This window comes from Carex rostrata, chromosome 24 (assembly GCF_964058835.1).
Source record: "Carex rostrata chromosome 24, lpCarRost1.2, whole genome shotgun sequence".
NCBI lineage: Eukaryota > Viridiplantae > Streptophyta > Magnoliopsida > Poales > Cyperaceae > Carex > Carex rostrata.
Genome location: NC_135941.1, coordinates 2,459,812 through 2,520,759, shown reverse-complemented (window position 1 = coordinate 2,520,759; position 60,948 = coordinate 2,459,812). Strand labels below are relative to the sequence as shown.

General features: G+C 34.7%; 3 protein-coding genes across 3 annotated transcripts; all 3 read right to left on the bottom strand.

The window, feature by feature from the left end:
* Positions 1-7,844: 7,844 nt before the first annotated feature.
* LOC144575600 (uncharacterized) lies at positions 7,845-27,229 on the bottom strand. The gene is made up of 4 exons (XM_078325796.1): positions 26,930-27,229; positions 19,348-19,558; positions 8,742-13,419; positions 7,845-8,093 (listed from the first exon to the last, which is right to left on the bottom strand). The coding sequence occupies exons 1-4, from the start codon at positions 27,116-27,118 to the stop codon at positions 8,051-8,053; spliced, it is 5,121 nt and encodes a 1,706-aa protein (XP_078181922.1). The 5' UTR covers positions 27,119-27,229; the 3' UTR covers positions 7,845-8,050.
* A 5,907-nt stretch (positions 27,230-33,136) lies between these two features.
* LOC144575354 (uncharacterized) lies at positions 33,137-41,388 on the bottom strand. The gene is made up of 4 exons (XM_078325452.1): positions 41,167-41,388; positions 39,403-39,613; positions 33,908-38,582; positions 33,137-33,297 (listed from the first exon to the last, which is right to left on the bottom strand). Exons 1-4 carry the CDS (start codon positions 41,350-41,352, stop codon positions 33,255-33,257), a joined length of 5,115 nt encoding a protein of 1,704 aa, XP_078181578.1. The 5' UTR covers positions 41,353-41,388; the 3' UTR covers positions 33,137-33,254.
* A 10,493-nt stretch (positions 41,389-51,881) lies between these two features.
* LOC144575355 (large ribosomal subunit protein eL31) lies at positions 51,882-53,209 on the bottom strand. The gene is made up of 2 exons (XM_078325453.1): positions 53,027-53,209; positions 51,882-52,358 (listed from the first exon to the last, which is right to left on the bottom strand). The coding sequence occupies exons 1-2, from the start codon at positions 53,113-53,115 to the stop codon at positions 52,079-52,081; spliced, it is 369 nt and encodes a 122-aa protein (XP_078181579.1). The 5' UTR covers positions 53,116-53,209; the 3' UTR covers positions 51,882-52,078.
* Positions 53,210-60,948: the final 7,739 nt, after the last annotated feature.

Here is a 60,948-nt window from a genome sequence, read left to right as displayed (position 1 = left end):
TTACTTTGTCCTTCATTTCTTCCCTCAGTTCTTCCCTCATTTTTGCTTCGGAACTCGAGGGAGCGCGTCTCCTCCTTATTGAGCTCTTCTCGTATGTTTTCCTGATAGGAACCAAACCTCCCACTCCTCTCACCCTCCCAGGATGTTCCGGATTTGGCAGAGATTTTCCGAGAACATCGTCGTATCGTTCGACGGCCAACAAGCCTTTTTTCAGAGCCGCCTCTTGTTCTTCCTGGAATGACAACATGTTATAAACTAATAAATTAAAGTAGAGGTTTCAATGAATGACAATATCTAAAATTCTTACAATAAACTAATAAATTAAAGTAGAGGTTTCAATGAATGACAATATCTAAAATTCTTACAATTTTCTCGATGACCGGTACGTATGTTTCTGGATAAAAGCGTTCCTTGGTCTCCTAGTCTCCAGGTGACGTGCCTATGCTCAATCGACATATCAATGACCTCTTCTGGTTTCAATGCACTTGTTGAGCCTTGGGAAGACGGATCACTAGATGTTTTCTCGTCTGCAATCGTCTGCATAGCATCTGTAAGCCTACTCCGAAAACCCTCGCTCATGTAACCTCTAGATCCTAAGAAATGCGGATACTCGTTTTTGGCCTGATTCTCCTTTCCAATCTTGCTAGCAGTCTACAATTAATATGTCAAGACAATCATTGTAGGCCTTAATTATAAGAGAATTTGAATTCTTACTTAGAGATAAGGTAGGTGATCCGCAGAAATAAACATACCTCAAACTCCTCCGTCTCTCGATACTTGACAAATACCTCCCAGTCTTTTTCTTCCATATTTTGCTTGGCAAAATCGGGAGTCTCACCCGCGCGCCACACTTTAGTCATCTCGGTTCGCCACCTCCGGTGATAAGTAGCCATCTTCTGATAATAATAGTTCCTCACTTTTTCGTCATCTTTTATACCCCATCTCAGCTGCCAAAAAAATAGAAATCAAAATTTAGAGTTAGTTAATATCAAATGAAAGCTTGTGAACTTAGTACTACGTTATTTACCTTCAGTGTTTCCCATATTTTCAGCTTGTTCTCTTCTGGAACATCTTTCCACAATACGAAACTTATAGGAATATTCATTCTCACCAATTTTACATTTTTTGGAAATTTTTAACTATTTTTTAAGATTTATTGAAAATCGTTGTTTTTCAGACAAATCTGGACCATAAAAAAATAGTAAACAATTTCCAAAAAATGTAAAATTTGGTCTCCAAACACATATTAATATGGAGAACAATATGAATGGTTCGGATCGATCGTTAGTATTTTGAAAACTCAAATATTGAGCCGTAGCACGGGAGGCCTCTATGCAACCCATAGCATATTAGCCAAATACTATATAACATATATATGATGCATGCTAGGGTATATATGGGTATCAAAAGCTCAAATATAGCATGCATGTGCAAATATAGTTATATCAAAAATTCATATATATCATGAATTTGCTCATCTTCACATATAAAGAAAAGCTTAAAATATAAAAATGTATTAAAACCTAAAAGATAGATTAGGGTTTATAAAATGGGCCGAATTAGAACCTAAATTGTGCTAGATCTAACATCAAACTTGAGAAAAGAGATGATTAATCAATTAATGAACCTGAGAACGAAGAGTGAGATAGCTGATCAATGCCCAGTAAGATAGCTGCTGCGCCAAGCAATGGAGGAAGAAGAAAGAAAAATGATTCTGTGAAGAATCAGACTTCGGGATAAAGCTAAATATGAACTATCAGCATCGGTTCTAAGCTTAAAACCGATGCTGATACTATCAGCATCAGTTCTAAGCTTAGAACCGATGCTGATACTTTACAATCAGAATCGGTTCTAAACTTAGAACCGATGCTGATATTATCAGCATCGGTTTTAAGATTAGAACCGATGCTGATAGTGCATGTGCTGTGCTTTCATTAGCTTTTAGTATCGGTTTTAGTGATAGAACCGATTCAGGTAGGTATTAGTATCGGTTGGTTAGTACACCCGATCCAGATAAGCCGATCCTGATTCCTGTTTTTCCACTAGTGAGACTATTTACACCAATCCAATACTCATATAATAACCTACAAACACAAGCTTTTCCATAATACTCATAGAAAATTTAGGTAACCTGGGTGAGGTGTATCCTTTGTCCAGTAGCCAAAATTTTTAAAAATATCATACCCAAAATAATAAATAAATCAAATAACCATCTTTTGCTAGAAATTTTAAAAATACCTTGGCAGCATCCCATGCTGCAGACCTCCTTCCTAGGAACCGCATCCCCTAGTTGCGGTCCAAGAAGAGCGACACCTCTACTAGAGGCTGAGGCATCCTTTAGAGAGAAAAAAAAAAAGGGGGGGGGGGGGGGGGGGGGGGGGGGGGGGATGGGGCCTCAGCCCCTAGTAGAGGCCTCCTTATTGGGGCCACACCTAGGGAATACAATAGGAAGGGGGTCAGCAGTATGGGAATGCGGCCGTATCAAAATTTGAATTTTTCAAAATTAGTGGTTATCTAGTTTTTTTTTTTTTTTTGGATTATGATATTTTAAAAAATTTCGAGTCCAGTAGTGAACCTGGGTTAGGTGGCACGGGTCAAAATAAATTGTGGGCCGGGAATTATAACCTCGTTTGGGAAAGATGAGACTCCTCTGACCTCTCCATTTGTACAAACTACAAAGTGATCCACTCCTTGCTGTAAAATCTAAATAAAGGATTTGAGCATCCATTTATGATCTAATGGTTCAGATCGGATCTGATATAAATGAAGGGTTCAGATTTGTGAAAAGATATCAATAAATTCTATTTAATTGGAGAGGAACCGTAGTCTTTTTGTAGGAAAGTAGGAAATTAAGGTAAATAAAAGATTTGGATACAGTTGTTTTCCATTTTTTGTTGATAAGAACACATTCAATGTTAATCCAGTTCCTGCGTTATAGAAACTGCATGACAAAAAAATATATGAAATAATGACTAGGTGGTTATATTTTAGGTGAAACTGAAATGCTTTTTAACTGTGCTATATCTTTTTTCTAGAAAAGATAACATTATATTTGTCAATATATGTAATTGCACCATTCTACAATTCGACCACTGACATCTTGATAATGATAGGGATTTCATTCAGTTGGGAAAACACCCCAACAAGCAAGGTTTACACTAAATGGAACTGTTTCATATATATATATATATATATTTTTTTAATTTCAATAAAAGGATAAAATTATATACGTTATCACATTCAATAGTACCATCCTAAAATTCAACCACTGGAAAGTCTAAAGACACAAAATCTTAATAGGTTTTTCTTCAAGTTAGGTTGTGATAGAATAATTGCCCGCTCCAAAAAATAATGGGCCTTATGAAAGCTATGTAATATATGAAAATATATTGGGCCTCTTGTTGGATGATATATGAATTTCTGCAAGAAACTATTAGCAGGTTTCTTCGGATCCGGATCTTCTAAAGTAGCCGAAAGGTTTGATTTTGGATTGGACCGTTTGATTATAATCCAGATAAATATTAAGAATAATTATACAAATTTCTTCACTCCTGTCCCTCTTTTTTTTCCGCACTCTCTTTCCTCAATATTAACTTCCTTAACAACCATTTATCCTCCCATTTATTCCGCTAATAATTTTTATTTATCCTCGCATTAAATTAGACTGTCATTTAATAATAATCTCCGCATTAATTATGTTGTCCTCTAATAACAATCCCCGCATTAATTATATTGTCCTATAATACAATCCCCACATTAATTATGCTATCATCTAATAACAATTCCCGCTAATAAATGTTTATCTGTTTATTGATGTCAAGAAAGTATTTATCATTGTTCTGACTTCTGATAAGTATTTATCTTAATGTCTAAAAAGTATTTATCATTATCTCTGACATAATAATACTTTGATTTGATTAAACATTACTTATTAACAAGTTGAAGAACAAAGTTCAATAAAGTATTTATCATTGCTTCTGACAAGTATTTATCATTGATTCTGAGAAGTATTTATCGTTGTCTTTGACATACATATATTTTATTGAAAATTTCAATTATGTCTAAGAAGTATTGTTTCATGTAACATAAAGTATTTATCCATTTAACTTAAAGTATTTATCATTATGTCTGAGAAGTATTTATCTATGTAACATAAAGTATTTATCATTATGTCTGAGAAGTATTTATCATTGATGTTTTATTGAAAATTGCAATTATGTCTAAGAAGTATTTATCATTGATGTTTTACTGAAAATTACAATTATGTCTGAGAAATATTTATTCATGTACATAAAGTATTTATTATTATGTCTGAGAAGTATTTATCATTGATGTTTTACTGAAAGTTACAATTATGTCGGAAAAATATTTATCCATGTAACATAAAGTATTTATTATTATGTCTGAGAAGTATTTATCATTGGGTGAGGGGATTGTTTATTTAATGGTCTCTAGTTGTGCGGGGATAATCTAGAAAAAAAAAATTTGTGCGAGGATAAATGACAAATATTTATGAGGGGATTATTTATTTAATAGTCCCCAGTTGTGCGAAGACGATTAAAACAAAAGAAAGTTTTGTGCAGGGACAACTGATGGATTGATTTACTCTTTAATAAATAAAGATCATTGTAGAGGGATTAATATTTTGCAAATTCAAAATAAATACTTTGATGCTTCAAGTTAAATACTGACAGTTTTCTAAACGCTTATTAATGATTGAGCGGTCCCCTCGTGATTTTTTGACAGTTTGTGCAAGATTTTTTGCGGGGATAAAGCTGCAGAGATTGTTATCAGGATTCAAACATTAATAAAGGGTTTCCAGGACATTATGTAATACTGACACGTTTAATAAATAAGCGCAAGAGTTCAAGACGTTCTGATTCTGATCCATCGGTTCAATTCTATTTCAGTTGAGTTATATAGTTGGGACCAATAAATTATTAACATAATAATTATGAAGAGTCAAACCAGCTGCACGAAACTAGTGGTTATAGAATTTTGGAATAAATATTTGCAGGGGCGGATTTACTGTAGCACAGGGGCAGTCGTCTCTCTTGAATTTCGAGTTTTAGTGGTGATCTGTTGGTAGCGATCGATTTTGTCCCTTCCTGAAATTTTTTTTGCCTCTCTCTGGCTGTTTGATTTGTAATTCGGGTTAAATTTAGTGTTAAAATCAAAATAAATTTCTTGAATTATGATTGGTAATATTAATTATAAGTTATAGGATCATAAATTACAAGTCAAGGTATTGAAAAATATAAGTCAAAATATTATTTTTTTATCGAGTACCCAATTAGTTAATGAATTTAAATCCGATAAGCTATTTAAACCCGATTCAATATTTTTTTGCCCCCCTGACGAAAATCCTGAGTCTGCCCCTGTCTATTTGATAAATCATTAATAAGCACAATAAATATTTTATGTCGGTTTAATTCATAAATAAGCACAATAAATAAGGAATAAATAAATGAATGGTAAAGATTTATCAAATGAGTCCATAAATATTTCATCAAATGTCCACCGTAGCACTCTGGAATTGTTTTTTGTAATTTTTAAATACTTTGTGCTTCTTTCCTTTAAAGATTTTTATTTAGTTCTATTTTTTATAAAAATCCAATAAAACCGATGACCTGATTTTTTTTTTTTTTTAATATTGTGACATGTAGTTTTACTATTAAGGCCTCACACATGATGATATGATCTGTTTAGCAACGTTCTGAACAGTGGAGCTGTGGAATAACGAATTATGCCACTATTTTTCTAGAATAATTAATATCAGTTTGTTTTCGGACGGAAATACCCCTTCTGTCCACGCTAGCCTGAATAATTATAATCTTCCTTTGTCTCCGTTTCAAGTCCAGATGAAACAAATCGCTTTACTTCTCACAGTCAACCCATCCCCCTTACCCTTCTCTTTCTTTTTTTTTGAAATAAAATGACAGAGGTACCCTTCTCTTTCTCAATCTCCACCAGTGCTCTTTGTGTTAGGTTAAGGTTAGGTGTTACTTGTTAGAATGAAATTGGTTAATTGTGTGATTTAATTTCAGTTTAATTGAAATATCTTTTTCAATTTTCTAAATTTAATTATTTGTTGAAGCCAACATTAGTTAGTCTTTGTGGCTGTTATGTAGTTATTTTGTGCTTAAAAGGAATTTATGGAGAGATAAAAGGTAGGAGCATAAAGATGTCCTTGTTTTTAGTAATCCATTTATTATCTCTGGTATACTAAACCAGCACAGCCATGATGGTACATTCAGAGGTGGAGGCACACACTCTAAATGGGGGTCAAATTTTTTTTAGATAAATAAATAGGGTCAATTGACTTCCGTTCACAGCATAAAAATTTTATATGCTCGACCCCCATATAGTCTGAAGGTCTGGCTCCGCCCCTAGATACATTGGTCTTGAATAGTTAATTAGTTCATCCCAGTCAGTAGTTCATTAGTACATTGTCCTTGTTTTCCTACTACATCTATTCCATTTTGTTAATTTTATATGCTTGCTCTGTACTATTGCTGGAAGAGTGCCCAGGGAAGCCGTGGGGCCCAGATCAGAAAGCAAATCAACAAGCTTTTATTTATCAGGAGTAATTTGAACGGAAAATCATTAAGAAAGGCCTTCAAAGGCTGTTTTCTATGATTACAAAGAGCTCTTCATTTTTTTTTTAAATATTATTCTTTGCTTGGTGCTGTTTTGTTTGAATTCCATCCATCTACTGAGTGGACTAGTGATAATTGGCATGTTTCATGTTTAATTGCACTTTTAGGGTAATTGAGTTAATTTGTGGGTAATTAAGTCTTTGTTGAGTTTAGTTTATAATTTGCGTATTCACATTTTGGAAGGGCATCTATGATATATTGATATAGGTCTAACAAAGCAAATTGACATACTTTCAAATTTAACACATGCATGCTGGAGTTGGTCTAATTTTTTTTATGATTAGCGAGCTGAGCTCACTAACAAATTTTATTAATAAAAAATAGGAGTTCTTATGTACAGAGGATCCTATCTCTAATTACAAATTTCCTTGAATGCTCGTACCAGATCCACATCTAATTACCAGTTTTACCCCTTAGCTCACACTATTTACATATTCTGGTACCAGAAACTTGCTCACACTATTTACATCAACTAAGACCAGTTACTGGTATCCGCTTGCGTCCCTTTCAAGGCTGTGCTCCACTGTGTTATATCAAACTGCACCTCCTGAATCAACCGGTCTACTGACCTGGACTCTCCTCTAAATATTCTCGGCCTATTTCTCTCATTCCACAGTGACCACGCACCCGTCGCCCAGTGAATATCCCATGCTATCTTCTCCTGAGGTTGTTGAAAGCCCTTTAACCAGGCATCTAGAATAGTCTGCTGATTGGATATCCTGAAGTGCAAATTTACCATTAGGCCCTTCCAAAACTCAGTCACATAATTACAAGTCCACAATAAGTGGTCTCCAGATTCTAATATCTCATCAGTGTTGCAGCCCAGTGACCTTGCGGCTCTGTAATTTTTCTGTGCCACTTGGTTAGAAGGTCACTGTTTTATATTGTTAAATCGATGATCCCCAGTTCTTCATTCCTCTTCAGTGAGCACTTGTGAATATTTTTTTATTAATACAATTGCTAGTTGGCAAAACATCCATTTAACCTTAAAAAAAAAAGTTCAGCTAGTAGATATTCTAAGTAACAAAAGAAACTTTGCATTGCTAAAATATACTGACAAAATTTTAGTTTCTGCTCCGGAAGAAGAGACATACAGTTCAAAAACTTAAGCATGGTAATATGGCAAACGTAATACAAAAAGAGTCAATCTTCACAAAAAATAAACAAGTGAAGGCAAAAACACAATAATAAAGATATTATGAATAAATCATAGTTCTCGAAGAAAATGATAACAAAATATATGAGATACGGAATTTAAATTAAACATTAACTATAACTACAAATACAACAGCAACAACCTTGATAATAACAATCCCCACTACTATAATAAAAACGGTAACCAAAGGAGTTATTGTGCTATACTCCAAAAGCATAAGAAAACAGCAAGCCTATTAATTGCTTGGAAGGTTTTTCACGCCATGCTTCATGGAGAACCTATATGAAAAAAGAAAATACATGAATGATAAAAATAAAAGCATCTAGAAGCTGATAACTGAAATAAGTGCATCTTTGGTCAAAGGTTGCGACAAGTGGAGTACATTATCAATGATACACAAGCAGATATTCGACAGTGGAGCGAGCACTGTTAAACAGCAAGCATTTTGCATACCAGAATGACCATGTGAGAACTTACACCAAGTGGATATGCTCACTGTTCTCAATTCAAACTTTTGATTTATCAATTTCATGTAATTTCATGTAATGTAAATCCGGGTATTAAATAATTACTGGTTTGTGTACCAGTACTTGATGGGTAGGAATTATACCAATGTACACTTGTACAGGGACTAGATTGTAAAAAAAAAATAATCTAATACAATGTCCGAAGGCAACTTGCCATTTGACCATCAAAAAAAAAAGAAATTAAGCAGGAAAACTTCACAGCATAGAATTTTCTTGATGACCTAACTAAACAACATTGTAAGCAAGTGATGAAACAGTGGTTGAGTTGATCATTCAGGACAGATAAGGAGACCGACAAAGACATCAGGAAGAAATGATTAAAGAAAAAACCATCCATTTTATAAATTAAGTTATTAAAAATAACAAAATCTCAAAGAAAAAAATAAACATTAATATTACCTTGACAGAAACTCCTCATCCTCAGCAAACACTTGCAAGTTATGATTCTTCAACAAAAAATCCACAGCACTCAAATCATAATCCAACAGGCACCCAAACTTGATAAGCTCCGCAAGTGAATCCTCCAGATCAGTTCTCTCATACAGCAAACCTTGGGATATCTCGTCAGAGAGGTAGGTCGCATACTTGATCCTTCCCTCCATTCCTTGCACTTGATCAACCCGCCCCATAAAGAGCCTCGACTCATTCCTCTCCCAGCGGAACATCCGGGTCATCTTGGCCTCCAACTGCCTACCTCCAGAAAGTGTAATCTTGTATTGCATATTCACTGGTTTTTCAGCTTCTATGATTGTGAGATTAAGAAGGGACTCAACCATCTCATGCCTCTTAGCAGCACAGATATCAAGACAAGGGTTTGCCAGAAATGCAAGAATAATTCTAAGTAGCCCTTCTTTTACAACATTAGCACTGGATTTCACAGCTGTAACATTGTCTGAACCTTCTGAATCAGATGCATACTCATTCTTCGTAACTACCTCAGAAAATTTTCTGACTCCCAAACCCGTGTATATTCGAGTTAGCTTCGACCGGGGCAAGGACTCTGTACTTTTTGCAGGATACCACACAAATAAGGATTCATCAAATAGATCGCCAAGGAGAAGATCATCATGGATGAACAGATCTTGCTTGCTGACAAGAGAGATACTGCCACCGATTAACACAGGGAGTTTCTTGACATGCTTGTTCAGTAACTTCTCGCAAGTTGGGTTCCAGTGCATTCCAATAAATTCCCAGAAAGCCAAGCAATCATACAGAGAAACCTCGGTGGTTGTGTTCTCCCACAGTTCCCAGAGCTTCATGTAGTCTTCTATATCGGGCATGTCCTTCACTTCAAAAGCCACAGAGAAAAACCCGAGTAAATCCTCTTCATAGAACTTGTCCAGTATGTGTAGCTGTGAGTTGAATAAGTTGCAGTTATCATGAAGAACACAGCTTTTGGGGCAAACCCATTCCCCTTCTTCATCTTCACTAGAAACCCAGATCCAACTCGCCTTTTTGTCCTCTGGCTCCCATTTGCATTTACTCAAGAACTTGTAGATTCTTTTTATAGTACTTTCCTCAGAGTGACATTTCAGATGACGAGCTACAAGGGAGCAATAACTGTAGGTGATATCAACTTTGACCCCAATTTCTTTGAGCTGGGCCTTGTAAAGAGCAATCTTTGAACCATAGAAATCTTCATCTATGAAAGGCCCATCTCCCCTTTGGATGAGAGAAGAATGCTTTGAGTCAAAAAGAAGTGATTCATCTGGGCACTGATAACCTAGAACGGTCTTCAACCATTTCTTCCTTATGCCACCAATGAACTCCTCAGGAAGGTCGGTTTTTTTATCCTCTTTCCAGTACTTGATGCACTTTAATAGCATGAGAAAACTAGATGGAGTCATGGAGCTCGGGTCAATTGGAAGATTTATTCCCTTCACTACAAAACCAGCACCTTGCCGAAGTGTAACAGCCACACCCAAAGCTCTGAGCTCATCTTTATATCCCTGTAAATCACTTGTATATTCAACGAATGGTATAGTGGCTATGGAAGCTACTGAATCCCAATCTGAATTGAACAGAACAGATTTCGCAGGTGATCTCAAGCCCATCTTAGTTTGTAGCCAATTTTCTCTTCTCATGCATGAAACCAGATCAGGAAATTTATCCTTGAGCTGCCTATAGCATTCTAGAAGTGAAATCACATTATCCTTCACAAAAAGGGATGACGAGGCAAGTTGCTTGAATCGAAGTCTCACAACCTTGGACACTTCTTCAGATCCGACTGCAACACCAAGCTTACTCAATTCTTGACTGTATGATCTAATTATCTCCTTGCCATAGAACTGCACATCAAGCACTGGAATTCCATCAAGCACAGTAAATAGACAATCCCAATCTCGAATGGGCAACACTGATTCAGTAGGCAGTCTGAAACCAAGATTGGTCTTAATTGCCTTGATCTGCTTCAGCTTCTCTAAATAGCTTTCGGTCAAGCCGACATTCTGGATGCACTTTAATAGAAGCAAAAAAGCCTCAGGTGTAGACAGATTTGGAGGGAACTTCAGGTTATCTGCCACAAGCATGTAATAATTACTGGCATCTCCCAGTCTTACATGAACACCCATCAACTCAAGCTCTGACTTATAACCCAAGATGCTTGCCCCATAAAAATTTTCATCAATAAAAGGCAAGTTAGCTATGCATGAAGCTGCTGCCCAATCAGAACTATAGAGAAATGCCTCGGAGGGAGATTTCATGCCGAGGCACGTCTTGAGCCATCTATCTTCCTTGACAGCAATTATCAGATCAGATGGAGAAAGATGTTTGTCTCGTAAAAATCTAATGAGACCAAGCAGAGATAACACATTTGATCGAGTAAATGTACCATTTGCAGCCCGTGACATGATATGCCTACCGACCATTTTAGATGCCTCACCAAAATCAAACTTCACACCAATTAGCCGTAACTCCTCCTTGTAGTTGGATATACTGTTTCCATAGAACTCCTGATCAATCATGGGTATATCGACCATATCAGAACCAATTTGAAGCAAACTCCCCCACGTTTCACAAGACAAAAACGAATCTTTAGGTGGCTTGTATCCAATTGATGTTTTCAGCCAGCTTCCATCCTTGATACAATGTAAGAACATGCTCGGAAGTGCAACTCTACCAAGCCTCAAGTTTCGAATCCAATCGAGCAGCAAAAGTGCATTTTTCTTGGTCAAAGAAGATGAAACGGTTGGAAACCGTGCATTTGGTGGGTGAACAAATGGTACATCAGTAGCACCTACATTTTTCTGGATAAAAGTTAGTAGTACATCCTTGGGTGTATGATTACCAGCAAAGCTACCGGGATTTCTGTATTCTCCTGATAATTCAACATAATTTTCCGATCTCCAAGGGTTTGAACCCAACAAGCCGACCCACTTACTACCTTGAGCAGGAACCAAAACCTGGCTCCTACAAGTGACCACGCTGCCGTAGTTATCTACAAGAGGCATTAAAGCACAGAGTTCCTCTACATACCGCTCGCTTATGTATCTCTTGTCCAAGGAGTGATAAAGAAAATGAGCAAACACAATTGCTAGTCTTCTGTTTTCTACTGCTTGTAAAACTGCTTTACCATAACTGTGTGCTGTCAAGACCTTGAATATTCCACACTTCTCTAGCCAATCCATCACTTCTTTTTTCTTACAGAAACCCTTCAAACACCTCTGTGTGTTAAGAGGCATAAAGTAGTGATTAGAAACAGCAACTAACTCACGGTTCCAACTAATTAACCACGATATCTGGTTCTCATCTGAAGCAATGCATAGCTTTAAGCCCCGCTGTGTAACTTCATTGATACTACAAACAGACATCACACCGGTCACATCTTCAAACTTCAAAAGTTGTATTTGCTTGATTTTACTACTAAGTTCCTGCCAATACTCGGCCACAAAACAAAGCAGCATCATATACACCTCCTCAGGGGCCCCTTTCACAAGATCGAATCCTTCAATGCATTTTGGATACCAGTCCCAATCCATATAGCCGATTTCGAGAAACTTCAACACGTCATCAAACTCTTCAGTGTCGAAACAAGAGCTCAATACGTATGGACCGTGGAAAGATATGCTCTGCAGATCGACCCCCGACTTTTGTGCTTTGTCTAGCAGATTCCAAAAATGTGAAGTTAACCTCCGAACCTCACCAGGTTTACAAAATATCTTTTGTTCATGGGAGGACTCACAGGGGATTAAATGCTCTTCCAACATCTTGTTCTTAATAGAGACCCGAACTGAGTCGAGCAATTGCAAGGGAGATGGTTGGACTGGAAGAAACTTGAATTTTGGTGGAAGAGAGGATGCTGGTGCATCACTTGTTGACTTCACCAATGCAGCAAGTGCATTAACAAAAGCTGAAGGGAGACATTCAAGAATTCCCTTATTCCATGGGCTGTCATAAATAATCGTCTCTCTCGAAGAAGCCAGGAGGAAATCAGCCTGGATTATAAAGGGGAAGTTTGTGACCATCTCAGTTGGCAAGAAGGAATAAATGCCAGGTGCTTGGGCCCCACCCAACCGCTTCCCATGAGGGAACGCAAGTATAATTGTCCACTGGTCCACTTCTTCCCTTTTCTTCACACGACATTCTGATTTCACTGGGAACTTCTGCTTCCACATGTAATAAGTGCATTGCTCTTCTTTGCCAGCTTCTTCAGCATCTAGGTGGAGACTATAAGATTCAGCATCCACATTCTTCCTCATTTGGTAGTCCTTCTCACTAGAGATAGAGACCTCGGTAAGAGCAGTCTGATTGGTATTGTTGTTGCCAATCTCCTTAACAGAAAGCTTTCTGATCTTTGAGAGGAAGAGGAGGAGTTCAGGATGGATGGACGAGAGTTGCTTCCTTACAGCTTCAACTTTTACAGCCTTTAGAGGGAGAATTATTGTGGTAGTTGGAAGAACCTTTGTGGAACCGTATATCTCTTTCAGATCAAACACGGTAGGGTGTTCGTCAACCCATTCTGGCACAATGTAGCCGATCCCGCATTCAGGTGAAGGTTCCTCATTGAACTTTATCTGGTACCCATTGCTGAAGATGTGAGGCTGATTTGACACCAAAAATACACTCTTGAATCCAATACCTGCAATAAAATGAAATTGTTCTGTATTCAGTATTTTGCATCAAAATGAAAAAAGAAGACTATTGCACAAAGTGACAAAAGATAAAACATGCATAGGCAACTATTATGTACAACACTGATGAAAATAGGAGAAACTAGAAGATCTCTAACCATCAATACAAACATTTAAGAGTAAACCATGAACATGTGGAGTATATAGTTTGATGTTGAACTTTGGTAGCCACAAATGAGTAAACACCTAAATTAGCAGCCTGTTGATGCACTTATTTTAATTTACAAAATTTTACAAAAGAACATGTTTAATAATATATTCTGCGTTCATGGCTTATACATTAGAAATCTATAATTATATAAATATTACAGAATATATTCATGTCAATTTCACTCCATAATTTCAATGAGGCAAAATATAAATAGGGAAAACTATAAAAGATGCAGGGCACTCTATTAACTCGTAGACTATATGATAACCAATGTTATATGGTTTCTAATATAAAATCTATTCTATTCCAATATTTGAACTTTCCATTAGTCTGATATCAAATATAATTTTTTCTCTATTGCTTTAATAGAAAAATGAATTGGGTTCACTTTGAGCCTATATAGGTGTTACATCTTACATTTGTAACCTTACAATTCTCTATAATTCCTTTCTTATCAAGATAACCCTATAGTTTCTATTAATGTAATAAATATACATAAATCTCAACACTCCCTCTCAAGATGGACAAAAGATATCCATCAAGTGTATCTTGTCACATAACCTAACTAAATCCATTGAGCTAAGTCATTTGGTGAGGCAGTCAGCTACTTGATCTCTAGTAGCTACATGACTCAACTCCAATAGCCCACTTTCCGGGTTTTCCTTTATGAAGAACCTATCGATCTCCACATGCTTGGTTTTGTCATGCTGCACAGGATTGTTGCCAATGCTGATCGCTAACTTGCTATCGCACCACAACTTCATTTGAGCTCTGTGATTCACCTTGAGCTCTTCCAATAACCTCTTCAGCTACACCATCTCAGCAACTCCTAATGCCATAGTCCTGTACTCAACTTCTGCCGTCGATCTCGCAACAACCGACTGCTTCTTGCTCTTCCAAGAGACCAAGTTGCTCCCTACGAACATGCAGTAGCCAGACGTGGACTTTCTGTCATCAAGGCAACTAGCCCAGTCATGCATAGTCACAATAACCCTCAATGTTCATATGGCCATTCTGCCTGAAAATCAAGCTCTTCACTGGTGCACTCTTCAGATACATCAGAATGTGATACACTGCGTCCATATAACCCTTCCTAGGGTCATGTATGTAGCGGCTCACCACGCTCATTGCAAATGATATATCGGGACGAGTATGACTCAAATAGATCAATTTGCCTACCAGTCTCTGGTACCTCTCACGATCAACCTGTTCTCCTGCCTCTGCACTTATCCTGGCCTTCACATCAATTGAAGAAATTGCATGCTTGCACCCCAACATGCCTGTCTCTGTGAGCAAGTCTATGACATACTTCATTTGGGATAGAATAATCCCCTTTGCTCCACGAGCTACCTCAATCCCAATGAAGTACCTAAGCTGTCATAAATCCTTCACCTCGAATTCCTTCTCCAAGTTTGCCTTCAACTGTGTAATTTCCCTTTCATCATCCCCAGTAATGATATCATCGACATATACAGCCAGCATAGTAATGTTACCATCATGTTGTCGAAAGAACACCGTGTGGTCGATATTGATATGCTGATAGCCCATGCCTACCATAGCCTTCTTGAACCTATCAAACCAGGCCCGGTGAGACTGCTTCAACCCATAAAAACAACTTTTTGAGCCTGCATACCTTACCCACTGTCTGGTTAGTACCAACCCTTGGTGGAACCTCCATGTACACCTCTAACAAATCATCGTGAAGAAAAGCATTCTTCATGTCGAGCTGGTGTAACTGCCATCCACCATTTGCTGCCAGGAAAAGCAGTGTCCTCACTGTGTTCATCTTTGCCACAGGTGCAAAGGTCTCGTCATAGTCAATGCCATAGGTCTGACTGTAACCCTTTGCTACCAACCGAGCCTTGTAGCACTCAATCAGGCCTTCTGGATTCTGTTTCACGGTGAAGATCCACTCGCATCCAATGGCCTTCTTACCTGGTGGTAGTGACACAAGTTCCCAACTGTTGTTCTTGCAGAGGGCACTGAATTCTTCAAACATGGTTGTTTTCCACTTCGGATCTTCCTTAGCAACCTTCCAACACTTAGGAATAAAGACAGTATCTAATGATGCAATGAACGCTTTATGCACGGTTGATATGTGTGAGTAAGAGACAAACTGGGCAATCTTATGTGGGAAACCATATCGGTCAGGAAAAATACCCGCATTCTCACGAGGAGTCCTCACCAATAGGGGAGTGGGAGAAGTAGAGAGGGGAAGCATAGCACATGTGTATTCTGAGTCTAAGGTGGATGGTGTAAGTGTCTCAAGAGTCGGAGTAGACAAGGGACTTGGCACAAGTGGCATTGTAGGCACGGCTCCTTCACTCTGCTTATTTCTCCTCACATACATCTCACGGTATCTCGACTCCCCCTGAGCCTGAGTTCTACCACCTTCGGGCTCATTTATCTTAACTTCCGGCTCAACCACAGCCAAATCTTTCCTTTCTGGCTCAACCACAACCGAATCCTCCCTTTGCGGCTTAACTTCTGGCTCAACTACAGCCGAATCCACAAGTAGGCAAGAAATACCACTCACACTCACCATCACTACTACTCTCTCCTTCTCGCCTCATACCTCCTGTATCGAGCGAGTCTCCAAAGGGTGATATAGTCTCTGAAGAGTAGTAAGGTTCGAGCTTGCGGAATGTAACATCCATACTCACAAACAATCTCCTCTCTACTGGGCTCCAGCACACATAACAATTTTGAGTAGCTGAGTACCCCACAAAGATACACTTCACCGGTTCCAGTTTTTCAACATTTGGTCTGTTGTCCTGCACGAAGCACACAACCAAAGTTTTTTAGAGGAAGAATATCTCCATTCTTATCTTTCAGCATCACTATCGGAGACTTCTAATCCAATATCCAGGAGGACATCCTATTGATCAAATAGACTGCTGTTAGAACTGCTTGCCCCCACAAGTACTTTGGGACTTTCATCGAAATCATCATACTCCGAGTTAGAGATGTATGTTTTTCCGTTCTGCTACCCCATTCTACTCTGGTGTGTATGAACACGTGGTTTGATGCTGTATTCCTTGGGATGACAAGTACTTCTCAAACACCCTGTTGGTGTATTGTGTCCCGTTGTCAGACCTCAATACCTTTACAACTACATCATCTTGAGTCTGAACCCCTTTATGAAAATCCTTGAAGCAAGTAAGTACATCACTCTTATTTTTCATCAAATAAAGCCAAGTGTAACGAGAAAAACAATCAATGAATGAGACAAAATATCTGACCTCATTCACGGTAGTCGTAGGACAAGGTCCTCATACGTTTGAATGAACCAAATCAAAGCCACCAGGACTCCGACCCCCAGAACTAGCATAAGAGCTCTTGGTATGCTTGCCTAACTTGCACTCATTGCACACCAATTTTTCCTTGTTCGCCTTTTAAACCAGATGTGGATACAACCTACTCATAACCGGAAAAGAAGAATGACACAAGCGCCTATGATAGAGAAGCAACAAGTCAACCACACTCCTTCCAACTCCTCCAGCTCTCTCTACAATGGATGAAAGGGCCGAGTCCATACCCTCTCTATCCATGTACCACAAGCCGCTGTGACATGTACTCCTCCTAAGAACACATTTTGAAAGGACCTGTCCCCTTCTCTTGGAAGATCACCTTGGGAATATCAAGCACAACTACACATTTTAGTTGTGTTATAATGGCACTTATGGATAAGAGATTCATCGGAAAAGAAGGATCATGCAACACATTAGACAGAGTCAGGGTGTTTGTACATTTCACTGTGCCCTTACCAACCACGGGTTGGGCCGTACCGTCTGCTGTCTGAATGCTCTTTGGGACTGCTAGGTGAGTATAGGAAGAAAACTCCCCAGCAGCACCAGTCACATGGCATGATGCACCAGAGTCGACTATCCAATTTGGTGATCTAGTAGTGGGTATTGAGGCAAGAGCAAGTGTATCAGCTACACTCTTCCTCTCACTTGCTCATTTCTATCTCTTCCCGAGTGTCTGTGGCTGCTTTCACGATCGTGAGATCCTCCTCTGAAAGCCCCACACCAGCTTCTTCCTCTTCCTTTGCAACTATCAGATTTTCCTAATTGCCTCCTCTTCCACCTCTTCGGCCCCCACGGCCGCGTCCACGGTTCCTAGACTGTCCCCTACCACTTGCATCTCTCTCCTTTGGTGACTTAGGGCAAGCCTTGATCAGATGACCTGGTTCCCCGCAGTTGTATCACCTGCGAGTCTCCCCCTAGACTCCTATCATACCTGATTTTGAGCCGGCCAAAGCTGATCGCTCACCTGGAGATCCACTCGGCTCAGCATGTATCCTCATGTGACTCTCCTCCTGCATCATCACAGCAATGACATCATCCTGAGATGCCAAGGTATTGGTCGAGACACTAGCTCCCTGTATGTGCCCAACCAACACCTTTAGAACCTCAAGATCCACACCCGTTAGTAGCTCCAGAGCCCCTTTACCTCCCGAACTCCCATCGTTTGTTGGCATCTTCTCTCAAAGAATCCAAGTCTCGATCACACAGATCACACGTGATTTTCTTCCCTTTCTTAATCTGATCTTGCACCCTCAAGACGGATCTAAATTATCTCCCCCTCTCTTCTTATTCCTCTTGACACGATCTTGATCTATCTCATCAAGATTCGAGCTCAAATCCGATCAAAAACCCAATCCAAACCCTCTTCTCAGGTATCGTGGGGTAAAGGCCCCCCATGTCGACCTAATCAACACAAAGAAGCTTATCCTAGGTGGCTGGCCGGCCCTAGAAGAGGTGGCTCGGCCTAGCTAGGTCAAGCCAAGAGAGAAAGAGAATAAAGAGAAGTGGACAGCAGCTTGGCGACGGCTGGGCAGACCTAGGCGGAGCTATGCTCGGCCAAGAGAGAAGGAAGGCGGAGCAAAGAGAGAGAGCTAGGCGGAGCTAGGTAAGATCAGGTGGCTGAAGTGACTACCGTAGCGTGCGGCTACTATAGCAGAAAGGAGAAAAAAAGAGAAAAGAGAGAAAGGTGGCTGGGGTTTAGCTCTAATACCAAATAGAAAAATGAATTGTATTTGTTCCTTGTTCACTTTGAATCTATATAGGCGTTACATCTTTCATTTGTAACCCTACAATTCTCTATAATTCATTTCTTACCAAGATAACCCTATAGTTTCTATTAATATAATAAACATACATAAATCTCAACAGCTTTCTATGTGATATAATATTAAATGTATTGAATATGTGAGATAATTCTAAAAACATGAACAGGTTTTGAAATATGCAACTTAAAAGTTCTCTGGTTTTAGAGACTGAATTATTTATTAACAAATTCTATCAAATAGTTTGGTCATAAATTAAAGAAGCTGTTTACTGGATGTTATAGCATGTCTACTCCAGAATCCAGCACAACATACGAGATCCAAAACTATACTAAAGACGACCAAACAGAAGTATATATGCATGCAGGTTCAACATGAAACTCACTTGGCCTTTTCCAACATATTAATTAATACAGTAAATATAATGAAACACACTTTTTGTTGAGTTAATGAAGTGAATGTATTATTGTAATTAAGTACATCTTTCTTCTTTAATTTTTTAAAAAAACTATCGTTGCACTTTCATCTTAGTATTAGGCGCTCGTGTATATCGGGGTTTTCAGAAACCATAATTACCTACCTATTTGTAGTCCATACATTTCTCAACAAAACTAAAAGTATAGAACAATACTTAATGAAGGTAGAAATAAGCACCTTTCTCGCCAATATAGCCGCGATACCGCTGCCCTTTCTTGGTTGACTTTCCAACACGGCAAATCGATTCTATGTTAGCAGAAGAGAAGCCCTTCTCATTGTTAAAAATGAGCAAAGTTGAGGTTGCCCCAGTTGCAGTTATATCCTTTGAGGTGACCACAAACTCCAGCGATGGTGCCACACCAGATGCATACTCATTGTCCTCAGCATTCTGAAAAAATTGTTCATAATGAAACAATGAGAAATTAGTACAGCTCTAGCCGGTCAAAGAATCAACAAGGCATCTTGATACACAAAATCATAGACAACACAACAAAAAAACAAAGAAGTTGTGACTTCTTAATAATGTTATCAAACCGGACCAGACATCAACCCAGTAAAGCTTCGGGTCAATGATTTACTGGTTAGACTGGCGGATTAACCGGTTCAACCGCTAATTTTTTTAAAAACTTATATATTTACTTATGAAATGCGAAAAACATGGTATATCCCATGTATTAGTACATTAATTCAAATGATGTTTTCAAAAATGGATTTAATAGACGTGGTGATTCTTCTGATATATATATTTTTCAGAGGTGATTCTAAAGAGTATTGCAGTTGCAACCAATTTTTTTTTAAAAAAGAGCTAATAAACAACTATCATAAGTAAAATGAAATGAAACAAATTCGCTGTACAATATATCTAGACCTCAAAAAAAAAATTAAAATTTGTTTTGCCCTTCAAGATTTACTTAATTACGTAGCAAATACTGAATAAACCTAAATAAATCACAATACAAACCTCAATCCAAGATTCTTTAGATAAAAACAACACAAATATCTCAGTGGTGCGTCCATTACAGAATCAATCCCATCCTTCCTAGAAGGAGAGGCCCGCACTATCTCATTCATCCACATGAAATCGGGCTCCTATCTCTAGGGTGACTAACGCCCCAAAAACCCTCTCCGATCCTACGTGGATGGCTATCGGGATGCTTCGTAGAGGGCTATTCTCAACACCGCTTCAACGAAGGCAGGTTGATCATTTGGTTGGATCCGCTTTTTCTTGAAAACCCGAACGATTAAACCAGTTTTTGAGCGGTCCTACAAAGGAGCCAAACCGGAGAGCCTCCCGACTCCTGAGCAGTGTTGTAAATAACGGTATGCAGTCGTCAAACAGACGGAGTATTGCCAAGTGATTAATCGATATGCGGCCGATTAATCGAAATTATGCGGACAATTTAACGTTTTTATTAAATTTATATATATATATATATATATATAGAGTACGGCTAATGCGCTTCCTCTAGCATATGGGCCGAAATGCTTCCGGTGAAAATTTGAAATTTCAAAATCCAAAAAGTCGATCTGAACCGTTCATCTTCTTCTCCATATTAATATCTGCTTGGAGACCAAATTTTACATTTTTCTGAATTTTTTTACTATTTATTAAGCCACTTTGAAAATCGCTGATCCAACGGTAGCTTCTGATTTTTACTGTTTGGTAAGCCACCGTTGAATCAGCAATTTTCAAAGTGGCTTAATAAATAGTAAAAAATTTCATAAAAATGTAAAATTTGGTCTCCAAGCAGATATTAATATGGAGAAGAAGATGAACGGTTCAGATCGACTTTTTGGATTTTGAAATTTCAAATTTCCACCGGAAGCATTTCGGCCCATATGCTAGAGGAAGCGCGTTAGCCGTACTCTATATATATATATATATATATATATATATATATATAGAGGAGGGTTCAAATGCCTCCATTTTTGTGCCTCCATCATGTCTCCATTTTTTAAAACTTAAATAACTCAAAATTCAAAACTTAAACGTCAAAATAAAACCGTTAGATATGATCTATGTTATTTTCTCTATGTATCCATAAAAAAATTATCACATTTTGATTTTGTTTTTATATAAATTAATAAATTGAAAAATCAATGTCTAGAAATTATCCACATTAGTATACATTTTTACAAGTTTAAGATGACAACCAAAACAAGTTTAAATGCCATAATTTTTTACACGTGCATAGATAAAATGATATAGTCCATATCCAACGGTTTTATTTTGAATTTTAAGATTTAAATTTTGAGTTATTAAAGTTTTTAAAAATGGAGGCATGATGGAGGCACAAAAAATGAAGGCATTTGAACCCTCCTCATATATATATATATATACTAGTATCATACCCGTGTGTTGCAACGGGGACATATTATAAGAAACAAATATATCAATGAAAATAATAATTATCTAAAAATTAAAACACATGTTAATAGAAAATTTATATGATTCTGTATTTTTAATTAACTTTAATCGTGATCTCTGATAACAATTTGATGATGTGATGATTTTTTATTTTTAAATACCAATGATATCAAATAATAGCTCGATTCGAATCTAATATCAAATATCATACAACAATTCAATATCAACATATAATATGATATCAAAAAACATAAATGAAAAGTGTTATCGTGTGTATGTATAGGATATATATACACACACATATTATAAGAAAAATATATATTCACACACACGTTCCAATTTATATTCTTCTTTGTTTCCAATTCGGAACACACACACACACACATTGATATATTATATATCGGAAATATATTCTAAATTGCCCACACCAATATGTATAGAAACAAAGAAAGAGAAATAAGAAAATTAAAAAAAATGATTTCCATTGTGATCCGTATAGAAACGAAGAAGTAAGGAAACAATAAATAAGAAAATGGAATGGGAAGTCTTCTCAATTGAAGAGGAGAAATATGGAAATAAAAAAAATAAGGAAACAGATAAATATATCGCTAAATTTCAGAATTTATTCAATTTTAATTGTAACGTATCGTGTGGCAGCATATGTGGTGGGTATGTTTTTAACTAAATTTAGACTTCTATACATAAAACAGATGCATTTAATCAAAAGAAGACAAAATATGTAATTGGAGAGCTGAGATCAAATCCGAAGTTTCATCTCTCAATCGTAGCCGTTGGCGGATCGGACACCCAACGTGCTTAATAATATAATAGATATATATATATATATATATATAGAGTTAGGCTGGGGTGCTATGGATAGCATAGTGGCCTCCCGTGCTACGGCTCAATATTCAAGTTTTCAAAATCCAAACGGTCGATCCGAACCGTTCATCTTATTCTCCATATTAATATCTGCTTGGAGACCAAATTTTATAATTTTCTGAATTTTTTTACTATTTATTAAGCCACTTTGAAAATCGCCAATCCAACGGTTTTACTGTTTTGTGCAGCCACCGTTGGATCAACAATTTTGTAAAATACTTAATAAATAGTAAAAAAATTCAGAAAAATGTAAAATTTGGTCTCCAAGCAGATATTAATATGGAGAATAACACAACAAGAATGAGACACCTTTCGCGAGGATAAAAAAGTAACTTTTTGCGACGGACTACTCTCATTCTTCAGCTTTTTCTTTTTGCGACGGTACTTTTCGCGAGGGAGTACCGTCATAAATTTGTTTTTTCTCTCGCAAAAAGTATCTACATTGTTGTAGTGTAAGATTAACGGTTCGGATCGACCGTTTGGATTTTGAAAACTCGAATATTGAGCCGTAGCATAGAGGCCACTATGCTATCCATAGCACCCCAGCCTAACTCTATATATATATATATAATAATAATAATAATATATTAGGCTGTGGCTAATTTGCTGCCGGCGGTGCTGCCGCCTTTTTTTTATTTTGTGATCTCCAAACAACAAATCCAAACCGTTAGATATTTAATCTATATTATAATCTACTTGGAATTTTACATTTTTTGGATTTTTTTTTTTTACTATTTATTAAGCTGGTTTAAAAACCGTTGATTTCAATGCTGCAGAAATTTACTGAAAACAGCGGTTTTCAAACTAGCTTAATAAATAGTAAAAAAATTCTAAAAAATGCAAAATTTGGTCTCCAAGTAGATTATAATATAGATTAAACATCTAACGGTTTGGATTTGTTGTTTGGATATCACAAAATAAAAAAAGGGACGGTAGCACCTCCAGCTAAAATGCTGCCGGCAACAAATTAGCCGGACCCTATATATATATAGAGAGAGAGAGGTTGGCAAAGATCAAAGTGGTAGTTCCGGAGTTTTGGTGCTACCAATTTTTTTTTCAATTTTCAAAGTTCAAAACGTCAATCCGAACCGTTCAAGTTGTTCTCCATATTAAATTGTGCTTGAAGACCAAATTTTACATTTTTATTTATTTTTTTTACTATTTATTAAGCCACTTTGAAAATCGTTGATCCAACGGTGGCTTAACAAAACAGTAAAATCAGAAGCCACCGTTGGATCAGCTATTTTCAAAGTGGCTTAATAAATAGTAAAAAATTCAGAAAAATGTAAAATTTGGTCTCCAAGCGCAATTTAATATGGAGAACAACTTGAATGGTTCGGATCGACATTTTGAACTTTAAAAATTGAAAAACAAATTGGTAGCACCAAAGCTCAGGAACTACCACTTTGATCTTATATCATAATTTATTAAAAATAATTTATTTAACTCATTAAACTTATCAAATAAACTTAATTTAACTTAATTTCATTATTATAACATGACATTACACTTTTTTTTTTAACGCATAAGCATTTTACATGTGTCAGTAACACATTTATTTCATGAAAAAATAAATTCAAGAGTTGAACCTTTTTTCAAATACTAATAACATATTATGTGAAAGAAATAAAACATTCCAACATAAAATCACTAAATTTAGTTTATAATAACAACTTAGTTTCATAAATTAATATGTCTTACTAATTGAAAAAATTACATCAGTAATTAGTAAGAAAAATATATGATAAACAAATAGAAGAAGAATTAATCAATTTTTAAGTAAGAAGAAAAAATATTGAATGTACGTCCAAGCACAAACAAAACTGCAATACATGATTTATAAAATTTATTATCACAGTAATCACATAAAAAAAAAGTCAATGTGAAAAAAAAAATTACTGAAATAAATTGGAATAAACGGGAATAAACGGGAATAATCGGCCGATTAAACGTTTTCCACTGCAAATATGCCTCCGTTAAGGATATGCGTGATGATTTGGCTACCATCACCGATTAATCGGCCGTCATGGACATTTTTTACGACACTACTCCCGAGCAATGTTATCAGAGAACCGGACCGACAGTCCAACCGATAAAATTTTGGATCAATCACTAGTTCGACTATCGAGTTAATCGGTTCGGCTGATTATTTTAAAACTAATATTTATGAAATATGAATACTATTTTAAATTAATCATGTTTTATACAATGAAAATTCTCACATACGTATTATACTATATAAAAATAAATTTATAGAGTAAATAAAAAAATTCACCGAAATATAATAAACCACTTATTTTATTAAGAAATAATAAAATATTTGCTTTAGGGAAACAATATAGCATTTTAAATTTTTGTATGATAAATTAGCAAATTTTAAGGAAAATGTACATATATATAAAGTTTAAGTTCATATAAAGGCTCAAATTAATTCAAATTCTTTAATAAAGAAAATTAGGACTTCCGATAACAAATTTCATAAAACTATAAATAATTAAATAATAATAAATGCTTTTTCAAAGTGTGCATATACATGTTATTATTGTATGTATATATATGTATATAGAATTATAGATAGTTGTTGTGTATATTATATCTAATTGACTATTTTATAATATCTAAAATATCAAGTCATATAAAAAATTAAATATTAAATGAGATTAAAAAATAACTCCATATCTGACGACATGTTTTTTTTTTTTTTTTTCAAATTTATTGGTATAGTTCACTGATCAAATAGAGTATTACATTAGTGAGATACAAATAATCACTCCTTGTACATATTAATCTTTTTCTTCACCCTTTGATGTAAGACTGATATACAGAATAGGAACTAGGTACACAAGTACGCATCTATTTTTACGTGACATAAAAAGACGTTGCACTCTGTCAATATCTTTGGCACTAGATTAGCATGTGACTTACTTTTTCTTTCTGGACGAGTAAAAAGAGGAAAGTCTGGTTTAACCAGGTTTTTCTAAAAAATGGTTTGCAATTTTTTAAATAAAAACTGGTTAATTGAATGTTTTTTCCAGTTCACTTGTAAAAAAAAATCATTCAAGTGAACTGAACCGGTCGGTGACTAGGTCCGGGTTTGGTCAGTCCAACTGCCGGTTACTAGCATAATCCGTGAGACTTTTTATCAGATTTGATATATATTATCGTATTTATGATACAAAAATTCATTCCTTCGCCATAATCACAGGGAAGCAGATATGGTGTTGTATTATTACTGACTGTTGCAAGAAAAAGCAACAATCTCTAAAACTTTAAAATAACATGCATCTCACAAGCAGGGCAGAGCTACAGTAGTAGGGGTAGGCAGTTGTCTACCCCTAGAAAAAAAGAAGTTTGAACCATGTTCTTTGGTGGATCTTGCCTATCTTTGATTTAGACATTTTCCCATCCCGCTAACGAACAACTTCTCAATTCCCAGCAAAACCATCATTGCTTTTACCTGCAAGCCAATCAAAGTCTCCAACTTTCCAATTTCTAAGAAGGAGAGGGGTTGAAGAGCTTTTTTCTCCAATTTTCAATTGAATAAACTCACAGTAGCGAGTACCAGTAAAACTCAGAGGGAAACACTATGGCTAAAAACCAGATCCAAAATGATAGAGTAAGGACTTCTCTTCATTTATTGGTAAGTGGTAATAGAAAGTGGAGTTGTCAGATGGAGAAAGGAAAGTTATAATTGGATCTCTCAATTCTTTAGTTTTTAAAAATAAGAAGAGACAGGTAGTTAGAAGTTTTCTATTTAAAATCTTATTTTAAATAGACGTTTTAATTTTAGGTAGCTGCTAATAATTTTTTTTTAATATAACTTTTTTGTTATGCCAATGTAATTTGAATATGAACCTGTTTAGAACCCAAATCCGTTTAAAAAATAAAATCCGAACTCAATTTATGCCTACTCCTGATTCAAATTCTGGGTACACCACTGCTCACAAGGAAACGATAATTTAATGGAAACTAGATAGGGCTTACAATACTTCATTGGATTAATTAGTTAGGATAATCATTATATAGATTGATAGTTCAGGCCTGGCCGAGGCAATTCTTTATAGTCTAATTAATTAACTATTAACAAATAAATCCTGTATAAAGAATTTTATCCAATAAATCCTGTATTCCTATATAAGGAATTATAACAATCGAAAACTAATAAATCCCTTAGAACATCCAAAACTAGGTTCTACACATCCCAAAAATCAGGGGTGGATCGATAGCTAAATTCAGGATGCTTAACCACACTTATAATTTTAAAATTTTAATTCTATATATTAAAATTTAATTAATTTTTAAATTTTCAAATAGTTCAAACCTTTTTAAAGTTAAATTTGTGTTTGTAGTTTTGTGGTTGTAAAAAAATTATGTTCAGATTTTAATTATCAGATATTATGTATTTTTTACATTTCAGTCGATCCAATCTATATTTTCTAGCCTCCGTCAAAAACAAATTAAGAACAAACAAAAAAATTGACCCTCGTATATATATATATATATATATACCTGGATGAGTTCCATGAGGAAGTGAACATCTTTCGAATATAGCTCCTCAGAGAGGTAGTTGACAGCCTGATGCATGTCTTCAGCCAGTGGGTTCTTTTCTTCTCTCCCAATGAAAAACCTATCGCATCGTATCCTCTCTACATGCTCTCTTGGGCTCAGATTGCCCGGGACAACGTTCGAAGCCGACATCTCCGTTCTCTTTTCTCTTTGATGTATTACAAGAAATCCAAACAACAAAAGCAGTAGGCGCTCTGAGTGAAGGTTTGGCTCAGTATTTATTTAATAGCACTCAACAAGTTGGACCGACTTGAATTTTATTGATCACTCGGCACTAGCTTATTGGAAGTTGGAACTTTGGAATTCATCGGCTCAGTTACTTTGTTTTTTTATTTTATTTTATTTATGTTTAAGTTAAAATCCCTTAGGCAATTTTATTGATACAAAGAGTTACAAACTAGCTTTTACATAAGATGAGACAACGAGTATTAATTTTTGATAGTATATATGCAGCTATATATAGACAAACTAAAAATGCACAGAGAGTATGTGCATCATGTGGATACAAATTTGGACATGCATCCTTGCTTATTGTAATGATAGAAGCCTAGTGATTATTTCCTCCATGCGCATAGGTTGTCTTATTCTTGCTGGCATATTACTACATCTTAGAAGTACTGAATCAAATCAGACCGATAACTAAATCAATCGGACCAAAACAACCACCACTCCGAAGATGTAGCGTCAGTTACAATCCTTTGAATTGGCCAAAAATTAATTACAATCTTAATTGCTTAGATTTATTTAATAGCACTCAACAAGTTGGACCGACTTGAATTTTATTGATCACTCGGCACTAGCTTATTGGAAGTTGGAACTTTGGAATTCATCGGCTTCAGTTACTTTGTTTTTTATTTTATTTTATTTTATTTATTTTTGAGTTAAAAGCCCATAGACAATTTTATTGATACAAAGAGTTACAAACTAGCTTTTATATAAAATGAGACAACGAGTATTTTTGATAGTATGTAGCTATAGACAAATTAAAAACGCACAAGCAGAGAGTATGTGCATCATGTGGATACAAATTTGGACATTCTTGCTTGATTGTAATGATAGAAGCCTAGTGATTATTTCCTCTGTGCGCATAGATTGTCTTGTTCTTGCTGGCAGACTACATCTTAGATGTACTGAATCAAACCAGACCAATAACTAAATCAATCGGACCAAAACAACCACCACTCCGAAGATGTAGCATTACAATCCTTTGTATCGGCCAAAAATTAATTACAATCTTAATTGCTTAGAAGATGTAGCATCTGTCTTAACTTAGATAGCTTAAGTTATTTTTGTTTGATTGAAGTATATGTTATTTAAAGAATAATTATTTGAGTATCCTTAAAATTTTCACACTCATTTAAAAAAATTATGTACTATAGTCCTCATTAATTATTAAAAATATTATATAGTTCCTGCTAATTATTATTCAAAAATTTCTACAACTCTTCATTGATCTATGATCCCCACCAATTATATGATCTCCCATTTTTTAGTCTCCACACTCGTTTCCACATCAACCTTCATAGATACAAATAATTGGAATATAAGATATTAACACTTGAAAAATAAGATATTAATACTTTGATGCATAACTTGTTATGATCATCTCTTTTTCAGTCCCCCAATTGTCTCCACGCCAACCTCCATCTAATGAAATAGTGGGGACCCCATTTCACCACATCAACGTTCCCCAATCGTCATGTGTCAAACTTCATCTAACAAAAATAGTTGACCACATAAATATAAATACTTCAGTGCATAAGTATAAATACTTGCAGTACTTGATATTAATACTTTTAGACGTCATTCAATTATATGTAAAATAATACTTGCAAGTATATGTATAAATACTTGCATGACAAGGTATAAATATTTGTGTGGCGACGAACCCGAAAGTACGTCATCATGAATCTCATTTGAAAGAGAAAATTGCGTAGAAGACGTTCTTTGTTTTAAATTTGCAAAATTTATCACAAATTGTTGGAAATATGACTGAGATTGAACGGAGAAAGAAACCCACCTCTAAAAACATGTATGGTTCCCCATGTAATTTTGAATGGTCCTCCACATGTATTTATAGTGCATGTACATTTGAGAGATTTGGCTGAAGAGACAATAATTTACATAAAAATTGACCACTTATTGGAATAAATAATTCCATACATATGTATAAATACTTTCTTGTATAGGTATTAATTCATTAGAAACAAAAATTTGTGTTGGAGTTTTTACGGTTCCCCGTATAGTTATGATAGTTAAAGTGCGGGTACTGTAGTGCAGGAAGCTTCATTATTTTTATTATGTAAGCAAGTATATTAAATAAACTCCAACTTTTTATTTTTAGAGAAAAAAAAACTCCAAAATGTGCAGTTACTTTCTATCATGGGCTCATATTGGTCCTTTAAATAAAGCGGGATATATTAAGCTTTGTATAAAGCAGATTCCATCCATTGAATTATTATGCTTTGCTTAACGGTGCGGCCAATGGACATTATATTACTATGCTTTCTCTACGTGTATTGTCAGCACTTTAACATGCACCTTTCTTTTTTTCCTGTCAAATAAAGAAATACAGTACTGTTTAGTGACACTCAACAAAGATTCGCTATATATAATTAAAGAGTGATGCTTCTGTGCATACAAGGACCTATTTGTAAAATGAACATATTTTTATTTTCAAAGTTCAAACAGTCGATCCGAACCGTTCAACTTGTTCTCCATATTAATATGTGCTTGGAGACCAAATTTTACATTTTTCTGAAATTTTTTACTATTTATTAAGATGAGTACAAAAAATATCAAATTCAGACCATTGAATTTTGTACCCATCTTAATAAATAGTAAAAAAATTCAGACAAATGTAAAATTTGGTCTCCAAGCACATATTAATATGGAGAACAAGTTGAACGGTTCGGATCGACTATTTGAACTTTGAAAATAAAAATATGTTCATTTTACAAATAGGTCCTTGTATGCACAGAAGCATTTGCCATAATTAAAATGTAAAACGGCATGCATTCTGATAAAAGACAGGCCAGCAGGATTTTCTACCATCGATCTTTCTTTGGAGACAATTTTCATAGAAATTGATGTTAAAAGCAGCAGGATTTCTTTGGCTTGGAAACAATTAATCTTAAACCCGCATCGTCAGAAGAACGCAGATTCCAGACTTAAAAGCAGCAGGATCCAATGAACACTTCCAATCTTTGCCTTACTATGCTTGCACTAACTCCAAAAGTTAGATGCTGATCTGTTCATAATCTCATGGCTTTCAAAAAGAGATGTTAAAAGCGAATGCTGCCCGGGACTGTTGATATTAAAGGCAGGAGAATTTATTGAACTATTGATGTTAATTCCAATTTAATATGTTTAAACGTACGTATTTCTTTAATGCTTTAATTATTCACCTCTTTTGTACTATTTTGTACCAATATTATAGCGAGTATATGCTCTGCAATTCAATAAATATATCTATATATTTTATGGCGAGTTTACTATTAAATATATTTTTGTAATCAAGTTTGGTAATGTTACATCGCGTCTCTAAGATAGACAATTAATATCGATCATATGGTTCATATCTTATATGCTGACCCACCGCACCAGCTCGATCAAGACACCAACCTTATCACAACACCCTTAGCAATGCAAACTTATGAGTTTTAAAATCAATTTAAGTCAAACATACATATGAACATAATTCATTTAGTGAAGGCAATATTACTTATAGGATCATGTTATGGATCAATATCTCTATTTTCAAAGTTCAAAATAATATAGATTTGATCCATGATTTTTAGATCAAGTGATTTTGTACATATCTAAAAAAAATAGAGAAAATTATAAAAATTGTATAATTGTGTCTAAGTACATTTTCTTATGAAGGCTATGGTAATTTAACACAAAAATATAGATTTAATTATGAACTCACATTTTCATATGAGGCTATGGTAATTTGCAGCCTAAACAGTCGATCTAGATACTAATATTTTTAATTTTGAAGCCTAAACAGTCGATCTGGATTTATCCAACATTCTCTTATCTAGTTTTAAAATGTACTTAGCAAACAAATTTTACATATTTTATAACTTTTTACTATTTTTTTAGATGGATATAATATCATTTGATTAAAATGATCGTTTTTCTACCCACCTATTTTTTTTTATAAATATAAAATTTGATCTAGACATATATTTTTGCATGGAGATCATGTTTATCAGTTTAGATCAACTATTTAAACTTTAAAAATAAATATACACACACACATATAATAGGTTAATATGTGCATATTACCATAGCAAAGTCTCAATCATATTCCAAACTATATATTTATTTCAAAAATAAAAGAAAATTTATTTTCTTGCTACCTAAATAAAAATATGGACGTGATAATAGTCCTCCAGTTAAATCTCGCAACTAGTAACTTTTGACCATGACCACCTTCAAAAAAGGTTGCTAGCTAGCACATTTACAAGTTTAAAATTTAAATAAATTGGATGTAGAAAATTAAGTTCAAAAAAAAAAAAAAATGAGCTCAGAGGATCAAACAAGAGATTGAAAGTGGAGAACGTGTAGATAATTTGACATTAAAAAGAAAAACCATTTATTTTGAAACTGAAATTAATTCTTTAACCTCAGCCGTCGGACCTAGATCGACAGTCCATAAACAAATTAATTAGTAAAATCATGACCCCTGGGCGCATATCTGAGCCAATTAGAGGCAGCACGTGACCGACACCGACTCTGACTTGGTTTTCCAAAATAAAATAAAATGTAAATCCGCTTTTTTGAAATGAAAGGAGTGGAAATGCACTCCGAAATCGTGCTGACTCATATCTCTCGATCAAAATGATTACAAAAGAAGCTGGCACTTCCCAAATCTTACTGCCTATATCTTGTTGTCAAATTATATTTGCTGGTGTCTGGTTGTATTGGTTTGGATCTTCTCCCGTCCCGATAATTCGCATGTATTTTGTAAAATGTATGTAGGTAAAGTGGTAAACTGATATACACAATGTAAAATTTATCGACGTTTTCATACACGGCGGCTGTGGATATAGTTGCAAAATCATGTACAACCTCATTTTTTTAACTGTGTATAATCGTGTTTTCTGTAATTGTGCTATCTAGATCATTAATTACCAGTTGATTCTTTTTCTAGTAAAGTTGGAGTTGAGTTAATCAACTAGTTTAATATCAAAAAAGAATTTTTCTTTCAAATTTCGAAAATACGAACGCACAGGGCAGAGTATTTGTCACTAGCGATCACTTGGTCAACTTTTGTTACAAGCTACGGTGATCAACAGTTATTAGCAACTCTAGAATTCTAACAAAAACTAAACTTACAAACATTATTTTAAAATAGCATTAACTCGTACAAGCTTCACTTAAAAACCGTAACTTGCGAAATTTTAATTGATTTCAAAACTTTCACTATTTTAAAATGTTCAAATTTAAAGAGCTTTAAATTGTTTTCTATTTGCCTGAAAAAAAAAAAACACGTTTGGCCTTCAAAATTGTGTCACCAATCTTCTCCTCCTCCTCTTCTCCCTCTTCCTTTTCTGGCCACTACAAAATTTGATGGGTCAAGTTCAAATCTTTCAAAATAATGAAAAACTGTAATTATATATGCTCAATAGATTGATATTAATTTTACAACCGTTGGACTAAACTACAACACATTTTTTTCTTATAAACAATTCAGAACCAACAAAAATATCATGATGAAATAAACAAGTTTCGTAGTAGTTTGTGATAAGTACTTGTACCTGGACATAAACTCCAATGGCATCAAGATACGCCCCAGAGCGTCCATGAGAAACCTCTGATTTTACCGCCAAAAGCAGAGAAGTGATGACGAGTACATATACATATGGATCATATTGCCAAATGGTTTGATCTGGAGAGCTGAGTATTGGTTCGATATATCTAGTTAATCCTTTTAATTTTGTTCATGCTAATTACATGAATTATTATTGATCATTTTTTTCTTTAACAAATATATAGATATCATGGATCGATTTGAATCATTAATTATGACTATACATTATATGGCATAAATCTATAGTAAATCAAACACTTGCATAGATATTATGAATAAAGCATAGTTCTTCAAGAAATTGATAACAAAATATATGAGATACAGAATTTAAATTAAACATTAAATATAACTAATTGTGCAACAGCAAGAACCCTGATGATATAAAAACGGTAACCAAAGGAGTTCTTGTGCCATACTCCAAAAGCATAAGAAAACAGCGAGCCATAATTAATTGCTTGGAAGGTTTTTCACGCCATGCTTCATTGAGAACCTATATGAAAAAAAGAAAAAAAAATACATGAATGATAAAAATAAAAGCATCAAGAAGCTGATAACTGAAATAAGTGCATCTTTGGTCAAAGGTTGCGACCAGTGGAGTACATCATCAATGATAAACAAGCAGATATTCGACAGTGGAGCGAGCACTGTCAAAACAGCAAGCATTCTGCATACCAGAATGACCATGTGAGAACTTACACTGCGTGGATATGCTCACTGTTTTCAATTTATCAATTTCATGTAATGTAAATCTGGGTATTAAATAATTACTGGTTTGTGTACTAGTACTTAATGGGTAGGAACTATACCAATGTACACTTGTACAGGGACTAGATTGTAATGTCCGAAGGCAACTTGCCATTTGACCTTAAAAAAAAGAAAGAAATTGAGCAGGAAAACTTCACAGCAAAGAATTTTCTTGATGACCTAACTAAGCAACATTGTAAGTGAGGAAACATTGGTTGAGTTGATCATTCAGGACGGATAAGGAGACCAACAAAGACATCAGAAAAAAAAAATTATTAAAGAAAAAACCATCCATTTTATAAATTAAATTATTAAAAATAACAAAATCTTGAAGAAAAAATAAACATTAATATTACCTTAACAGAAACTCCTCATCCTCAGCAAACACTTGCAAGTTATGATCCTTCAACAAAAAATCCACAGCACTCAAATCATAATCCAACAGGCACCCAACCTTGATAAGGTCTGCAAGTGAATCCCCCAGATCAGTTCTCACATACAATAAACCTTGGGATATCTCGTCAGAGAGGTAGGTTGCATACTTGATCCTTCCCTCCATTCCTTGCACTTGATCAACCCGCCCCATAAAGAGCCTCGACTCATTCCTCTCCCAGCGGAACATCCGGGTTGTCTTGGCCACCAGCTGCCTACCTCCAGAAAGTGTAATTTTGTACTGCATATTCACTGGTTTTTCAGCCTCTATGATTGTGAGATTAATAAGGGAATCAACCATCTCATGCCTCTTAGCAGCACAAATATCAAGACAATGGTTTGCCAGAAATGCAAGAATAATTCTAAGTAGCCCTTCTTTTACAACATTAGCATTCGACTCCACAGTTGTACCATTGTCTGAACCATCTGAATCAGATGCATACTCATTCTTCACAACTGCCTCAGAAAATTTTCTGACTCCCAAACCCGTGTATATTTGAGTTAGCTTCGAACGGGGAAGGGACTCTATACTTTTTGCAGGATACCACACAAATAAGGATTTATCAAATAGATCCCCAAGGAGAAGATCATCAGGGATGAACAGATCTTGCTTGCTGACAAGGTAGATAGTGCCACCGATTAAGACAGGGAGTTTCTTGACATGCTTGTTCAGTAACTTCTCGCAAGTTGGGTTCCAGTGCATTCCAATAAATTCCCAGAAAGCGAAGCAATCATCCAGAGAAACCTGGGTTGGTATGTTCTCCCACACTTCCCAGAGCTTCATGTAGTCTTCTATATCGGGCATGTCCTTCACTTCAAAAGCCACAGAGAAAAACCCGAGTAAATCCTCTTCATAGAACTTGTCCAGTATGTGTAGCTGTGAGTTGAATAAGTTGCAGTTATCATGAAGAACACAGCTTTTGGGGCAAACCCAATCACCTTCTTCATCTTCACTAGGAACCCAGATCCAACTCGCCTTTTTGTCCTCTGGCTCCCATTTGAATTTACTCAAGAACTTGTAGATTCTTTTTATAGTACTTTCCTCAGAGTGACATTTCAGATTACGAGCTACAAGGGAGCAGCTATAGGTGATATCAACTTCGACCCCAAATTCTTTGAGCTGGTCCTTGTAAAGAGAAATCTTTGAACCATAGAATTCTTCATCTATGAAAGGCCCATCTCCCCTTTGGATGAGAGAAGAATGCTTTGAGTCAAAAAGAAGTGATTCATCTGGGCACTGATAACCTAGAACGGTCTTCAACCATTTCTTCCTTATGCCACCCATGAACTCCTCAGGAAGGTCGGTTTTTTTATCCTCTTTCCAGTACTTGATGCACTTTAATAACATGAGAAAACTAGATGGAGTCATGGAGCTCGGGTCAATTGGAAGATTTATTCCCTTCACTACAAAACCAGCACCTTGCCGAAGTGTAACAGCCACACCCAAAGCTCTGAGCTCATCTTTGTATCCCTGTAAATCACTTGTATATTCAACGAATGGTATAGTGGCTATGGAAGCTACTGAATCCCAATCCGAATTGAACAGAACAGATTTCGCAGGTGCTCTCAAGCCCATCTTAGTTTGTAGCCATTTTTCTCTTCTCATGCAAGAAACCAGATCAGGAAATTCCTCCTTGAGCTGCCTATAGCATTCTAGAAGTGAAATCGCATTATCCTTTACAAAAATGGATGAAGAGGCAAGTTGCTTGAATCGAAGTGTCACAACCTTGGATACTTCTTCAGATCGGACTGCAACCCCAATCTTACTCAATTCCTGACTGTATGATCTAATTACCTCCTCGCCATAGAACTGCACATCTAGCACTGGAATTCCATCAAGAACAGTAAATAGACAATCCCAATCTCGAATGGGCAACACCGATTCAGTAGGCAGTCTGAAACCAAGATTGGTCTTAATTGCCTTGATCTGCTTCAGCTTCTCCAAATAGCTTCCGGTCAAGCCGACATTCTGGATGCACTTTAATAGAAGCAAAAAAGCCTCAGGTGTAGACAGATTTGGAGTGAACTTCAAGTTATCTCCCACTAGTTTGTAATAATTGCTGGCATCTCCCAGTCTTACACGAACACCCATCAACTCAAGCTCTGACTTATAACCCAAGATGCTTTCCCCATAAAAAATTTCATCAATAAAAGGCAAGTTAGCTATGCACGAAGCTGCTGCCCAATCAGAACTATAGAGAAATGCCTCGGAGGGAGATTTGTTGCCAAGGCTCGTCTTGAGCCATCTATCTTCCTTGACAGCCATTATAAGATGAGATGGAGAAAGATATTTATCTCGTAAAAACCTAATGAGACCAAGCAGAGAGAACACATTTGATCGGGTGAATGTACCATTTGCCGCCCGTGACATGATATGCTTACCGACCATTTCAGATGCCTCACCAAAATCAAACTTCACACCAATTAGCCGTAACTCCTCCTTGTAGTTGGATATACTGTTTCCATAGAACTCCTGATCAATCATGGGTATATCGACCATATCAGAACCAATTTGAAGCAAACTCCCCCACGTTTCACTGGACAAAAACGAATCTTTAGGTGGCTTGTATCCAATTGATGTTTTCAGCCAGCTTCCATCCTTGACACAATCTAAGAACCTGCTCGGAAGTGCAACTCTACGAAACCTCAAGTTTTGAATCCAATCGAGCAGCAAAAATGCATTTTCCTTGGTCAAAGGAGATGAAACAGTTGGAAAACGTGCATTTGGTGGGTGAACATATGGTACATCAGCAGCACCTACATTTTTCTGGATGAAAGTTAGGAGTACATCCTTGGGTGTATGATTACCAGCAAAGCTACCAGGATTTCTGTAATCTCCTGATAATTCAACATAATTTTCCGATCTCCATGGGTTTGAACCCAACAAGCCGACCCACTTGCTACCTTTAGCAGGAACCAAAACCTGGCTCCTACGAGTGACCACGCTGCCGTAGTTATCTACAAGAGGCATTAAAGCACAGAGTTCTTGTACATACCACTCGCTTATGTATCTCTTGTCCAAGGAGTGATAAAGAAAATGAGCAAACGCAATTGCTAGTCTTCTATTTTCTACTGCTTGTAAAACTGCTTTACCATAACTGTGTGCAGTCAAGACCTTGAATATTCCACACTTCTCTAGCCAATCCATCACTTCTTTATCCTTACAGAAACCCTTCAAACACCTCTGTGTGTTAAGAGGCATAAAGAAGTGATTAGAAACAGCAGCTAACTCACGGTTCCAACTAATTAACCACGATATCTGGTTCTCATTTAAAGCAATGCATAGCTTTAAGCCCCTCTGTGTAACTTCATTGATACTACAAACTGACATCACACCAGTCACATCTTCATACTTCAAAAGTTGTGTTTCCTTGATTTTACAACTAAGTTCCTGCCAATACTCGGCCACAAAACAAAGCAGCATCATATACACCTCCTCAGGGGCCCCTTTAACAAGATCGAATCCTACAATGCATTTCGGATACCAGTCCCAATCCATATAGTTGATTTCGAGAAACTTCAACACATCATCAAACTCTTCAGTGTCAAAACAAGAGCTCAAGACGTATGGACCGTGGGAAGATATGCTCTGCAGGTCTACACCAGACTTTTGTGCTTTGTCTAGCAGATTCCAAAAATGTGAAGTTAACCTCCGAACCTCACCAGGTTTACAAAATATCTTTTGTTCAAGGGAGGACTCACAGGGGATTAAATGCTCTTCCAACATCTTGTTCTTAATAGAGACCCGAACTGAGTCGAGCAATTGCAAGGGTGATGGTTGGACTGGAAGAAACTTGAATTTTGGCGGAAGAGAGGATGCTGGTGCATCACTTGTTGACTTCACCAATGCAGCAAGTGCATTAACAAAAGCTGAAGGGACACATTCAAGAATTCCCTTATTCCATGGGCTGTCATAAATAATCGTCTCTCTCGAAGAAGCCAGGAGGAAATCAGCCTGGATTATAAAGGGGAAGTTTGTGACCATCTCAGTTGGCAAGAAGGAATAAATGCCAGGTGCTTGGGCCCCACCCAACCGCTTCCCATGAGGGAACGCAAGTGTTATTGTCCACTGGTTGACTTCTTCCCTTTTCTTCACACGACATTCTGATTTCACTGGGAACTTCTGCTTCCACATGTAATAAGTGCATTGCTCTTCTTTGCCAGCTTCTTCAGCATCTAGGTGGAGAACATAAGATTCAGCATCCACATTCTTCCTTGTTTGGTAATCCTTCTCACTAGAGATAGAGACCTCGGTAAGAGCAGTCTGATTGGTATTGTTGTTGCCAATCTCCTTAACAGAAAGCTTTCTGATCTTTGAGAGGAAGAGGAGGAGTTCATGATGGATGGACGAGAGTTGCTTCCTTACAGCTTCAACTTTTACAGCCTTTAGTGGGAGAATTATTGTGGTAGTTGGAAGAACCTTTGTGGAACCGTATATCTCTTTCAGATCAAACACGGTAGGGTGTTCGTCAACCCATTCTGGCACAATGTAGCCGATCCCGCACTCAGGTGAAGGTTCCTCACTGAACTTTATCTGGTACCCATTGCTGAAGATGTGAGGCTGATTTGACACCAAAAATACACTCTTAAATCCAATACCTGCAATAAAATGAAATTGTTCTGTATTCAGTATTTTGCATCAAAATGAAAAAAGAAGAGTACTGCACAAAATGACAAAAGATAAAACATGCAGTATTTTGCAACTATTATGTACCACACTGATGAAAATAGGAGAAACTAGAAGATCTCTAACCATCAATATAAACATTTAAGAGTAAACCATGAACATGTGGAGTATATAGTTTGAAGTTGAACTTTGGTAACCACAAATGAGTATACACCTAAATTGGCAGCCTGTTAACAGGTTTTGAAATATGCAACTTAAAAGTTCTCTGGTTTTAGAGACTTTGAATTATTCATTAACAAACTCTATTAAATAGTTTGGTCACAAAGAAGCTGTTTACTGGATGTTAGAGCATGTCTACTCCAGAATCCAGCACAACATACAATATCCAAAACTATACTAAAGAAGACCAAACAGAAGTATGCATGCAGGTTCAACATGAAACTCACTTGGCCTTTTCCAACATATTAATTAATACAGTAAATATAATGAAACACACTTTTTGTTGAACCTGCATGCATACTTCTGTTTAAAAAAAAAAACACCTACCTATTTGTATTAATTAATACAGTAAATACAGTAAATATAATGAAACACACTTTTATTGTAATTAAGTACATCTTTCTTCTTTAATTTAAAAAAAAAATCTATCGTTGCACTTTCATCCTAGTATTAGGCGCTCGTGTATATATCGGGGTTTTCAGAAAACATAATCACCTACCTATTTGTAGTCCATACATTTCTCAACAAAACTAAAAGTATAGAACAATACTTAATGAAGGAAGAGATAAGCACCTTTCTCGCCAATATAGCCGCGATACCGCTGCCCTTTCTTGGTTGACTTTCCAACACGGCAAATCGATTCTATGTTAGCAGAAGAAAAGCCCTTCTCATTGTTAAAAATGAGCAAAGTTGAGGTTGCCCCAGTTGCAGTTATATCCTTTGAGGTGACCACAAACTCCAGCGATGGTGCCACACCAGATGCATACTCATTGTCCTCAGCATTCTAACAAATTGTTCAGAATGAAACAATCAGAAATTAGTACAGCACTAGCTAGTCAAAAATTCAGCAACGCATCTTGATACACAAAATCATAGACAACAACAACAACAATGTTATCAAACCAGACCAGATATCAACCCGGTAAAGCTTCAAGTCAACGGTTTACTGGTCAAACCAACGGGTCAATCGATTCAACCGTTATTTTTTTTAAATACTTATATATTTAATTATGAAAAGCAAAACATGGTATTCCCATGTACCAGTACATTTCAAATGATGTTTTCAAAAATGGATTTAATAGACGTGGTTATTCTTCTGATATATATATTTTTTAGAGATGATTCTTCTGATTTTGATGCCAAAAAAGAGAATTGCAGTTGCAACCAATTAAAAAAAAAAGGAGTTAATAAACAAGTAACTATCATAAGTAAAATGAAATGAAACAAATTCGCTGTACAATATATCTAGACCTCAAAAAAAAAATTAAATTTGTTTTGCTCTTCAGGATTTACTTGATTACGTAACAAATACTGAATAAACCTAAATAAACCACAATTTAATCCTACAAGCCAAACCTCAATCCAAGATTCTTTAGATAAAAAATGCACGAATATCTCAGTGGTGCCTCCATTACAGAATCAATCCCATCCTTTCTAGAAGGAGAGCACCGCACTATCTCATTCATCCACATGAAATCGGGCTCCTATTCTCTAGGCTGACTAACGCCCCAAAAACCCTCTCCGATCCCACGTGGATGTCTATCAGGATGCCTCGTAGTAGTAGAGGACTATGCTCAGCACCGCTTCAAAAAGGCGGATTGATCATTTGGCTGGATCCGCTTTTTCTTGAAAAACCGTACGGTTAAACCAGTTTTTGAGCAGTCCAAATAGGCTTCCGAGTCAGGTTTTTTTAGTTCAACCGGCCGGTCCGGTCTGGTTCAGATAACCTGCTTCTAAACATGCTATCTTATAACTAGCATAATCCGTAAGACTTTCTATCAGATCTGATATATATTATATCGTATTTATGATACAAAAACTTATTCCTTAGCCATAAACACAGCGAACCACATATGCTTGTGTTGTATTATTACTAACTGTTGCTAAAAAACAACAATCTCTTAAACTTCGAAATATTGATCTACAGAGGGTCAAATAATATTGAAATTTTATCCAATAAATCCTATATAAGGAATTATAAGAATCGAAAACTAATAAATCCAACATCCAATACTAGAGTCTACACATTCCAAAAATCAGGGGTGGCTCGACAGTTATAACAGGGATGCTTAACTACCTTTACGATTTAAAATTTTTAATTATATATATTAAAATTTAATTGGTTTTTTTAATTTTCAAATAGTCCAGCCTCTTCTAAAGTTAAATTTATGTTTTTAGTTTAGAGGTTAAAATTTTACAAAGAATTAAATTCAAATTTCAATTATCACATATTATGCATTTTTACATTTCAGCCCTCTAATCTATATTTTCTAGCCTCCGTCAAAAACAAATTAAGAACAAACAAAAAAATTGACCCTCGTATATATATATATATACCTGGATGAGTTCCATGAGGAAGTGAACATCTTTGGAGTACAGCTCCTCAGAGAGGTAGTTGACAGCCTGATGCATGTCTTCAGCCAGTGGGTTCTTTTCTTCTCTCCCAATGAAAAACCTATCGCATCGTATCCTCTCTACATGCTCTCTTGGGCTCAGATTGCCCGGGACAACGTTCGACGACATCTCCGTTCTCTTATCTCTTTGATGTATTACAAGAAATTCAAACAACAAAAGCAGTAGGCACTCTGATGATGAAGGTTTGGTTCCGTATTTATTTCATAGCACTCCACTAGGTAGTTGGATCGACTTGAATTTTATTTATTTACTCGGCACTTTTTGGAAGATGGGGAACTCATTGGCTTCTGTTACAATTCTTTGATTCGACCAAAAATTAATTACAACCTTAATTGCTCACAAGATGTAACGTCGGTCTTAGTCTCATCATCTTTGATTAATATTTTAAATTAGAAAATTCACTTGCTTACTAACTTGAATAATTTGAATAGCTTAAATTAGAAAATTCATTTACTTATTTAAATCATTATTTAAAATGTCAATTAAGGAAGAAAAAGTTGTCTTTTTCAAAATATCAATAGCAAATTTTACATGTAAAATAAGTTAATTTATTTAAAGAAGTTGTTTAATGTAAAAGGATAACATTAGGTATACTTCTCAAAAACTTTGAAATTACGTTTTTTTTTTCTAAGCTCATAATATCATATTGATTCTTCTAAATTTTAAAAAATTTCAAATGTACTCATTTATTGTCTTTTTTTATAAAAGCTATTAAGAAATATATAAGAGCAAAACTATGGTGTGATGTACTCATCATGAGTGATTGGTGAGCACGCCTCTAAAAGAGTATCAGATTGACTTCGAACTACGAATCCAAACCGTTGAAATTCAAGTACTTTGTGACTGATGTATGTGCATGTAAAAAATTTTAAAGTTTCGAATTTATTTAGTACATGATCAAGTGGTCAAAAAAATAATAAAAAATTAATACATAAAACAATTAAAAAATTAACTTATAAAATGTTTATTGTTTTGACCACTTGACCATGAGCTAAAAAATTCAAACCTTGAAAATTTTTATATGTACATAAATCATTCACGAAGTACTTGAATTTCAATGGTTTGGATTCGTAGTTTGACATTAATATGTTAGTCTTTTAGAGGTGTGCTCACTAACCCCTCTTGATGAGCACATCACACCCTAGTTTTGCTCAATATATAAAATATGTTGCATGTTTCAAAAAAATATCAATCTTCTTATTGATCGGTTTTCGAGAATAAATGAGTCATTTTTCTACATCGGACACACACACACTGACATTTGGTTATATGCTTGTGTAAGTGTCAAAATAAAAAAATAACTCATTTGCCCTTGAAAATCAACTAATTAAAAGACTAACATATTTTTCTAGAAACATGCAGATATTTTTCTTTTTCTTAATAAAAGGTAAAATGGGTACTTCAAATTTAAATTTAATTTTAATAGAAAAGACAATGAAATGGGTAAGGTTGTGAGTTTTTTAAATTTAGAACGGTATGTATGATATTATGAATTTTAGAAAAGAAAATCCATAATTTCGAAATTTTTAAGAGTATGCATGAAATTGCCTCTTTAATTTATGGATATAGCTTTTGCTCTAAAGAATTGATGTAATTATTTGATTTCAGTAATATGAAATGGATCTTGGACTTTTTTTTCAAAAAAAAAAAAAAACACATTATTATGTCGCAACTTAGTATTTACTTCATGTTAAATCACTCATAAACTATATTTATTTAACAACTCAAGTGAATAATAAACTTATTATTATTTCCCTTAAGCTTTAATTAAACATAAACTACGGATAACTGTTGATGTTTTTTTTACTAAAACGTCCTAAATTTCCTAGAATTTTCTTAGATTCGACTACGGATAGATGAAGCGTTCCAATGCACACAGCATTAAATTTTTAGATCATGATAACAATCCCTGCATGTCTATCCCCGCACAAACTGCCAAAAAAGTCATGGGGGGGACCGCTCAAATCATTAATACTCCACAGAAACTATTAGTATTTAACTTGAAGCATCAAAGTATTTATCGTGGATTTGCAACGTATTAATCATTATGCAATGATCTCTATTTATGACTGAATAAATCAATTCATTAATTGTCCCCGCACAAAATTTCCTTTTTTTTTGAATTGTCCCTAACAACTGGGGACCATTAAATAAACAATCCCCTCATAAATACTTGTCAGTTATCCCCGCACAAAATTTCTTTTTTTTTTGGATTGTCCCCGCACAACTGGAGACCATTAAATAAACAATCCCCTCACCCAATGATAAATACTTCTCACACATAATGATAAATATTTTATGTTACATAGATAAAAACTTCTCATACATAATTGCAATTTTTCAGTAAAACATCAATGATAAATACTCTATGTTACATGGATAAATACTCTATGTTACAAAGATAAATATTTTATGTTACATAGATAAATACTTCTCAAACATAATTGCACTTACAGTAAAACATCAATGATCAATACTCTTAGACATAATGATAAATATTCTCATGTATAATGATAAATACTTTATGTTACATGGATAAATACTTTATGTTACATAGATAAATACTTCTCAAACATAATTGCAATTTACAGTAAACATCAATGATAAATACTCTCAGACATAATGATAAATATTTTATGTTATATGGATAAATACTTTATGTTACATGTGTTCGCTTACAAAAGTATGCTACAAAGTTTCAGGTACAGCTAGCTGTACCAGTTTAAACCTTGAATCTACTCTCGTCTAAGACTGCAAGTGCACAGTCCTATCCGTATAGTATAATAAGGTATCGATCCTCAGGGACGGTACAATTCGAGTTCTAAATTCTTACTAATCCGAGTTAGGTACTAGAAGTGTGAAAAGTTGGGTTTGGTTTGTTTATATTTCCTAATTTCGAGTGTCAATTCTATTAACAGTAAATGAAAGCAATTAAAGGTTTTGGTTTTGAACAATGATAAAAGGCACTCCCAGGGTTTCAGGTTTCATCCCAAACTTTGCCTTCTCTAGACCTATCATGCGACTCGCATCATCTCTGATGTGACCCGTATGATGCGACTCGCATCATCTCTGATGCGGGTCGCATGGCCCTCGAGCAGAGCTGACATGTGTTCGTACCTAAGTTGATTTCTTGTGCGAGGCTTCAACCTGTAGCTCTCACCTACTGGTATCTAACCTAAATTGATTGTCTGGTTTGCTAGAAGTATCCACAACCTTTCGATAATGGAAAGTTCACCTCTCGGCTACTATTGATCATAAATCTACTTCAAATACTCAATCACAATTGCAAGAAACATCAAGGTCAAATTACTAGAAGAGATGCTATAGACATCTAACAGTAGACAATCAAGAATCAATCAAGCAATCAAAATCAAGCAATCAATGAATACTCAAACAAAGAATCACACAAGTTCAAACTTAGATCAAAACAACATGCAACTCAAGGACAAAGTTTAGAGACTACATCCTAACCCTAGGAACTAAAGATCTACTCAAGCATAGTAAAAGAAAGCATAAAAGAGAGAGAGAATAGGCAGATCATGATGAAGCTCGAAGATCCAAGGTGGATTGGAGAGGATCTTGCAATCTTCTCTTCTCCTCTTCTTCAAGCAAGCTCCAATCTCTTTCTTCTCTCTTGATCTCTGCTCTCTAAGTGATCTGGAATGTAAAGGGGGAAAAAGCTCCCGAAATTCTGGCATAGGACCTGCTTATATAGGCAACGGATCTGACTTGGGGCTTATCGGGTTGAATTTGAATTGGGCGGCAACAGTTGATGCGACTCGTATCAGGTGGATGCGACTCGCATCATCTGGTCTTCAAGAGAGGAGTGAGGGTCGCATCGCAGGTCTCTTTGGGCTTTGATGCGACCCGCATCATGGGTGATGCGACTCGCATCAGATCTTCCTGAAGTCTGCCATTTGCCTGATTTTGCCCGATTTCGCCTGATTTCTGCAAAGTAAGAACCAAAACATAGCAGTACCACATTCTATGGATATTCAATGTAAAAGGCACCATTTGTTGGTTCAAAACATAGATTTTTGTATGGAAACAAGTCGAAATAATAGGTCTAATAAAGTGATATCAACATGGATAAATACTTCTCAGAAATAACAAATAAACATTTATTAACGAGGATTGTTATTAGATAACAGTATAATTAATGCGGGAATTGTTTTTAAAGGAATAATTAATGCGGGAATTGTTATTAGAGGAAAACATAATTAATGCGGGGATTGGTATTAAATGACAGTCTAATTTAATGCGGGGATAAATGGAAATTTTTAGTGAAATAAGTGAGGGGATATATGACAGTTAAGGAAGAGAAAGAGTGCGGGGATAAATGGGGGGACAGGGATGGGGGGATTAGTATAATTATTCTAAATTTTTTCTCAAACCAATTGTCCAAATATTAATATTTTCTCTTACTAGATTTAACTATTTTGGATATAGATAAAAAAAAAAAGTACGGGATTAATTTCATCGCATGGATTCTAATATTAAGCGTTGAAAGAAACTCTTCTTGTTTAAACCAGTTTTCTTCTTAATAAATACTTACTTTGTTTTGAATTAAATATGCTATTAATAGAGGAACTCTCGTAAGTATTCTTTTAAGAAGAAAATAAAATAAAAAATTCCGCATGTTACTATTAGGGGTGAGCACCCTTTTATCCGTTTATCTGACTTGTATCATATCCGAAAACACATATAAAGATAAGATTTTTTTTTTTTTGTTAGCTTATCGGGTACAGGTAAGAGTAACGATTTATTTTTGTTATCTTACTTGTTAGCTTATTGGATACGGCTAAGGGTAATGATTTTTTCGTTATTTTATCCGTTACGTATAAAATAATTTTTAAAAATAAAATTATATATATAGATATATATTTGTATGAAGATGATACAATAAAGTTTTGTATTTTATTAAATTTTCATAATACAAATTAGTGTATTCATTATTATTTTTTTCTTTTTTTCTTGTTTTGAAAAATATTATATCAAAAACACAAATCAAGATATCAATGGCACCTTATTATCTGTTTACCCGATCCATACCGTATTCGAAAAAAACAGATAAAAATAAAAAAAAATCTTCGTTATCATAACAAGTATGGATATGAAAATGCCTCCGCCTGACTCATATCGTACCCGTTGACACTCCTAGTTACTATCATAGTCAACTTCTCTTAGTTTAAATTAAACATAAGAATTTAGTTTGAAATTCGGATGGAAATTTTCTTATTAGCATTATGTTAGGCTCGTTTACGACAAACCAGAAATTAATGTGGGGCCACGGCCTAAAATGCAAATTTAATTTCCTTCCATAAGATGGCAGTTCAACCATGTTCTAAACTCGGCAATTTTTATTAATACCCTAAAAAAAAAGAAAATTTTAAAAATGCTCAAATCTTCTGTTTTTTGTCAAAATGCTCAAATCTATCAATAATGTTATTTTTTATTTTTATTTTTTTTGCTTATTGTCCATTCAAGAAGAAACATCCAAAATAATATTGTGCTTCTCTACTTAACTAAGATGGATCAGTACCAGAGAAGATCTAGGCCCTAGCATATGAAAAAAAGTACCAGTACTCATTCAAGTGGGTGATATAAAATACCTTTGTAATTTCCTTTACATTGTTTTGATTACTATCAATCAATTTTGTGTATCATAGTTGAGACCAAAAACAAAAAGAGCTGCTTCAGAAATTCTGATGCCAGAGCACAGCTGCAAGAAACTAAGAGGCCCCGCCTCTGGTCTCTGACTGATATTTAAATTTCTACGAATGGGTGTTTTTCTTTAAGGCCCTTGATTACGATGTAGCTTCAGTCGGTTTTGTGTTGTTTAGTGGATATGTTATCTATGCAAGTAAAGGTTTTTTAATGCAAATTGGTAGTGTAGGTTACAGCATTACTTTGCATATTTTATAATTTTTTTGTGGAAAAATAAGGTGGAATATATGGTTTTGTTCCATCAGCTCTGAATTTGGTTTGAAATTGAATTCTGGAATGAAGATTGTTTCACTTTGTTCTATTTTATCATCTCTCACATTATCGTAATTCTATTTGTAAGGGGTGGTGGTAATTCTGGAATGAAGATTGTTTCACTGTGTTGGATGTGTGACAGGTGTCAATTTCTGAAGAAAACAAAGAAGAAAGAAGACGAATTAGTAAGTAAATAGAAAAGTGAAATAATAATAACAGGTGTCAATTACGGAGGGTTGAGCGGTGGGTGAGAGCGGCAGAGCTGAGTGAAATTGTGTGGATAGAAAACAAGGCCAATCGCCAACAACACAATCCCCCGTATTCTGTTTTTTAGAACTATTGCTAGCGGACGGCTCCTCGGGCGGTTTGCTAGTGCTATGGACCGCTTCCTTCACGGGCGGTTTGCTTGGTGTTTTGGGCCGCTCGTGGGCCCAGCGGTCCGGGTAGTTTTGACAAAAAAACAGAAGATTAGAGTATTTTTAAAATTTTCTTTTTTTTTAGGGTATTAATAAAAATGGCCCTTCTAAACTCAATGTTTCTAATTTTAATAAAAATTGTACTGGCACTATATATTCTTACTTTTCTGTAGTCTGTATTATGTGTTCGTTTTCTAAAGACATAAATAATAAATTTGTTTCCGCTTTTATACAGATTAAATTGGTATCTGACCAAAGACAGAGAACAGTAAAAAATCATCAAAGGATTTATTTGACAGAAATAATATTTCCTTATCAGTACTAAATACAAAAGTAATAGAATGGAGCGTGGATTGACAAATTATTGCTTCCCTTCTGCTTTGAACAAAGAAAAGGAAAACTGTGCCGTTCTTCCAAATATGTTTTGTTTTCAATTTTTCATATTTTCAAATTTAAATAACATTGATACCAAGGAACTCTAAAGAATTTGATTATCAAAATTTAATTGCTGTCACTTGATTGCAGTGAAAATATAAATCATCATCTATCTTTCAAAAAACGCAGTTTAAATGGATTTTGAACCCTTGACTTCAAGTTCTTGCTAAAAAAAATAATGGATTTTAGACGATTAAATTGATTAAATGTTGAGAAAATGGTTAAAAAAAAATATTTAAACTGTGATTAATAGTTTTGTACAATCTAAATTGATGAGATTAATATTATCGAGTATATGTCATATATAGTGTGACTTGATAAAAATGTTAATGCTTAATTAAATTACATCTCTTAAATTTAAATGTTATTTCGATTTAAGAATTGTGGCCATGTAGTATTTTAAATGCTAGTTTTACTGCATTGTATTGTTAGAACTTATAAGTAATATGTTATAATTCTATTGCTTCATATTAAATATAAGATTGGAGGTTATAAAACTAAAAAAAAGGACTTTATTAAACAATGTCCTTATCAAAATTTAACGGTCACTCTATCCTATTTAAATGTTAAATCGTCAAATGATCATACATTATCAAATATCTTTAAACCTTTTTTCAAAAGTTTGATTGTAATAGATATAACAAATAACGAGGGTTCTCCTCTATTAAATGTACAAAAAAAGGCAATGATGAGCTGATTCTGGCATGAACCCAGAACCCTCAATGTTTTGTGCCTCTTGTTTTGAGGAAATATTTCTTGCCCAGTTAGCTCTAATTACGCATATCTTTAAATTTGGAAATATCATCCAATCATACAAGAATCAGGTAATTAAAATATTTAATTCCTGTTACACTCCATGAATCCTTACAAATATAAAACAAAATATTTTCTTGTTAATTATGTTAATTATGTTAATCATCTCAAAATCTTCCCACCATATTTTTCCCTATAAATTTCTTGATGCAAAACATTATACCTCACAGAAACTTCTCAGAAACTCTAATCCAAAGTAAAAAAAAATCCAAAACAAATAAAAAAATTCTCATGGCTTCTGGTAAAATCCCTGCCTCAGTCATCATCGTAACTCTTACATTGCTAATCTGCTTCACCACAGCAAGGGAATGGCATCCGATCGACCACATGGCACCAGAGAGTGCTCCTTTAAGCTCCCCAGATTACTCACAGGTACCTCTATCCGACGGTGCTATCATTGGTGACTTGGAGCCATCACCATTAATGTATGAAAAGAAGATCGTAGCATCAAACAATTGCGGCAACGGTGGCAGCACGTGGGGTGGATACGGGGGGAAGAATTACGGTGGTGGATCGGGCGGAATGAGTGGAATGACTGGTAATGGAGGGATGACATATAGTGGTGGAGGATTGCAGCGCAGTGCAGCTGCAACCGCTTCCTCCTTTGTCGGCGGCATCGGATTCTCTGTTGTACTTTTGGCAACTGGACTCATGTACCTTTTGAGTTCATAGTCTTTATTATGAGTCTATAACTGAATTAAGCATAATTAAATTGTGTTAGGATCTTAATTAGGTGAGTTGAAAGTAGTTTTTGATAGTATTTTTCTGTAACAAGGTTTATTTATTTACATATATGTCAGAGTTGTTGGATGAAATTTTGTGTTGGGAAATATATTTAAGGACGACGATTATGATTTTATTATTGTTTCTCTTTATTATTGTTTTTTCTATTCTTTATGTTTATAAGTAAATCCGTAACAAACTTTAGTAGGTTTCTGCCATATACATAACCTAAAAACAACAAAATATAATGCTTAACCTGAAAATTAAGGACTTTATTATTATAAATTATGGCAACATTATAAAAAACAAACATGCGTAGACTAAAAAAAACTTTGTAAAATATCTTCTTTTCTTTTCTTTTTTTCTTTTTTTGTAAAAGTTAATACAAAATATCCTTTCTCTGACAATTTTAGCAAAATATCCTAGTAGATCCCATTAACTTTATTTCCACCTTTTTCTTTCTTCTGCCCCCCACCACCCCCACTGGCACATTTTTAATAAAATTTAATTTTTAATTTTCTTAATAATAATTTTATAATCTTAAGCAATATTTAAATTAAATTTAGCTTCATATTTTAGACTATCATTTATGAAGTATTATACATGAATAAAATGCAATTTTAAATGCATGATACTTCAAAATTTCTAGCACGAGATACTAAATTTGCATGCCTCAAAATTTTGAATATTTTTTAATTCCTTCAGATTTCAAATTTGATGCCAAATAATGTTGCCTTAAAATTTAAAAAATATATACATTTTTAAATTCCCTCTTACGGAAATAAATAATTTAAAAAAGTCAAATCGAAAGGTCAAATATTATAAACTTAGAAATAAAAATGTATGAATATTATGAACTTTAAATTTTCTAGATATTATATAATATTGATTAAATTATAAACATAATAGTTTTTCATATATCAAATTTTCAGTTATGTTATATTTCACAAATAAAATTATTATTGTCACAATTCAACAACTTAATATGTAGCTTTGAAAAATGTGACTTGTCATTATTTCCATAATTACAAATTAAAAACTATTTTTTGTCATGAAATTCCAAATTTCAGATTGTAAACATCACAATTTGAATTTTCTAATTATCTATTTCCACAAAACTATATTTGAAAAATAGGATTTATTTTCAAAATCCAAAGCATTGAGTGTTTCATCACAAGTTTGTTACTTTATGCAATTACATAATATTCAAAATTTAAGAGGTGTAAATTTAATATGAGGAGGGTTCAAATGCCTCCATGTTTTTGTGCCTCTATCATGCCTCCATCTCTCTCCATCATTTTCAAAGTTCAAACAGTCGATCCGAACCGCTCAACCTAACCTCCATACTAAAATATGTTTGGAGACCAAATTTTATATTTTTAGGAATTTTTTTACTATTTTTTTAGATAGGTACAAAAATACTGTTTTTAGATGGTTCAGATTTACTGATTTTGTACCTATCTAAAAAAATAGTAAAAAAATTCCTAAAAATATAAAATTTGGTCTCCAAACATATTTTAGTATGGAGGTTAGGTTGAGCGGTTCGGATCGACTGTTTAAACTTTTAAAATGATGGAGAGAGATGGAGACATGATGGAGGCACAAAAACATGGAGGCATTTGAACCCTCCTCATTTAATATTTAGGCTTGATGTTTTTGAAGTGGCATCCCTTAGACAATATATTTTAGTTCATATAACATTCTAATTATGAAGCTAAAATTTCTTAACTATGAAATGATAAAAGAATATAAAACTTTAACTATGAAACTTAAAAAGGAGATTATAAGACTGACAAAAAAAAGTTACAAGTGAGGAGGGGAAAAAAGAGAAGGGGAGGTAAGGGTTAATATTTAGTTCATGAGACCCTTGGAGCTTAGAATTTCCCCACAAAATGGGCAAATTCTTATTGGAATAATGTAATGTCATGAAAGATCTGATTTTTCTTTTAATTTTGCAATCGAAACAGCTTCTGAAAAACCAGTCGATGCCTCCATTGGATGTAAAAATAAAACTTTCGCAGGCCGTAAGACCTCTTTCCAATTAACGATCAAAATCTTGTTTTGCTTCCAGAGATAGCAAAAATAAGATCCAAATTTGAGTATATGCGTTCATGAATTTCCTATTTTTCAAGTACCATGAACCACATTATTAAAATTTTACAAAATCTGGCAAGCCACAAACAACACTTGCATTAATAAGCACCAAAAAAGATAAAATATTATTTTGCTAATTAGATATTATGAATTTTTAGCCCAGAAGAAAAACAAATAAGCACGAACAAAAGACATCCTTCACTTGCACTAAACTAATAATAACCTTCTCAAACAAAACCAAGTCTAAGAATTTTGACAATTAACATCCACACTACAACAAGTTCATACAACTCCAACACAAAATTTCAATTCGAAAAAAGGGATGAAACAAAATCTTAAGACAAAATAGTGTGAGCAAACTATTTCTCATGATTCTAATCGGCCTCATCAACTACCTTGGTGCCAAGACCCTTCAACCCCTCAGCCGGTACCTCGGCAACAGTGACAAGAGAGAAGAGCTCCTCCTTGGCATCCTCTTCGTCATTTCTCTTACGGGAGATGCGCACGCGTATGCGCCTGGGGACACTTCTGATTCCCTGGCTCCATATCTGCTTGTTCAGTTTCACATCAATTCTGACATCAGTGGTCCCCATTGCCTTCTGGGCAAACTTGCGGATCTCCTTCAAGGCATTTGGTGCCTTCTTCTTGAAGGTACTAGATATTCAAAAATACAATATAATCAGGTAAAATATTTCACAAGGAATATATTTATGGAAAAACTCTATGTTTCATGGCAATGAAACGGGCTTACGCCTTTCTTTTAAAAAAAATATTTATGGAAAAACATATTTATCTATTGTTGTACAAAGTACCAAAACTCTAAGAAGATTCTGATAAAACTAAGATTTTGATGTCTTGTACAAGACAAAAGGATAATCTTGTATTGCAAAAATGTTTCTGATATGGTAGCACAAACAATTGGCATGTAAAAACCATACAGAGGTAACAATCGGAGCCTACAGCATTTCAACACGTACAATTGGTATGTTGCATATTTATTCTGACAAGATTTCAGTCAGTAAGAAAAATAGAAGCTGATCACACCATAGATTATCTCACTCGTTCCAAAGAAAGAAACATACGAGATCGCAGAGACAAGTACTTAAAGTGTACTAAGCAAACCGATTAGAGATTTATAAACAGTAACTAATAGCTGGTACCCAAGGCATAGGATCGAATTAATACACCTACGATTAACTATACAATCGCATCATTGCAGATAGACAATATACTAATTCTATGAAGTCACAGAACCATTCCAACGCAATCGCGCAAATCGAACAAAGAGGAAACTAATTTGAAAGAGGGGGGAGATCAGGTACCATCCATGGAGACGTTTGTGGAGATTAATGGTGTACTCCCTGGTCACCACCTCCTCCTTCCTCGCTCCTTTGCTTCCCTTCTCCACCATTTTCGCTGCCGCTTCTCTCTTCGTCCCTCTTTACAGAAACCCTGGTCAAGTGCGGCTGGAGAGAAACCCTACTGTCAAATTTCGTGTCATATATATATCACGTTATATTAGGCTTTTCTGGGCTAAACACAAAATGATCGAGTAAAGCCTGTTAGTGTACTTGGATTTTAAAATAAATAATAGGGCCGTTATGAGAAAAGATGATGCAAATCATTTTCTTCACATATGGCCCATATGGGCTTTGTCTAATGTAACAGTTCATTTTCCACTATTTTTTTTTATATTAAATAGCATTTTACTGAAACTGAATTAAATGGCTATATTGGATCACTGAAAGTCTGAAAGTTAATAGATTTGAGATGGTATCCAATGACCGGGGATCCGATTTTCCCTTTTTTGATCTGTAAACGCAGATAAAGTAAGACTTTACTATTGAATTTTGGGTGTAGAGGAAATAAATAGAAACAAAGCTGAAATGAGCCTTAAATTAAAGTTCCAAGGTTCTAAATAGTCCGCTATAGCGTTTCGGATCATAAAAGTTATGGCGCTATCAGCGCTATAGCGCGCTTATGTTTTTTTTTTAAATGCCATATATATATATTTTTTTTTTTTTTGCTTTGCAAGAATGGTCCAAACTTAAATTAATCTCTTGAATTTTAAATGTGGCACTGGATCGGCCAGCATGCATGCTTGTAAAATCCTGGTGCCCAAAATATATTCCAACAACTAGGGCTGGCAAAAAAGTTCGTGGCTCGTGGCCCACTTGGTATTCGTCCTTGATTCGATCGGTAACAACTCATTCGTTAGTGGACCACGTTAAAATTAGCTCGCTCGCCACAGACTGAGCCAGGATTAATGAGTTTGGGCTGGCTCGGCACAAGCCAGCTCGGTCATTAACGAGCTATTTAATATACGTAGTTTAATAATTTAATCTGATCCGTTCACTTCAGATTGAGGATATTATGGTTTATGGATGTTATAACCAGTGTTATGATAATTGCACTTTGGACTGTGCTTAAGTTGATTAGTAATTTTGTATGGAATATGTGTGAATTAATTATAAGCAACTAAGTTAATTTGTATGAATTTGTTTGATTTGATATGCATAAATTTATTCTGTGAATATGTTTGTATGAATTTAGGATTTTGATATTTTTGTATGTATCAATTTAGCTATAAATTTAATTTATAGTAGTTGATTTGTTTAATTACAGTTGAATTAAGAGCATTTCTCAATAATTAGTCATATAAATATTATTTTATTTTAATTATAATTGATAAGATGTATTATGAAAATTTAAGAAATAGCAGAAAAGAAAATATAGAAATTTATGAATCTGTCAAGCTGGTAACGAGCCAACTCGGCTCGCTCGAACAAGCCACGAGTCAGTCTTGAGCAGTAATTTCAGCTCGGAATCTAAAATTCAAACTCGCTCGCTCAGCTTGACCCATAAACAAGCTGATTACGAGTGAGACCTAACTCGCTATTTAGCACCTCGTTGCCACCCCTACCAACAACACACAACGGCATGACTTGAATTTAATGTTTATCATTATTACAAAAAATAGAAGTACATACATCCAACTTTTGTGAGACACGTATATTTAAAAATTATTATTCTAATTAAAAAAAATAGTACAAGAAACTTATAAATATGTTCTCAGTTAAATACATGAAATCGTTGAACCACAAAATAGTACAAGAAATTTTGGTTTTATTTTAATTTTTATAGAAATTAATGTTATGAAAAAGGCAAGTACATGTTTAGCTTAGTATACAACAACAAAATTCAACCATTAAATCAGAAAACAATGAAACAAAACTGAGGTCAATGGCGCTACAAGTCCATTTGCTGAAATTTTCTTCTTTTCTTCTTCTTTTTCTTGGACCTTCCGGTTTTGGAAATTTTCTTTAATCATGACATGACTGCTTTCATTTCGTTTTGACCACGGTTTTAGGTGTCATCAATCATATATATTTACCAAAGGGTTGGGTTTCTGTCCGAAGGCATTTGGACGGAGAGAGACTAGCTTTTTTTCCTTAACGGAGAGAGACTATTGCTTCAAAGTTTGATTAGGATTTTGATGAAGTGTAATTTTTAAGACCCTATATGGATAATTTGCATAAAACTCATTGGAGAAAAAATTGACACACTTGTTGATTCTTCGATTTAATTTCAACCGTGGAAAGAAAAATGGTTTTCTTTCTTGACTAACCGAGATAAAAAAGAAAGGACGTCATTTCCATATATTATTTGTTTAACGGAAAATATGATCTAAACGGAGAAAAACTTAAATTAGTTACCATTAATTTAATCAGTTATGATGAGATATGATCTAGCGGTTTAGAAACGCTTTGGACTGAACTCCTGTCCAAATGGGTTCGGACATAAACCCAACCCTTTACCAAAAATGTGGAAGTTAAACCTTCAGATTTTACTAATACATCAGAAATGTCAGATTTTACAGGTGTCATGTTATGATAGCCACAGTGCATAATAAGTAATAACTGTGGGTCTCGTATCCTAATGGGTTTTTTAATATAAAATGCGAAGGCCTAAATCTAACATTAGTAGTTTTTTATAATAAAAAAAGGTCTATTAATTGCTAAGCTCGAAACATTAGTAGCTCTAACATTAGTAGCATTTTAATTACTTCTTGTTCATATCTGTATTTTTAAAGTAATTCATTGTCGATCTGAACTTCTCAATATGATTTTCAAAATTTCTAAAAATTGTTAAAATATATTCCAAAAATTATAAAATTTGGTCACCAAGCACATATCAATACAAAGATCGTATTCAGAAGTTCAGATTGACCTTTTGAACTTTGAAAATGAAGATATTAGCGGAAAGTAAAACATCATCTTTACTTCCCAAAACATGATAGCCTATCTCGTTTTATAATATACTGAGTATTAATGTTTGTCATATAGAGAGATGAATATATATATATATATATATAGAGTACGGCTAACGCGCTTCCTCTAGCATATGGGCCGAAATGCTTCCGGTGGAAATTTGAAATTTCAAAATCCAAAAAGTCGATCTGAACCGTTCATCTTCTTCTCCATATTAATATCTGCTTGGAGACCAAATTTTACATTTTTCTGAAATTTTTTACTATTTATTAAGCCACTTTGAAAATTGCTGATCCAACGGTGGCTTACCAAACAGTAAAAATCAGAAGCTACCGTTGGATCAGCGATTTTCAAAATGACTTAATAAATAGTAAAAAATTTCAGAAAAATGTAAAATTTGGTCTCCAAGCAGATATTAATATGGAGAAGAAGATGAACGGTTCAGATCGACTTTTTGGATTTTGAAATTTCAAATTTCCACCGGAAGCATTTCGGCCCATATGCTAGAGGAAGCGCGTTAGCCGTACTCTATATATATATATATAGAGAGAGAGAGAGAGAGAGAGTTTGGCTAAGATCAAAGTGGTAGTTCCTGAGCTTTGGTGCTACCAATTCATTTTTCAATTTTCAAAGTTCAAAAACGTCAATCCGAACCGTTCAAGTTGTTCTCCATATTAAATTGTGCTTGGAGACCAAATTTTACATTTTTCTGAATTTTTTTACTATTCATTAAACCACTTTGAAAATCGTTGATCCAACGGTGGCTTAACAAAATAGTAAAATCAGAAGCCACCGTTGGATCAGCTGTTTTCAAAGTGGCTTAATAAGTAGTAAAAAAATTCAGAAAAATGTAAAATTTGGTCTCCAAGCACAATTTAATATGGAGAACAACTTGAACGGTTTGGATCAACGTTTTGAACTTTAAAATTTAAAAAACGAATTGGTAGCACCAAAGCTTAAGAACTACCACTTTGATCTTAGCCAACCTCTCTCTCTCTCTCTATATATATATATATATAATGTGTAGAACTTAATTATTATGTAATTTTCATTTTAATGATGTGTTATATTGAAAATTCCAAACGACTAGCTAGGAAACCCAATGAATGCTTTAGTCATGTATTATTGGTTTGATCCTCACAGAGTACTAAACATCCTGAAATCATTCTTATTATTTCATTAGACAAGTATATGAGAGGCTTTGAAGAATACAACACTTAAGGAGACTATAAATTCAATAATTTTGTTACTCTACAGGAACTAAATTGGTGTCACTATTCTATACAAAAATAAATATATTAATTTAAATAGGTTTCCGCATGCACTAATTTTTTTTTTATTCAACACTAGATATGAAATTTATTTTTTTGCACGTGCTGTATCAATATCATCTATGAGATCTAGCAACAACAACATGTTCCTCGTCATTGTACCCACCACACTGATTTTTGTTCACGCGGCATTTAATGCAAATATACAATCTGTATAAAAAGAATAGTTCAGATCAAATATTCCTCCTTTTTTTTTTATAGACCCTTATACAGATTAAATATTAATTCCTCTTGCAAACTATAACACGCTATTAGGTTCAATCCGTCCGCTCTATACCGGACAGCATGGATTTTTATTTTTTTATGCTTTGTAGTGGAATTTTGCTATACATATCAGCATAAGATCTGGAAGTCAGGAGTAAGAGTTAAAAAAAAAAAATGAAATTTTTTTTTCAGAATACAACATAATAATTATATGAGATAATTATTGTAAATACAAGCATCTTTGCAACTTTTTATGACAAAGAAAATATTTAATTAGAAAAAAAAATGTGAGTTAATTAAGAAATAGACAAGTATTTTGCATAGGGGTGCACAAAAAATTCGATATTCATGATTCGATGCGAGTTCGATTCGAAAAAGTTCGAAAAAAATTCGATTCGAAAGTAATTCAGTTCGAAATTAATTCAAACCAGTTCGATTCGAATTAATTTCGAATTCAAATTCGAACCTGGCCCAATTCGATTCGTGTGATTCGCGAATCTGGCCCAGTTCAATTTGTTACTCTAAGCCTTATTTTTTTACTGTCAGTTAAATAGTTATTTGGGCCCAACTTTTTCAGTGCAATTCTCTTGGGCTCAACTTTCTTAGTGCAATTCATTTATGGTGCGGAACAGGCTGTCAAACATTGATATGATCCATTGAGTCATGGACAGCTGCCCTCTTGGCTCTTTTTCTGATCCTCTGTGGCACAGAGAACTATGAAAAATTATAGAACTAGATGAACATAATAAATAGCTTTGACCTCATGGGATGGTTGGTTGGTATTAGTCACAGACGATCCACCCCCAGTTTGCTTCCTCCTTCCTCCTTTGCTTCCTCCTGCGACACTTTGCTTCCTCCTCTCTCCTTTGCTTCCTCCTTTTTACATTTTCTACGGCCGGTTAACACCAATTTCGAACTAATTTCGAATTCGAACTGACCTTTTGATTTTGAAATCATTTCAATTTCGAACTGGGTTCGATTCGAATTAATTTCGAATTCGAACCTGGGCAGGTTCGGTTCGGTTCGTTTGCAGGCCTAATTTTGCATGTTTCATTAACTAAGGAGGTTGAATGTTGGAGATCGGGGACCAAATTAATTGACACACTTTAATTATATCAGCTATTAATTAATGGACGATTAATGCTCAATTTGTAATTTATTTCATTTATATATGCTTATAACATTGGATACGAGCTATTGTATCTTTCATAAATTTATGAACAAGGATCAAAGTTCTGTTTGCAATTCATACAAATTGAACCTTTCATGCATTAATGACTTGATTAATTACATCACTTTCTTTGTTGCATCTTAAAATTACGTCCAAATCTAAAAAATTATCGTATTATACAATACTATTCAAGTTTTAATTCGTCAAAAAAAAAAATTAAAATTAGTGATTTTTATTCATAAATTTTCGTCTATTATTAGTTGAAATTTGAACGATTTTTTACAACAAAAATAAATCATCCTCTTTATCATTATCGTGAAATTACGTCACCGAGATGATATTTTAATTTTGGGTCTATGTATTACTTTCCAAGTCTTCTTATATTTGTTTTTTTCTGGTAACAGGAAGTGGTCTGTTCTTTTGTTTTGTCAGAGGACTTAAAAGAGAGCAAAAGGCAAAAGCCATTGACTAAGAAGTCAATTTATTTACCCGGTCCGTTAAATCGGACAAGTTTTTCTTGCTCAGAAAAATAATATAAATATATTGGGAAAATGATTGGTAGAGATAAATCAGTAAATCACATTTTGAGATTTAGAATCTTTTTTATTGACTATTTGACTGGTAGTGGTGCTGTAGTGCACGGTATTTGTTAATACCGTTACTTGCGACCTGGATGAAATTAACTCTATGGTTATCCTTTTCTTTGATCAAGTGGCTGCAGCGTCTTTTACATTATCACTACCTTCTTCTACATTTTTTGGGAGAATTTCGTGTATACCCTTTGAAATTTTGAAATTACGTATTTCTCTCTAAAATTCATAATATTATATTTACTCTTTTATATTTCAAAATTCATATATTTACCCAATTAATTGTCTTTTCTATTAAAATTCATTTTAAATTTATAAAAAATATAAAAAAAAATATGTAACTATTTGAAGAGAAATTTTCAGTCTTATGATGGGTCGGACATGATGATAAATAATTCAATTTCTTATTTGTGATGTACTTACAAACGTATATCTAAATGCCATTGTATATACATCACAAGTAGAAAAAAAATCATTAGTTATTGAAAAGTGACCAATTAAAAGATACACGTTTTTCTTACACTGATTGCATATTTTTATTTTCTAATAAAGAGTAAGATGAGAACTTTATGAATTTAAAATGAGTTTAAATAGAAAAGACAATAAAGTTGTGAGTTCTTTAAATTTAAAATGGGAAATATGACATTATAAAATTTTAAGGAACAAATACTTAATTTCGATTTTTTTCAGGAGTATACATTAAATTCCTTTTTCTTCTATTTAGAAAAGAAAGTGTAATTCCAAGTCTGACCAATGACTGAGCAATATCTTATCTCCAATCAAATCAGGGTTGTTTAATCTCCAAGCAAATTGTGCACCAAATTATCCTACGCCATATCACACTGGATTTTTCCAAGTTAAAAGTGTTAAAAGATCTAAAACTAAAAGCACCTTAGGTCCCTTACGTCCGTTGGTCTTCCATTAGAGTCTGCTGCAAAAGGGATGATGCGAGAGAAAGGAAAGGGAGCGGAGACAAACGATAAATTACAAGAGGAGCAGACGGAAAGAGAAGAGAGCGAAGCTGAAGCTGAAATCGTTTATAATTTATTTATCTGCCTTCTTTGTTTCACCTTTTATATATAAATATATATAGAGTAAGGCTTGGGTGCTATGGATAGCATAGAAGGCTACGGTGCTACGGTTCAATATTCGAGTTTTCAAAATCCTAACGGTCGATCCGAACCGTTCATCTTGTTCTCCATATTAATATGTGTTTGGAGACCAAATTTTATATTTTTTGGAAATTTTTTACTATTTGTTTAGCTAGGTAGAAAATCACTTGATCTAAAAAATTCTGCACCATTCAGATATTTGATTTTCTACCTATCTAAAAAAATAGTAAAAAAAATTTCCAAAAAATATAAAATTTGGTCTCCAAATACATATTAATCTGGAGAACAAGATGAACGGTTCGGATCGACCGTTAGGATTTTGAAAACTCGAATATTGAGCCGTAGCACCGTAGCCCTCTATGCTATCCATAGCACCCAAGCCTTACTCTATATATATATATAGAGAGAGTTAGGCTGGGGTGCTATGGATAGCATAGTGGCCTCCCGTACTACGGCTCAATATTCGAGTTTTCAAAATCCAAACGGTCGATCCGAACCATTCATCTTATTCTCCATATTAATATCTGCTTGGAGACCAAATTTTATAATTTTCTGAATTTTTTTA

What these genes read in the sequence shown, in the direction of transcription:
- LOC144575600 (XM_078325796.1), bottom strand. Translation starts at nt 27,118, where the DNA reads ATGTCGGCTTCGAACGTTGTCCCGGGCAATCTGAGCCCAAGAGAGCAT. An exon ending in CGGCTATATTGGCGAGAAAG is followed by an intron (nt 13,420 to 19,347) that starts GTGCTTATTTCT and finishes ATTTTATTGCAG; the next exon opens with GTATTGGATTCAAGAGTGTA. An exon ending in GATGAGGAGTTTCTGTCAAG is followed by an intron (nt 8,094 to 8,741) that starts GTAATATTAATG and finishes TTTTTCATATAG; the next exon opens with GTTCTCCATGAAGCATGGCG.
- LOC144575354 (XM_078325452.1), bottom strand. Translation starts at nt 41,352, where the DNA reads ATGTCGTCGAACGTTGTCCCGGGCAATCTGAGCCCAAGAGAGCATGTA. An exon ending in TCCTCATGGAACTCATCCAG is followed by an intron (nt 39,614 to 41,166) that starts GTATATATATAT and finishes ACAATTTGTTAG; the next exon opens with AATGCTGAGGACAATGAGTA. An exon ending in GATGAGGAGTTTCTGTTAAG is followed by an intron (nt 33,298 to 33,907) that starts GTAATATTAATG and finishes TTTTTCATATAG; the next exon opens with GTTCTCAATGAAGCATGGCG.
- LOC144575355 (XM_078325453.1), bottom strand. Translation starts at nt 53,115, where the DNA reads ATGGTGGAGAAGGGAAGCAAAGGAGCGAGGAAGGAGGAGGTGGTGACC. An exon ending in CACAAACGTCTCCATGGATG is followed by an intron (nt 52,359 to 53,026) that starts GTACCTGATCTC and finishes TTGAATATCTAG; the next exon opens with TACCTTCAAGAAGAAGGCAC.